Consider the following 72,089-nt stretch of genomic DNA (forward strand, 5'->3'; position numbering starts at 1 on the left):
ATCCTTGGCAGTTTTGAAAACTGTATATACAAATAATGATAGGGTGAAAATAAAGCAGAAGCAGTGCTTTTCAAAAGTAGCAAATAGCATAGGAAACAATTTTGGAATCCCCTGTGATGGAAACCTTTGTACATGGGAATAAACCCTGTGATAGTTTACCCGTTCTCTTCCACAGGCTATGAGATACTTAGGGGCAGATTTATCAAGATGTGATATTAGGGCTCATCACAGACACAATTCTCACCACCCACAAAATTAATTTGCTTTTTACTCATTTCTGTGGGATTTTTAGAAGCTTATTTATCAAACAGTGAACTAATTGATAAATACGTTTCTAAAAGTCTCATTAAAATAAATAGGTGGTGAGTGGATTTCCCAGGTGTGAGTTCTAATCTCACATTTTGATAAATTTGCCCCTAACTTTTGGCAGTAGAATAGAGACAGCCAAGGTACCCTTCAAATATGCCCTAAATCTATTCAACATCTTTTCATCTATTCATCATCTATTCAACTACACTTTTCAATGTTATCCTTCAACTCATCTCCTTGGCTTAATGCAGTGGTTCCCAAACTGTGGGTTTGGAAGACTCAGCTGAAGGCCATTTCATGTGAGATTTGAGGAATATGTTTAATGCTCTTCTAAATACTCATGTGAGTGTAGTGTGAGGGCCAAACAGAGTGGGATTTGTGGTGATCACTTACATATTTGAAATTTTTACATATTGGTGGGAATATGGCTAAATGGTTAATAATTTATACCTGTAACGTTATGAGCTAAGAGGGGCCTTGCAAATGCTAAGGACCAAAGTCCAAATTGAATGGCTGAGGACAGGGGTCCCCAACCTTTTTTACCCGTGAGCCACATTCAAATGGGAAAAAAAGCATGTAAAAAGTTCAGGGGGGAAATAAGGGCTCTGATTGGCTATTTGGTATCCCCTATGTGTACTGACAGCCTACATGAGGCACTGTTTGTACACCTGGTTTTTGTGCATCTAAATCTTTCCTTCAAACCTGGAATTCAAAGAGGCCACTGGGAGCAACAGCCAAGGGGTTAGTGAGCAACATGTATGTATAACTTTATTTGTAAGTGCTGTTATGGAGCCGCAGAGCCATACAATGCATACAAGTACAATAAAAATAAAATGACAATACAGTATAAAAGTATACACTCAATACAATGAATATACACAGTACACAGAGATCATATATGGACACAGAACTTAAGTGCTATGTGGTAAGAGAAATAGTGGGAAAGAGGTCCCTGCCCCATAGAGCTTACAATCTAAGTGGGTGGATGGCTAACATACAGGCACAAATTGGAGAGGAAAGCATTATCCATCAGGTACCAGGACTAGACTAATGTTCTAGTGCTCCAAAAGGTAGACTTTAATTTTTTCTTAAAAATATTGAGAGAGCCCCCCCCAAGCAGCGTGCTGAGTTAACAGGGTTAATGGTCATGCCATCAATAGTAATGGTGAAAGGAAGAGATGGGCTAGGTTTGGGTGGAAAGACCATGAGCAACTGGCCAAGTTGAGCTTGACATGGTGGTTCATCCAGGAGGCGATAGCTACTAGGCAGTTTGTGATCTGGGTCTAAACATCAGCAGTTAGTGAAGGGGTTTCTAAATACATCTGGATATCTTCTGCATACAGGTGATATTTAAAGCCAAATGAAGATCTACGGTAAGGACGTGTTGCCTTTAAAGGAGAAACAAACCCTTAATAAAAAAAACGCACTGGAATAGTAGGTAGGGTCAGCCACCTAGATGAAGTCAAGAGGGGCTAGCGACACCAGACCCTTCCGAGTATATGTGTGTAGTAGCGATGGACAGTCATTACACAATATATATGTGGCCTAGATGGGTTGAGGCTTAGAGAGGGCATTAGCCACTCGGTAGTTGCAGCGCCTGTTAAGAAGTTAGAGCCGGCTCAACCAAAGGGTAAAGAAGGAAGAGTAAGGGGAACATAAATGACATAAAACACAAACTCAGAGCCACTCAGTGCCCCCTTGTGAGTACCGGCACTGACAGAACCAGTGGACGCATGCACCCTAGCGATCGGTAAATTGGAGAAACGCGGAGCCGCCATAATGTAGATGCCCAGACGTCTAGTTGAAAGCCGGTAACATCACGCTCCTTCATTAACACTACTGAGACCTGTCTTCTGTTGTGACTGTTTATTTCATAGCGCATACAGGAATTAGACTATTTGTGATATTTTATTTCAAAACGCACACAGGAACTGAATGATTTGCGTTCTAAAGTCAAAGATTTTCTATTGCCTCACTAGCAACCGGACAGAATTGCCGCTTAGATACTGCTTATAATTATGTAACATTGTTGCGGCTCTGATACGACATTGAATTATGTAACAAATATGTAACTGCCTACACTTGTCATTATTGTATCTCTTTATGTATCACTTTGGTTTTGTACTGTCTCTATTCACTTGACCTATTGCTAGCACAGTGGAATTTCCCCACACTTCCAGTCTGCACAGTGGAATTTCCCCACACACGTCATTATGACGTCACCTACCCCTACTTCCCGCCATTTTGGGTTTAAATGGTTGATGTTTGTTTGCAATGTTCACTTTGAGAAAGGCTTGAGTGCAAGCCGAAACGTTAGTCGTTTTTTCATTGAATAAACACCATTTTTTGCTTTGATAAGTCATGTGAGTGCGAGCTTTTCTACATTGTTATATATATATATATATATTTATATATAAAACAGCTTGCTTTGTGGAGGTGCACATACAAATTCAAGCTGGAGTTTTATACCGGAGACCATTTTATTTATCTATGAAAGCTGAGGGAGCAGTGTTGCAGTTCTCTCTGCTTTGTGCTCCAGCTGCAGTTTGGTGAAGCCAGTTGAGTGAGGATTTATAGACAAAACATTTTAAATCTGACAGACCAAAAACGGCAATGAAACTCCATCAAGAGTGTAACAATACATGCCTCAGTGCTACACTGGGACAGCACTCGTTGCCTTAATAAGCCAAAGCATACTATTTTATAAAAAAAAGAAAGCTGCAGTTTGGTCACAGTATTTAAAAATTTTTTAAGGAAAATGCATTGTTGCGAAGATGAATGTTTGATTATACAGTATAAGGTATTGTGCCTGTTTTCACCCACACATTTCTGATGAAACTGACAATATTGTATGTGTCTTTGTCTGGAGCTGAACCAGCATCCCCTCTAGTTACTTGTATGTAAGAATGATGCCGTGTAGTTTTTTAAAGAGCATTTTTTTGTGCAATACACGATTTGTTCTGTGCACTGATATACGATAAAAAGTATGTGTCCACATACAAAGACACGTTTTTTAATTATCACTCAACTCAACTCTGGATAAGGATTGGTGTAATTGATTAAACATTACTTGCAAAGCACTGAATAAATGAAAGGTAATAGTAATCATTTTTTAAAATCAAATGCCAAATGCAGGGGTATAACTACAGAGGAAGCAGGCCCTGCAGGGGGCCCAGGAGTGTAAAGAGTGAGGTCCAATGAGTCCTTAATTAAGGAAAAATTTCACTATATTTTCGTAGAAAATAATGTACCAATATTTTGGTAACCTAAATAGAATTGCTTGTGGCCCAGTATCTAGTTACTTAAGTGAATTGCTCACAAATGAATCAGTCAATACCAATACAAGAGGTAAAGGGAGTCCTGCCTAAAATAGCTTGCAGTCTAAAAAGAAGGTGTAAATCCTCTCTTTGAAAAAAATTTTTTAGAAGCAGCCAATGCCATGCAAACATCTCTTTTGTCAGCCATCTTTAACATCTCTTTGGCTAGCTATACGTCCAAATGAAAGTAAGAGTTACACACTATGATTTTATCTCAACATTTTCTGCTACAAATGCCGATCAAATCCGCTCAGGTTTTTTACGCTTATTTATTATTACATTTTCCTGAAAATTTACTTTGCGGGAAAAAAACCTGATTTTCACGTTTTTTCCCGGATTTTTCACCCAAGAACTGAGATTTCTTATGCTTTTTTGCCGAAAACTTCAGGGTATTGCATGAAACCCAGCGCACATCAAAAAATTATTAGGACTTCTCCCATTGACTTATGCAATCTCGACAGGTCTGAGAAGCTGGGTTTTCTGATTCAGACTTTTCCATCCTTTAATAAATTCTGAAAAATGTGTGATTTTTTAAAAGTCCAATTTTATATTTTTCGGGATTTATGCATTCGGAGTTTAGTAATTAACCCCCTTAAAGTTAGTCAGTCACTAAAGTAGGTTGTCAGTCAAAGTAAAGGAATGAGACAGCGTCAGTCACTGGAGGGGAATGTCACTTATAATAAGATATTTCTGAAGGAGGGTGTCATTTATTGACTTCACTCAGGCATGCTTCAAATAGGAATTACTGAGTCTCTACCCTTCACACAGGGAAAGGTATTTTAGAAATACAACCAACGTACATAAACCTCATCAAAGCAACTGGATATTATACATTTCAAATGTGCATCATCCTCTTCATTATGTGTGTGTGTGATATGACTACACTAGCCATTGTAGCTAAATCAGGGCTGGTATCAGCAATTGTATGTCACAATTATTAGGTCAGAAAATTAAAAACGTAGCTGAAGAGGAAAGTTTATCCTATCACAGTGTTTCTTATTGTACAACATGACGTTATGGGATGCTCGTATTAGAAATTTAGATATAAATGAGAATATGCTCAATTGGAGGATAGTGGCAAATAACAATAGTAGCACTACTTCATGCAGAAATTACACATTGAAAACGAAATACACCGTAGAAATAGAGTGCAATTCTTAATACTTTTGTAGTACAGGTATGGAACCTGTTAACCAGAATGCTTGGGACATGGGGTGTTATATCACAGTAATGCATGCAGGCTGTTATCAGTTCACCAGCTTTATTTTCACACACAGCTTCCCAGTTTCCACCCACTATTCCCAAGGATGCAACATTCTGAAATTGTTCAAAAGCAATTAACTTTATAAAGCTCAACAACTTTTGCAAATACATAACATTTCCCCTCCCTCTATTATGCTTCAAAACCTGGAAACATTATGAAGTACATAGTAAGCCAGACGCCTAGGTTAGTTGCTTGTGCGAACTGAACGTCAGTGGATTTCAATGGCCAGTTCAACAGGGGGAGGCATATTGGCTGACGTGTTTCTGGTGTTTGTTGCTGTGTAACCACATTGGGTGTATCACCCTAGAAATGTCAGTTGGAGGCAGTGTTCTGCACCTGTGAAGGCTCAGATACTAAACTGCTCACATGCCAAGTAGATCCATCCTGCAATTTGTAGGTTACTGGTCCCAACTGGCTGTGGATCTGAATGGGGTCAGATAATATGGGATCAAATTTTATCTGGTATCTGCTTAAAGAGCCCACACTCTGGTTGGGGGTAACAGTAGGTTTTTTCTAAAAAATTGCCCCCCCTCCAGCTCCGGGTATGAGCCTCCATGTCGGTCAAAATGTATTTGCATAACATGTTCTGACGTCATATGCATAATGAGAAAGTCACAGCATCCGCTCATTATGCACATGCATGTGCCCCAACATGGCCACTCAAACCGGAAGTTACCCCCAAGCAGAGTGGAGGCTCTATTAGCCTGCACCTTTGGTTGGGGATTATATATTTTTAACAGGTGCCCTTTAAGGGTAATTGTCTTGTCTTTTCTTCTTGAATCATAGTAAGCTTTTATTTTGCCCTGATCTGCGGTTGATCTGCTGGTGATTCACCAGTTACAGGGGAGCAGACTTGTAGTTCTGTATAACTGTAGTTAAAGCATTGTTAAACAGAATGCCTTCATGCAGATGTACCTTAAAGGAACAGTAACACAAAAAAATGAAAGTGTTTTGAAGAAACAACACTATAATTTACTGTTGCCCTGCACTAGTAAAATGGGTGTGTTTGCTTCAGAAACACAACTACAGTTTATATAAACAAGCTGCTGTGTAGCCATGAGGGCAGCCATTCAAGCACTGGATACACAGTAGATAACAGATAAGTTCTGAAGAATCCCGTTATGTACTAAAGAGTTTATCTGCTATCAGCTGTTTATCCTGTGCCTTTTCTCCTTTTTTAGCTTTACATGGCTGCCCCCATGGCTACACAGCAGGTTGTTTATATAAAATAGTGTAGTCTTTCTGAAGCAAACACACTAGTTGTACCAGTGCAAGGCAACAGGACATTATATTTTCATTACTTTAAAACACTTTTACTAATTTCTGTCTACTAGAAAATTAGGTAAATATTAAATTAACCCAATAGGCTGGTTTTTCTTCCAATAAGGATTAATTATATATTAGTTTGGATCAAGAACAAGGTACTGTTTTATTATTACAGAGAAAAAGGAAATCATTTTTTAAAAATTGGATTATTTGGATGAATTTGAGTCTATGAAAGATGGCCTTTCCATAAATTCGGTTAACAGGTTTTCTGATAACGGACCCTATAACTGTATTTTATAAATCACTGCAACTACTAGAATGTTGTCATTTAATTCTAAATTAATTGTGCCCATTAGGGAGCAATGTGTGGCTTGAACCTCTTTCAGACACCTCTAAATCCTTGGAATGTAGTAGATATAGGTTGTTATTTTAACTAATAGATATGTACAGTGCGGTATTATGTTATATCTTTGAGGAGATATAGTGCATCTGGAATTGATGTTTATCTTTTTTAGTATTTATTGTCCTTGACCACAGCATTCTAAGGGTAAGGCCACTCTAGGCGTTTTGGGGAAATTTGGTCATCTGACGACTAATCGCCTCATCTTTGTGGCAAGCAATCTCCCCAAACTCCTTCCCGCATTCTGTGCCGGCTAAAATGAAAAAACGTCAGCGCTAATCACACGCAACGGTTCATTTTCCGAAGTCGCCCGAACCCGTTTGGGGAGATTGGTCACCGCAAAGACGAGGCGATTAGTCACCAGGCGACCAAATCTCCCCAAAACGCCCAGTGTGGCCTTACCCTTAAGGGAGAGAAAAAAGTAATATCAGGCAGATCCCCAAAAAAGCTTTAGGAATATGCAATTGTTGTTTTAATGACTAAGAAAGAATAAAAATGTTTATCTCCTTCCTTGCATCTTGATTGGTGGAACAATATCATTTAGGGGAATAAGTATCCAGGTTAAACGACAGGCAAAAAGAGGATAATCTCATTTCAAGGTACAATGTGGGTAGTAACTAAACAAGAATGTAACTGAAGTACATAAAACAGCAGATTTTTATGAATCTGATTCCTACTTCAACATTATGACTGCATTCTCTTAATGGGTCATTGGCATGTCACTTAATCCAGGATCCTGGACTGATTGGTAAAACAGTCCAACAAAGCAGGTTTTCAGGATACCCTGATGTGGGCACAAGTCAGTTAATTGAAGCATGAGTCACTCGAATTAACCTATCTGGGAAAATTGTTTCACTGTTGGAGGGCTTAAGGAATGGAATAAAGAATCATTGATCTAATATCTCAGTGAGCGACACTGCCCTCCAGAAGAAGGATCTTATTGAATGTTATACAGAGCATGTAACCTCAATTTTCTTCTTGCTAATCCACCATCCAAATTTAGGTAAAGAATTTCATGTTCATCAACCACGTCACTGTAGTTAGCAGCACCCACATGTTGTTCTCCACCAAGCACATGCACTTTCTGTGTGCTCTGACCTTCACAGCATCCCCCGCAGGCCCAGTTCTGTCATCAAAATGTCTGTCTTTCTCAATCATTTCAGTCCTGTGACAGGGGACAGAGCATTTGCTGGAAAGGGATGCTCTAAAAAAAACTGTCAAAAAGAATTTATCTCATATCTGCACTTTGGTGTTTGCAGGGAGTCATCTTTACCACCTGACCCCACCATATTTTAGTCCAAAACCAACCATGCAGATTACAATATTTAAAAAATGCATCAGAGGGCAAATGTTGCCCTTTGCTTACTGCAAAGGATTCTGGAACTATGGTTTAGTCATAAGTCCATTCACTGAACTGGAGATGCATATTAATCCATATGGTGTACACATGGCCTTTTCACTGAGCAGTTTATCTGATGTTAATTTGCATTGTTGTCATTGTTAGTTACCATAAAAATAATACACAATAACCTTAGGCACAGTGCAGGGAATTATTTCTGCAAAAAGCTTTATTTTATACGTTTGGGAGATTCTACAAAGTATTATTTTTTGTGGGTGCCATAGCTTACCTTTACAGTCTTATTGAAATATATATTATCTCTTTCAACTTACATGCCTTATAAGATAAAATAATGGATCTTAAATTATATTTATAAAGTTTGTGACAGACTGATCAATCTACAAAAATATTCAGGTTTGTATATGTTGTGTGAATGTGAATGGATCTTAGATTGTAAGCTCCACAGAGGACAGGGAAATGTGACTGATGAACAATCTCGGTAAAGCATTGTGTAACATGTTGGTGCAATATACAGTATTTGAAAAATAATAATAATTCTATTGTTTGCATGGTTAATGACACAAGACTCAATAAGTTTTCATAGCTTGGTCATTTTTATGTTGATCAGAGGCTCTGTGGCGATGTAGTTTAAAAGGCCTATGAATGAAAAACAGACAGTGAGGCTTTAAAGGGCTTAGAAAAGTGAAGTCAAGACCTGAGGTGTAGAAAATGCTTTGAAGAATACTCAAGAGCTTTAAAAGAAAAAAAAAGTCTGCATATGGGAATAACAGATCTACATTGTGGGGTATATAGACAGCTCTGCACACATAATGACATGCATTGACAGATCTTTGAAATGTAGATGTTAGGAAAGCAATGTATATTTGACAAACAACCACATAAAGAATGTGCCTTACAGGGTTTATGTAATACCGTATATATGTGGCAAAAGTCAATAAGTCACCATGTTTGTATATATGAATCCCAGTAACAGACACACTCCTGGACTTCATAATATGGTGGAAAAAAGTGAAATTTTTTATGAAGTTATAAAACCTTGGGGAAGGCATTGTTCTTTATGATATGTTGTGGTTAGAGTTAGCATCTGTGTTTACGTCTTAAAACATGTTTAGAAACCAAGATTGTTGGACTGGGACACTAAGGGCCTACTTGATAACATAACATTTAAAAAAACACAATCAATATAATAGAAGCTATAAGCCTTTAATGGAAATAAGTCTGGGCTGATGAGATCATTATGTCTAGGCTTAAATTCACCATTAATTCTGTTCCCTCACTTCACCAGCTGGCATTTTGGATGCACCCCTTTCCTTTCCCTGAAAAAACCTAGACATTTGGACCTGTGTCCCAAAGCTTCGACGTATAATAGGTCCCACTGATTATTTAAGATTATAATTTCACGAACAATTATTGTGTGAAACAGTGCACCATAAAAGTTAGAAAACCAATGCTGGATAATCAACATTAAGGGGCCCATTTACTTCGTTCGAGTGAAGGAATAGAGGAAAAATAGTTTGAATTCCGAATTGTCGAATATGGCTACTTCGACCATCGAATGGGCTACTTCGACCTTCGACTACGACCTTTGACTTCGAATCGAATGATTCTAACTAAAAATCGTTCGACTATTCGATAGTCGAAGTACTGTCTCTTTAAAAAATTCTTCGACCCCCTAATTCGCCACCTAAAACCTACCGAGGCCAATGTTAGCCTATGGGCTGATCGAAGGAATATCCTTCGATCGATGGATTAAAATCCTTCGAATCGTTAGATTCGAAGGATTTAATCATTCGATCGAACGATTATTCCTTCGATCATTCGATTGTAGGAATAGCGGTAAATCTTTTGACTTCGATATTCGAAGTCGAAGGTTTTTACTTCGATGGTCGAATATCGAGGGTTAATTAACCCTCGATATTCGACCCTAGGTAAATGTGCCCCTATAAATAGAGGCTCCTTGAATTCAATGGACCCTCCTAAGAGTGCTGAAATACAGAAAGATATAGGTATAGGTAGTTCACCTTCTACCCTGCTGACTTTCTGCAATCAGGTATACATTTTCTGCCTGACCAAGGGGTTTGGTAAAACAGAAAGATTAAAAATAATGAAACTGCAAATGTTCTCAGAAGAGCACTTTCTGCAGACATAGTCCCACTTGGCATTATAACCCTTTTAAACCCTGTTGGCATATATATATATATATATATATATATAAAATTTGTCACTATATTCAATAGTGGGAAGAGAAACAATGAACTCTTGTTCACAGGAAATATTGTTATTGTTTAGTTGTGTAATATGTAGAAATGTATCAGTATGCTGAAAGCACATAAAATGCTGTAAAGAAAGAATATGACAATATTAATAGTGGCTATTGTGTGCCTTACTCTGGACTGGTGCTTTGTAAAATTGAAACATTTGATAGTATGCTATGAGTGTTAGAGCTTCCTTTAAAACATTTAGGAGACAGAGCTCTTATAAGCACTTTGAAAGCCCGAGACAAGGTGTAGAGGGTCACAAAACTATTTTTATATAAATTAAAAGCTCATTATATAATGAATACAAGGGTTTAATACATGAAATAAAAGAGATGATGATGTTACACATCTAAAGGAAACTATCTAGGTTCTGTGTAGCACAAGTTCATGATTTCCAAAAGGTTTTAAAGCAGTGGATTGAGATAATCAAGTTTGGAAATCCTTTGATAACTTCATAAAATACATGGTGATCACAAGAAATTGTAAAATGAAAAACCCTCAGACCTATACTCAATTCATTTCCCCCCTCAGGTTACATGTTCCCATCAACCGATTGATCTGTCACCCTTTCATTCATCATACTCTGCATGCCCTTAAGAAACACCCTAGGTTATCTGGGGATATTTTAACAGCTTAGAGTACATACAGGTGCTAGCCAGTCTTTGACAGTTATGCTTTACATGAACAAATCACGAATAAAAGACACTCCAGTTTTTTTGATGTATGGAAACATCTAAATGATGGCTTAGAAAATATGTGATAAAATGTAGCTATTTCATGGTCTTTACTTACGCTAAACATTCTGTAAATCTGAAGCTGATTACAGCAGTGTGCTTTTCTGATCTTCCACAGAATGCAAATAGATGGTTGTACAATAGGGTAAATACATTTGGTAAACATGAATATTACTGTAATAGTGGGTAGTAGTTAAAATGTTATGTTTAAAAAAAATGAAGAGCTAGAATTCATAATAATATAATTCTAGGGCCAAAAATAATGTAATCTAGTATTAGGAAAGCATTTGAATTCAGCATTCATGTAATAATTAATTTTTAACTTAAAGGAACAGTAACACCAAAAAATTTAAATGTTTTAAAGGAAAGACAACATTATGTACTGTTGCCCTGCACTGGTAAAACTGGTGTGTTTGCTTAAAAAAATGATAGTATATATAAAGAAGCTGCAGTGTGGCCATGGGGGCAACCATTAAAGCACAGGACACAGAGTAGATAACAGATAAAGCTTAATTGTTATCTGCTGTAACCTGTGCCTTTTCTCCTTTTTCAGCTTTGAATGGCTGTCCCCATGGCTACACAGCTGCTTAATTATATAAACTAGTAGTGTTTCTGAAGCAAACATGCCCAGTTTTGTCAGTGCAGGGCAACACTACATTATATTTTCATTACTTTAGGACACTTTGATTTTTTGGTGTTACCCTCCCTTTAATATGATTATGTAATAAATTATTTTTAACTTAATAAATGCCCTTAAATTTGTGTGCCTTAATAATTCAACAATAAATACTACATTTTTATTAAAGAAATCCTTTCCAAGCAGTAACACATACTCGCTCAACATACTTGCCAACTAAATTAATTTTCAGGAACACTTTGTTGCTGAGTAATGCTTGATACAATAATTGCACTAAAAGAGAACTTACAATGCAGTTATTTTTAAGAACAATTATGGGTGATAGCGTAAGAGTAGACCTAAGATAATAAGAAATGTTGGTGTGGTCATCAGTTTTAAAAACTAGCAACACATCCAGGTATAAATATTTTCAAGGACAAAGAGCAGGCACCATTCCTAAAAAAAACCAGACATACACTTAAACAGCCTCTGGGAATGCATTCCACTAGATGTTGGAGTTTTGTAAGTTAGATTTGCTGCTATAAAGCCACATGAGCAGTAGTGAAGTTAAAAATATATATTTTTGAAGAATCAAGCCATGGTTGCAGTCCAAATCATCCCACAAGTATTCAGTTGGGTTGAGATTCTGCCAAGTCCTTGCACTCCCATCTCAGAAAAATAGTTATTGTATGGACTTTGCTTTTTGCAATGTTTCAGCAAAAATTCTTTAGAAAAGAATTAGATGTCTTGTCCAGCACATTCCCATCATATAAAATGGATCAGATTTGACTTGGCCAAAGCACTCAATTTCACTCATAAATTGCACTAGATTTGGGGTTAGATCCCTTCTGTACTCCAGTATTTCTGGTAACTTGGAGACCCAAAAAGAAACAATAACCAAACACTCCTCTGATTTATCTAACTGCTCTCTTACCCTTTTCCTATCTTATAATCTTTACAGTTCAGCAAGTGGTCTAGAACTAGTGTTGGACTGGGACACCAAGGGTACCCTCAGTACCTGTTGTATTTTCTTCCTCTCCTCACTCAACCTCTATTCTCCTAATCTCTTTTCTTTACATACTATAATCTATTATTCCACCTATTTTTTCTCATAGAAATAGGGAATGGCCCTGAAATAGGCCAAAAGTTTAGCAGCATGAGGGTCCACTGACATCTGGGCCCACCGGGAGTTTTCCTGGTATCCCGGTGGGCCAGTCCAACACTGTCTAGAACTATTTTACCCATGGTTGATCCTGTCCAGAAAAGGCCAAAAGTAATATAGATATCATCCTGTAAATTGCTTATTTACTTACAGCATCATTTTTTAAAAACCAGCAAATGATGGAAACGGTGGTATCCGTTTCCACCATTTGCTGGTTCTTAAATGAATGTTTTTTAAGGACATTGTTCCTGCACTGCGGCCTTATGGGCTATTAGCAGTGGGTTTGTCTTTTGTGGGCGCTCCTCTTTTTAGCCTAATTTATTAAAAGCTAAGTTTTATTTAAGGCAGTTGTGCCAATCAACACCACATAGGCGCCACACTGAACTAGTTTGCTTTGACGTGAGTGTTTATGGACTAACAGTGTTTTGATTTCATTTCTTCTTTTTCTTCTTCTGAGACAGTACTTCGACTATCGAATGGTCGAATAGTCGAACGATTTTTAGTTTGAATCGTTCGAATCAAAGTCATAGTCGAAGGACGTAGTAGCCTATTCGATGGTCGAAGTACCCAAAAAAAACTTCGAAATTCAAAGGTTTTTTCATTCGAATCCTTCACTCGAGCTTAGTTAATGTGCCCCTATGTGTCTATAATGTCCTCTAATATACTTTAGGACAATATATCAAATTATATTTAGCAAATATAAAAATATATATTTAGGAGATTTATTTATTTGTCAAATACAACACTGTGTTGCCAACAGTAGCTACATAAAGCTATAAAAAAAATGTCAGTGGTTTTGTGGCCTTCAGCTTCTGCTCTTTTAGTATAAGTAAGGCAACTTACATAGTTTATTAATAGACAGGTTTGCACATAGTGCTCAAAAGCAGGACTGCCCTGTCTAAAGGAAGATGCCTGGTCACCCTATCACCCATTAATAAAGGGCTGATTAACCATAGTTAATGAAGAGATGGAAGAATTACCATGTCCATTTTACAAAATTTGGCATGACAAACAGCTAAAAACTGCAAAACATTAGTAAAACTGTTATAACACATAAAACATGACCCCAAAACTCCTAGAAATGTGTTCAAACAGTTTTACTAATGTTTTGCAGTTTTTAGCTGTTTGTCTACGTTTTCCCTAGAGACCTGACTATCTTAGTTATATTTGTTTCTTTGCTTATTTTAAATTGTTACAAATATATCTCAATGCAGGTGAGGAGTGTTCTCGGCTCTCTGATGAAAAGCATCTTATTTTAAATATGTTTTTTCTGCAGCAGATCAAAGAGAAAATCAGGCAAGAACCACACTGAAGCGTAGATATTATCCTAGCCCATCAGCACCACCATTTCATGCATTAGTTGGTGGAAGCCAAACAGCACTTTCATTTGGCGCCTTACCAAACTAGCAATGGAGACTGGGGGGCAGTGTAAATAGTTGTCAAGAGTGTCAGTGGGGAAAAAAGCAAATGTATCAGTCAACATTTCCATATGTGTAATGTACAGTAGGTGAATTATTTTTTTCTTTAATGTTCATACTGTGATTAAACATAGCATTTAAATGATTTCTCTGGTCTTGCATTACCCATAAACACTAAGATACAATTGTTTCAAATGTATCTAAGTGCAGCTGCTGGGTATTCTGGGCTCTCTACCAAAAAGCCTCTTATTTCAATAAAATTTCAAAAACTTTGTATTTTTTCTCTTGTCAGTGCAGGATAACAAAGAGAAACTCTGGACTTTTCAATAAAAATTCAGTACTGTGGTCTGTGGACAAAGCTGTCAAAATTGGGACTGTCCCACAGAAACGGGACATTTGAGAGGTATGATACACCCCCCAGAAAGACTGGAGTAAAGCTCTACTCCAGAAAGTATACTCAACTAACAGAGAGTTCATATATTAAGTAGTCTGTTAAAGAATCTTACCAAACTGGAATATATAGATATTGCCCTTTTATGTCTTTTCCCTTAAGTTACTATTTTGCAATGGTCTGTATGCCTCCTCAGAGATCATTTGTCAATTAATTGGCTCATGTGACTTAACATGTATGCGTACCCTAATTTTGTTTGTGGGCACTGTGAATCTTATGACCGGGGGGGGGGCTTTTGTAGTAGTAAAAAAAAGTCTATTTTTATTAAAATGCCTTATTTAGATGAATCAGAGTGTTACATATGAGCTGTTTTATGTAATATTTTTTTTATAGAGACCTACATTGTTTTCCTTTAAAGCTAAACTAATATGTTGGACCTGCACAGGGACAGAAGTTAAATACTCCAAAGAAAGAAATCCAGTAGCACACTTGAATTGATTCAAAATCCGTAGCGATTTATTTAGCCCATATTTGAACAAACAAGGGCAAAGTTTTGGGCCCTACTGGACCCTTTATTAAGTCTGTTAAATACTCATCATGATTATGGAGCATGTTTTGTGGTGCAGTCAGCTTTACACTATGGAAAAAACGAAAGCCGCATTCTACCTGTCTGAATAAACAAGGAAGAGTAACAAGACTAGGGTTGCCAGGTCTAATTTTCAAAAACAGCCAAAGTCAGCTACAAAACCAGCCCAAAACTAGCCTAGAGGCTCTTCAAAAGTAGCCCAAAATAGCTCAATTTGTGCAGAGAAATAGTCGCTCTAAAGACGTGGCGATTAGTTGCCAGGCGACAAAATCTCCCCGAATCTCCTTGTGTGGCCTTACCCTTAATTCATATATAATTACAATAAATTTTAGTAAAACAGGTCAACTGCTAGACAATTTGGTGGCCAGCAGATTTTTGCTCCAAAATTGCCTAAAATTGAGGAAAGTCACCAGAAAATGCGAGAATGCTTAAGAGGGATGGGAGACTGGGGTGCAGAGCCCAAAATCAGGCAACACCAGTCTTCTACACAGGTCTGTCCCATTGCATGCTGGGTATTGTAGTCTTACATTAAACTTAGCAGTATTGTTAAACAAAACTACATTACCCAACATGCATTTGGAGACGCAGGCAGGGCAAGAACATTTTTTGCCTGGTTTCCAAAGTACAAACCAGCCAAAGGCCCAAAAAGTAGCCCAAATCCGTACCTTGGCTAGTTTGTAGCCCAATTTGGCTGAAACCCCGCCAACCTGGCAACCTTGGACAAGACCTCGATGCAAAACGTGACAAAAACTACATTTCCCGTCACCCATCACGTTGGCGTCGGTATCTAATGACGTAAGTAAAGCGCGCCCATTCCCGGCCTTGTGCTGATTTGCTGTGTAACGTCCCGAGGCCGTAATTAGAGACCAATAACCGGGAGGAAAGAACTGCCGCGGCTATGGAATATTTGATAGGTATTCAGGGCAATGACTTCGTACTTGTGGCTGCGGACACCGTGTGTGCCAACAGCATCATTCAGATGAAGCACGGTGAGTTTCACTTGTGTCTAATGTGGGCAACACTCTGGCAGTGCCATGGAGAACAGGGGCATCCCCGGGAACACAATGTAGCTCAAGCTTCGCTAAACTACAAGGTCCATAACCTCATGTCCATTAGGATCCATTATTGAAAGAACATATTATTATTTTTATATAACACTGAGTTGCAGGTATGTAGCATGAACACTATGAATAGGCTGCAACCATATGAATAGGCTGCAAGCTATACATTAGTACCTAGATACCCTACCTGCACTGACATCTATATATCTATAACATTGAACTTTTATGAAAAATACTGTTGTTTGCCAATGGCCATGATTTATACTGGGCACCTTGATATACTTTAAGTAGGAAAATTTAATCAGAAAAGAAGTATATGATTTGATACATTTATGGTTGTCATTTCCTATTGTCTGAGCTTCCTAGATAAAGTAGCTCTAGATTAGCGCTGTCTCATTTTGGGGCCAGTTAGGTGACATACATATTAGAGAACCATATTGTATCAAAACAATTATATCCTCACGCGCAACACTTAATTGCAAGCTGGGGTTCATTAAAAAAAAGAAACTTGTAGGGACAGCCCTGTTCCAATGTATTGGATCCCATACCTTCTATGAGCAAATGTTTTTAAAATCTGTGCATTTTAAATATGCTCTACCATGGTCTGAGATTTATGGCAACATATGCATACAAAAGGAAAAAAACAAAAAGCTAGTGTCTGGTTTAAATAGAATGTAAAAATAATGGAAGAAAGCAACATGCCATATCATTAGTGTGTATTGTTTATAAGTGAAAGTAAAACTAAATGCTTGGATGTAGCTCTGACTCCTGCTCCCCTCCCCCCCCATGCCATTATTTTCAGTTTTCTTTTTTAGTTAACTATATTCCGCAATAGTGCAACATTTATTTGTTGATATTTTTTGTTACAATGCAAGAGGTTGGTTATTGTATGGAAACATTATTTCTTTAGCATGTGCCAGGATTCTTTAGTGGTGCTCTTGGGCATTATAACCAAACTAGAACTGTAACTTCCTGGGTGTTGCTATCTTAAATGGGATGTTCTTGTTTATAGTATATTAAGAGTCAGTGCTGTGTATTCAGTTTTAAGATTATTTTATCTACCACATAATCTCATACTGAGAAGTCTGTTGAGCTATTGAGCAGGGTTTGGGCCATAAATATCTGTTAGAGGACCGTATCTGGCCCAACAGATCTCTAGTCCTGTAATAGGTGCATCTATTTTTTAGCAACTTTTTTGATTATTTAATTTGTATTCATTTGTTATTAACCTTGTCGGTCTGGCTTTCTGCTGCCATCAGTTAAATATGCAATTTGGTTCTAGGATTTGACAACCACCAGCAACCCAAAAAATATTTTAAGACTTTATTGTTATTGTTATTCTTAAGCTTGATTTTCTTTTTTTGGGGCACTCTGCTATTCATCTTTTGTTTTTATTTCAAAATTGCTCGCTGGTTGCTATGGTAGTTAACACATAGCAATCAGATTTAAAGACCAAATCCATTAGCTGTAAGAGAAAACTATAATAATTCACAGTCTTAGAATTCTGACGTCTACATCATACAAAAATGTGAAGAATACAACCCCTAAACAAATTAAATGATTACTGTTGCCATTTGCCACAACTTCACTTAACTTGAAGGTTTTTTTTATTGTAATGGAGTTATGTTGCACAGCTACTTATTGTTCTGTTCTTTTTTTTTTTTTTTTTAGATATGGACAAAATGTTTAAAATGAGTGAGAAGATCCTGCTGTTGTGTGTAGGAGAGGCAGGTGACACAGTCCAGTTTGCAGAGTATATTCAAAAAAATGTGCAGTTGTACAAAATGAGGAATGGTAAGTTGCATCTGATTACTCTAAACGTTATCAAATCATTCTCCACTAAATGAACCTTTTAAAGCTTGATTATATTGCTCTACCAGCTTAATTACATATGCATTTATCTTGAAGCAATCCATATTCTTACATATTTTGTAGATCTAGCGTGATAAAGTAGTTTGTGGTAATGTTGAGCAGTCGTTAAATGCATGCTATACAGTACTTTGAAATAACCCTTGACATCAGGGAAGGTGGCAACCATGTATGTGGCATTTCAACTAGTGATAAGCAAAATTTTCTGCACTTTCGCCGTAAAAATGAAACCGACAGACTCCGATGGGTGTCTTCAATGCATTTTGGCAAATTTTCGGTGAAGCAAAACGGGTCAGATTTACCCATCACATATCCTGACCTCACACTCCCAGTGCAACTAGATACAAAGACTAGAAGGATGCATATGGCAATTGCCAGTATTTGCCTATAATCAGATTTGCTTCCTATTTTAGGTTATGAATTGTCTCCTACTGCAGCTGCAAACTTCACACGTAGAAATCTGGCTGACTACCTTCGCAGCAGGGTGAGTGATCCGCAATATCAAATTGAAAGTTACTCTATTTTGAAACCGTTTTTAATTTCCTTGATTTTTGTTTGAAACGATGTTCAAAGCATCCCTTCTTTACGTGTATACGAAAGGTGGCTTGCGATATTGCTCTGGAGAGTTATCAACCGGCAGGCATAATATACTATCCAGTATTATTGTCCAGTGAGGTGTGCTAAAGATATGAAATAAATGACATTAGTAAGGAAAAAACTAGAAGCTCCAAGTCATGTATTAATGCAAACGTGAAGTGAAGGCATGTTCTGTGCTCACAGTATGTTATGCTCCATATTGTCAGTTTAAATGAGAATTTACCAGTATAGATTGACCTTATTTACACTGGAGCTAATGCAAAAAAAAAAAAAAAGGTTGTGGTAGGATGCCATACAAATACAGTGTGCACCTGGAGCATCTGGCAGACTCATGCTGCAACTCACTCAGACTGTCCTGTAACCTCTTTCAAAAAGAAGCTGCAAAGGAATGGTATCTTAGAACTAAACCCATAAAATGAATATGGCTAGAAATGCCATATTTTATATACTGAACTTGTTGAAGCATCTCTATAGTTGTAATGATCCAGGCCTTCAAAGTTGTCATTGGAGTTTCCCATCTTGGCATTTCATTAGGAGTGTCTGCGATATGCACATGTTCGGTTTGAGCAGCCGTTAAGAAGCTAATCTTAGGGGTCATTACAAATCATGAAACTTAAACAAAGTTTTCCTGTTATATAAGGTTACCTACAGGGCTGATTATTATATCCTGATTCACACTATACTATGATGATCGTATAGTGGGTGTCAGTCCCTATGCTCAGTAAATGGCAGCAGCACAGAGCATATGCAGTGAAAAAGCAAAAATAGAAGATGGGCAGCTACTGTGGCATCTTTGAAGGCACATATCTTTATTGCTAAAGAGCTATGGTTGCCTTGAGCTGCTACAGAAGTGCAAAAAATAATGTACAACTTTTCTGCACTATTTCTTTTGTTAAGCTTTATTTACCATTTAATAGCAAATACATTTACCCACATTTTTAAAGGGGACCGGTCACCCAGACACAAAAAGCTGTGTAATAAAAGTCCCTTTCAAATTAAACACAAAATCCTTTATGATGGAACTGCTTTCTTGCAGACTGTTGTTATTCAATGGAACTGAATGTGTCGCAGTGGGACCTGGATTTTACCATTGAGTGCTGTCTTCAGATCTACCAAGCAGCTGTTTTCTTATGTTTGGGAGCTGCTATCTGGTTACCTTCCCATTGTTCTGTTGTTAGGCTGCTGGGGGGGAGGAAGGGGGTGATATCACTCCAACTTGCAGTACAGCAGCAAAGAGTGACTGAAGTTCATTAGAGCACAAGTCACAAGACTGGGGGCAGCTGGGAAACTGACAATATGTCTAGCCCCATGTCAGATTTCAAAATTAAATATAAAAAAATCTGTTTGCTCTTATGAGAAACATATTTCAGTGCATAATTCTGCTGAAGCAGCACTATTAACTGATGAATTTTGAAAAAAGAAAAAAAAATTCCCTTTAAGTGCTATGTGGTAAGAGACACTGTGGGAAGGAGGTCCCTGTCCCGTAGAGCTTACAGTCTAAGTGGGTGGGTGGCTAACATACAGGCAAAAATTGGAGATGAAAAAGTTCACAAGGTAAAGGCGTTGCCCAATAGGTACCAGGGCTAGACTAATGTTCTAGTGCTCCAAAAGGTAGACTCTTAGCTTTTTCTTGAAGAGATTGAGAGAGCACGCCTTACAGAGGAATTCAGGGATGGAATTTCAGAGGTAAGGTGCAGCAAGATAGAAAAGTTTTGAGACAATAGCATTAACGTAAATAGCGGAGGGCGGGACGTGCAGCCAGGCCCAGGTCCAATCGCACCCTCTGCTCCCCCGGTAGTTCCGTCACTGGACAAGAGGTGGCAGTAGATATAGAAGGTGTGAAAGAAGTTGGCTCTGAGAGGAACGGAGAAGATGGAAGGTACAGTGAGACAAGAGAAGAAATGTAATGAGGAGCAGACGAGTGAAGAACTTTGAATGTTAGCAGAAAGATTCTATATGCTATCCTTTGCTTAACAGGCAGCCATGGTAAGGATTTTAGTTTGGGTTGAACAGGTTCCCTCTTAGGAGAGAGCAGGATGATCCTGGTAGCGGAGTTTAGAGATAGAGAGAGAGATGGGAGTCAGGAAGTAAGTAAAGTTTATTTTGCTTGACCAACGCAATAGAAAAGAATTTGGAATGAAGTCTTACATCTCCCCTTTTAAACCACAGTAAATTTGCATATTGTTAAAATTTCTTTTATTACCAGTTTTTGAGTGAGATCCCATTTAAGACAAACTTATCATTGCATGGTAATGTACTTGCTTGATATAAATAACAATTCATAATAGACTGCATTTCCCTTTACATGCATAGACGGCTTATTTTGAGTCACTCATTTTATACGTTATTTAGGGAAGGATCGCAAATCAATAGTGCATTACTAGAATTTGTGGTCGAGTGGAACTTATTTAATAACCTGCGAGGTCATCTGGCCATGTGCCAAGGCTAATTTGGATTTTAATTAAAATCATCCATTAAAAAAAGTGTGGCCATTACTGATTTCTAAAACCATTGGAAGGTTCTGTGGCTGCAGTAATGATGTTGAATATTTAAAAGAAAAATAAAGACTGCTGTTCATAAGAAGAGAGCTTCCACTCCCCCCCCCTTTTTTTTTTCTCTTGTCTAGCTGTGTTTTGGTGTTATCAGGGAGTTCTTGTGACCCCCCAGAAACAGATGGTGCAGGTAAAGCTGTGATTTTGAAGTATCCTGTCTCCCAAGTGCTGAAATCCATTTGCGACACACACCGAAAACTAATACAGCTAACAAGGGTAATTGACGCATTTTGGCAAACACATTTAGCAGGATGTGACATGATGCCACGTTCTATCTCCTTTACTTTATTTCTGAAAGTGCCAAGCCCCCCTGGGGTCCTGTCTTGGTCCCCCACCCATAACCACAGCTCTTTCCCATGTGCCCAGACCTCCCCACCTGAGCCAGATGGGCAGCACAATGGGGGGGGGACACTGGCAGTGGCAGATGTGTTTGTATACCGGAGATGTAGTTCTGCGCTGCTGCAGATGGTGATGCCTGGGAGGGTAGAGGACCATGTAACACTATTGTTAGGTATCACAGTATTCAGAGACCCTGCTGCTATTGCTCTGCTATTCTTATTGCTAGGATGTCTACACAGCTTATCATACCACTAATGTGTGTCATCTTCATTGTTTCTTGATTTTATTTGACTTTGCTATATGTAGACACGTTTGTGCTAAATATATTTTGTGTAATAATAGATGCTTATACCTTTCCATGCTCTAGCCACCGTATTCCTCATATAAGAAAGCTTATTGCTTGTATTTCAGTTTTTTTAAGTTGCTTTCTATATTTTATGTTCTTGTCTTCCTTGAATGGGGGGGGCAAGAAAATAATATATATTCAAATGGGTGGTTCACCTTCAAGTTGACTTTTAGTATGCTATAGAATGGCTGATTTTAAGCAACTTTTCAATTGACTATGAAGATTTTCATTCATCCAGGTCATGGTATATCTAGTATAGGTAAATCTAAAAACAACTGGACTTTCTGAGTAATCAATGAAGACGTTTCACTACTCATCCGAGCAGCTTCTTCAGTTCAACTTTTCAATTGGTCTTTTTTTTTTTTGCCTTCTTCTTCTGACTCTTTCCATCTTTCAAAAAGTGGTCACTGACCCCATTTAAAAACAAATGTTCTTTAAGGCTTCAAATGTATTGTTATTGCTACTTTTTATTATGTATCTTTCGATTCAGGCCTCTCCTATTCATATTCCAGTCTCTTATTCATATCAATGTATGGTTGCTAGGGTAAAATTTTGCTGCTATTGTGTTTGACACAATAATTGGTGTGCTGTGTTTTACCAAGTAAAACATTTAAAGGAGAAATAAACCTGTACTAGAAAAAAACCCTACCTAAAGATTTTTGGAAAACTTTGTGCGCATTTGTTCGGGACCGGAAATTCACTCCAACTGCGCATGCGCCGAAACTCCGCTCAGATTCCGAAGAAGACCGAAAAAAGATGACGCCTGTGAACTCCCGAGGCCAGATCTGCATGGAGGGGTAAGTAGAAAATTAGGGCCATTTGCCTGGGGGGGGGGGTTCTAGTAAGGGTTTGTTTCTCCTTTAAGAGCAGAATGTTTCTGTTTTTATTTTATTTGGCTGTAAAAAAAAAAAAACCTGTTTGCCTCTTTGCTCTACAGAAGAGCCTTTTGAAGTGGGCAGTTTATGCTACAAGATGGATATAGTTTACTGTTAGTGACTTTCAAACTTGGGCTCAAGCAGTAGCACATAGAACTAGATATCCACAGAGCAGCACAGCTGGATTTGCCAGTAATATACACCCACTTACAAATCCCAATTTACTGCTACTCTGTGCCCATATTTAAAATATTGAGATTGGGTAGCCAACTGGCAGCAGAATATTCCTTGCCTGACACAGGCATCTTGTTAAAAGAAAAAAGCATATTGGGAACAGGTTTGTATCCTTTTAACAATGGTTAGTAGACTGACTCCCACGGGTGCTTGAGTGATTCACTGCTAGAAACTGCGCTTCATGAAGAATAGTCCAGGGCATGTCACGAAAACTGAATTTTTTTTTAATCCCACCAATGTCAAAACATTCAGGGACACGTATGATTTTTGAAATCATGTTACCCATTTTTCTTCAGCGTATAGAGAGGTGACAGTTCTGTGACTAAGTACAGTTCCTCCACTTAGAGAAACTAAAATCCCAGATCAAAATGGCCGTAGTATCCGTCTTACATGTTATTATAAGGCTGCTTGTTGCACAAAAGACATTGGGGGTGATTTATTAACACTGGGCAAATTTGCCCATGGGCAGTAACCCATGGCAACCAATCAAATTGCTGCATTCATTGTTCTACTTGCAGCTGGCTTCAAAAAGCTAATCACTGATTGGTTGCTCTAGGTAACTGCCCATGGGCAAATTTGCCCAGTGCTGATAAATGAGCCCCATTGAGTTTTATCTTCTTACCTTAAGGAACAGATCAGTGTAAAAATAAAAACTAGGTAAATGGATAGGCTGTGCAAAATAAAAAATGTTTCTAATATAGTTAGTTAGCCAAAAATGGAACGCATAAAGGTTGAAGGGTCTGGATGTCTAACATAGCTGAACAGAACATTACTTCCTGCTTTTCCGCTCTGAGTTAGTCAGCGACTTTAAGGGGGGGGGCACATAGGATGTTACTGTTCAGTGAGTTTGCAATTGATCCTTAGCATGCAGCTCAGATTTAAAAGCAACATGACCCATGCCCCCCTCTCAAGTCACTGATTGGTTACTGTCTGGTAACCAATCAGTGGAAAGCAAGAGAGCTGCAAAGCAGGAAGAAGTGTTCTGGCTATTATTATGAGACATACAGTCAGTCCAGCCTTTATAAATTACATTTTTGGCTAACTAACTATATTAGAAATATTTTTTATTTTGCAAAGCCTATCTATTTGCCTAGTTTTTATTTTTATACTGAACAATTCCTTTTTTTTTTTTCTACAGCGAGGTTGCGTTTGTACAGTAGTTTTGTCGCCATTTATCCCTTCTCTGCATGGGATGTGGTAGATGTTTGTCTTTAACCAGTGCTGACACAGTTGCAGGATCGCAGGTGTAAATTCCCCAACCCCTGAGTGTGTCTCTCTGGGGGATCTGAATCTGAGGCAGCATTGTTATCTCACCCCTAAAGAGTGTGCAGACACTCTAACACTACAGAGTCCTCTGAGAGCAGGATCAGCAGAAGGACAAGGGAGTAGATAATATGGAAACTGCAGAGACTCCAAAAATGTATTTATAATAATTGTATCTTCATGGTCCAATAGCACAAGAGCAAATAAGCATGTGATGCACCACAAATACATTTTGCAGTATAATTTACCTGTATTGGCCTGGTAGCTTGTGTTCACCACTATAATGGTTCCCTCATCTACTTCTGTAATTACGCGTATCATAAATATGTTTTCTAAGCTTATATTCGTTGCAAAAACCTAAAGCAGCAAACCAGATATTTATTTTCATGATACTCTCTGTGTTGCACCAGTCAATAATACAACCAATGTAATCATCATAATTCTTTACAGTACATAATTCTTTACAGTGCCAGCAAGTTAAGTAATAAACATACAAAACACAGAAAAAAATCACCAGCGCTCAGTCTAACACACACTGTGGTGTTGACCAGCTGCTAGAAACATCCTTGTGCCAGTGCTCAGTCTATCCCATAATTTGGATTAGTTATAAACTATAAAAAGCCAATATTTGTACAGGTATGGGATTTATTATCCAGAATCCTCGGGACCTGAGGCTTTCCAGATAATGGTTCTTTTTGCTTCCAATACAGATTTATGATATCTTAGTTTTGATCATGTACATGGTACTGTTTTATTATTACAGAGAAAAAGGAAATAATTTTTAAAAATTTTATTTGATTATAATGGAGTCTATGGGAGACGGCCTTTCCGTAATTCAGAACGTTCTGGATACACAAATAGAAGGTAATTAGCATAGTTATAAATAGTTTACATAGGTTATATTGAGTTCTAACAAACAGGGTCCTTATAATTTAGCAATTATAATTTAAAATGGGATCAGAGGGTCCTATTCACAAGAGCTTACAAGCTTACATTTATGCTTCTGATGAAGTGACACAATGGTTACGAAACACGTCGAGCACACATCCCCTGCCCGCTTGTGATTTTAAACTATTTCTAATAAAGTATTCATACTTTTAAAATGCTGGTTTCCGCGTGTCAACTGATCCGGTGGAGTCCGTCCTTGAATCTTGTGAGTTGTCTGCCGCGGCCTGAGCGTTTTCTTTGGACACGCCGGCGTGCAGATTCCCCACGTGTGGGCTCATTCCGCCGGTTTGTAACTGCTCCTGTGACTTCTCAAGCTTACATTTATGACTTGGCTGAAGTCAGTTGTGAGAAAAATCCCACTTATTAAAGTTACTTACGTCAACACAGACTCCTTGCACTTCCATTTTGTTGCACTTGTAGCCACTGCCTGCCTCCTAAACTGAATTTCACACAGTTGTGTCTAATGACATAGTTACCCTGGATCTACTGTCACCTTCCAAACCAGTAGCTCCAGGGTGCACCCAGAGACCTACATCAATCTCTGCACCAAACTATAGGGTGTGCATGTTACTCTTGTGCCAAGCTCCAGAAAAGGCACCGACCTGAATTCTCGGGCAGGTGTGTCCAGCTCACAGAAAGTGCAAATGCAACTGTCATTTCTGAAGCTGTCAGTCTATGGCCCACAGCTCTTATTTTCTCACTACTCCAGGCTTAGACCAGGCTTTAAACATACCGCTGTGTACTTCTTTAACTAACATGCCCAAATTGGTCCCTGGCCGACAATCACTTCAAAACTGTTGCGTGCACTTTCACAAACCAGAGACCAGCGGTGAATTAAAAAGCAAATTTATCCCCGGGACCCATCTCACTAACAGGTTATTAAGTTCTTACTCATCGAACCCTATATAGGGAATTTTCTTTTCTTTCTTTTCTTTTTTTTCTTTTGCCTTTCTTAGTCCTTTGTTTGAGCTATTAGTTTAATTTGTTATTACTGTTCTTGAAAAATTATGTCTAATGCATATACATAATGTTACAAAACTAATGTGAACATTTTCTTCCTTGGTTTTGACTTTAACTACTATGTGCAGATCCTTTAATAAAAACAAGTTTGAAAAAAAAAAAAAAGCAAAATTATTTCCCCAACGTTTCTCCTCCTAACACGTTTCGCGTGTTAACACGCGTAGTCCTAGGCATAAGGGAAAAATACAAACAAGTCCAATACAAAGGAGTTAGCGTCACATTAATTTAACTGAATCGTTTCAACTTTTCTTGAATTATGTATGTAAAATGATCATAAACACATTCTGTATATACAAACGAACTTCAATCTTTATTTTCCCGGACAGGGTTAATTAGAGGAGATACTGCGCCGGATGTGACGCTAACTCCTGATACTTTTTATTGGACTTATTTGTATTTTTCACTTATGCCTATGACTACGTGTGTTAACACACGAAATGCATTAGGAGGAGAAATGTTGGGGAAATAAGTTTGCTTTTTAATTCACCGCTGGTCTCTGGTTTGTGCACGCAACAGTTTTGAAGTGATTGTCGGCGTCCCTAAGCTACGGGTTCCGGGCTTCACACCCGAGCCAGAGTCGTGGAGCGGTGAGTAACCTGATTTGAATGCCTATGAGAGTAACAATTTAAGCGAATGGTCCGGGGCATTTGCACTTGAACCCACCCAGTTATAGGGTGAGAGATCATAAGAAGAATTGTTTGCGTGTTACCTCATTGTATTAAAATTATTGGCCGAGGGGTTAGAGCACATCCTAAAAAGTCTGATTACAAATTGGTCCCTGGACCCCTTCCATTGACTTATTCATAAACTTGGCAAGTTTTAGCTGGCATATAGTCAAATTCACGTTCTTTAAGGGCCATGGTATGATAACTCTCTGAATTAAAATTCACAATTCATTTGACCCTTAATGAATTTGCCCTAAACTGTATGCCCTGCTTTCTGAAAATAATGGGAAGAAGTGACCTGAATAAATGAGGCATCTTTTAATTGGAGGCTCTGAACCAAGGCTTTAGTTTCTCCCTTTTTTAAAACATTGTGATGAGTTTGAGATAATTCTGCTGTAATATTGCTGTAGCAGCAATACTGTTATTACCAGTGTCTTACACAAAATCTGTATGTTGTGCACAGGTAGCATAACCAAGGGGTACCAGCTTTATGCCCCTTAATCTGCATATTATTCTCAGAATATGCTGGTGTGCACTGCGGGACTCTTTCCCAACACTCCCACTTCTTTCTCTCCACCTCTATCACTGTGACTTTTGCTTCCGCCAGATGTCTCACTGCTGCCAGTCACCACCCATTTGCCACCCCACTGTGTATAGCTTCTCTTTGTGACCCTTGTCTCCCCTGAACTGAAACCAGGGCACAGTCAAACAATATAAGTGTATGTTTTGCATAATGAAAGAAAATATACGTCTTAGCAACTTTCTAGTATTAATTAAAATGATTTTTGTTATTTATAAATGTAATTGCACAATTAAGCAGTTTCTGTCTTTCCCTTTCAGTTATCTGCTTCTAAATCTTAACACAGAATCCTTTAGTCGTTTCAGGAGTCAAAAACTTGAGCACCGAAAAAAATACAGCCAGACAGATACTGTTTTCAATAACAATTACATTTGCAAATAACTTTAAATCAACAGTTCAATGTAAGAATAAAAACTGGGTAAATAGGCTGTGCAAAATAAAAAATGTTTCTAAATAGTTAGTTAGCCAAAAATGTAATGTATAAAGGCTGCAGTCATTGGATGCCTAACATAAAAGAACAGAACATTACTTCCTGATTTTCATCTCTCTATGAGTTAGAGATTTTAAGGGGGGCCACATGGGACAAAACTGTTCAGTGAGTTTGCAATTGATCCTCCGCATTTAGCTCAGATTCAAAAGCATCAGTTATGACCCATTGCCCCCCCCCCCTCAAGTCACTGATCGGTTGCTGGCTGGTAACCAATCAGGGGAAACCAAGAGAGCTGCAAAGCAGGAAGTATTGATCTGTTATGTTAGACATGCAGTCACTCCAGCCTTTATATATTACATTTCTGACTAACTATATTAGAAACATTTTTTATTTTGCACATACCATCTATTTACCCAGTTTTTATTTTTACCCTGAATAATTCCTTTAATACCATGGTAATGATTAATGCATATTGGGCTTTATAGTTGTGTTTTTCAGTGCTTGTTGCTTTACCTGTTTGCATTTTGTTATGTCCTCTCCTTCTGCTTAGCTGATATTTCCCTTCCTAAAGCTGGCCACACACTGGGCCAGTCAGTTTGTGGGTAAATTGTATTAAATATGACAATTGGCTCAGACATTTAGGGGGTTATTTACTTAAATCTAAATTTATCTCATTATTTCAATTAAAAAACCACAACCAAACTCACATACCAGATTTCACCTTATTTATTATTAAAAAAGCTAAATTTAATCTGTTTGGGTAAAAACCCGATAAAATCATTTGAAAACCTGAATAGTACAATTTTTTTTCAGTTTTTTTCCCCCCGAATCTCTAGATTTCTTCTTTTTTCAGTTTTTTTCCCTGAAAAGCCTAATTTTTGCCTGAAATGGTCAGATTTTCAGGCATTTTCCAGCACAGACCACAGAAACTTCCAAACAGGGACCTCTCCCATTGACTTATACACAACCTCAGCAGGTCTGAGATGGCGGATTTAGGATTCTGACTTTTTGCAGCATTTGGCTTTAATAAATATCGAAAAAGTTGACAAAGTAAAGGCTAAAAATGATTTAAAAACCCATTTGCAGATAAAACTGATAGAATTGATTTATAGCTGTCCCTTTTAGTTCTGAAGGGGTGAAAGGCAAAACCGCTAATCCCCAATGCCCAAGCATGTCAAGAACAAATCTGACATTGTAACTGGCACAGATGTATTGGTTTAATTAAAACTGCCTCACACCCTTTTATTTATGCCTGAGCATCTCACACATGCAGAAAGCTGGCATCTCGAGAGTCGCACAAACCTTTAGCGAGACGTCTCCTACACCGCACTTAAAACACTGCAAGTTTTTCCCCTCGTTCCTCCTCTTGTTAATTGTAACTGTGTCTCGGATGTGTAGGCATAAATAAATGTTAGAGCGGATAATTAAATTAAAGTGTCTAGGGAACAGAGGCTATAACAGGAGTTCCTTCTGCCCGCTGCACACAAACCTGTACTGGGCTAGCCATGTAGACTGTGCACAAGATGCTATTAGCCTTAATGGTGGGTGGCCTTATTAGCAACTGAACATCCAATCACTGGAACCATAGGCTGCCCAGAAGCAGTAAGAATTTACATAGAGTGGACCTTGATGAACAGAACTGTAACTAGTCCACCTTTATTTCTTTCTGCCAAGTGCTCTGAGCTTTCTTTACTTCTTTGGAATACAGGTATTGGATCAGTTCTCCGGAAACCCACTATCCAGAAATCCCTGAAATATGTGAAGTAATTTCTAAAGACTATTTCCTTTTTATCTGTAATAATAAAATGTATCTTGTATGTTATCCCAACTAAGATATAATGAATCCTTATTGGACGCAAACCCAATCTATTGGATTTTTTTTTTTAGGAGGCACATTTATCAAAGGTCGAATTACGAGTTTTTTTTTAAAACTCCCATGAACTTGAAATTCGACCAATCAAAATTTATTATAAAAATTGAATTTTTTAAACTGGGGTGAATAGGATTGACCCGAGAACTCGAATTGAATTCGAACCGAATTTGATTCGAATTTTAAAAACTTGATTCGAGTTATTTTCTCCGAAAAAAATTCAAATGTCATGAAGGCTTGGATGTCTCCCATTGACTTAAACAGCAATTTGGCGGCCAATAGTTGAATTCGAGTTCTTAAAGGGCCAGAGTATGATAAATCTTGAAAATCAAATTAACATTTTTTGAAAAACTCTAATAGAATTTGAATAACTCCCTAGTCGAATTTGACCATAAAAAACCTAAAAAATTTGAATTTCGAATCCGAATTTTAAATTCGACCTGTGATAAATCTGCCCCTTAATGTTTACATGATTTTCTAGATACATTACTATTTCTTGTTAAAGGTAGCAGCATGTATCCTTGCATGCTTCGTCCCGGGTTTAATAATGAGCTGGTTTCTAACATTGTTTTAAAGGAGATATTTATTTTATACTGCTAGACAGGCTTCAGCTCAGAAGAGTGTGAGCAACCTTAACTGTGCATGCATTGTCTATACACTACCAGGATTCTGTTAACTGCAGGATTGCTGATTCGCTAAACCAAAAGCATGCCTGCAAATATCTAAAAAGAAATCACTAAAAATCGAATATCAATGTAAATTCCAAACTTTCTCAGGAAAGTTTACATCAATTAATTATTATGAGTTTAGCCCCCCCCCTTTGTCAGGGTAGAGCACAGAAATGGACAGATAAAGCAGTCATTAAAAATTTGTCATCAGGTTGTATCATATAGGTATTTAGAATTTCTTTCATTGCCTAAATCTTGGTTTTGCATTTAAGTCCCTTTAATCTATGCAAGGTAGAAAGCATGACACAATATTGCTTTTTCCTAATAAAGGCTGACACCAGTTGGAATGGCAGCCATTGGGTTAAAACTGCCAGTGTGATCCTTAGACACAGGGAAATGTTTTTTGACTGAAAACTTGTTGGACTATTAAAGCAGCCGTGGAACAGGCAATGGGCAAAAGTCAATTGTTTGTAACTGTATGCTAATTATTTCCCTGATGTAATAATAATGAAGTCACAGATGCAGCGTGCTAATCCCATAGTTTTACATGTGGGGACGTGCAAATGTTGCATTAATGGGCTTCTAAACCCATGCTTCCTTATTCTGCTGGGTTTCTCTATGAGTGCACTGGGACAGTTGCACTGGGGAAATTTATTAAAGTGACAATTTAGCAACACATTCATTTCAAGCACTGTGAGCATTTAAATGGTTTCTTATTTGCCATTGTGCCTGTGGCATTTGTATTGACGTCATCCTGTATAACACTATCATTTCTTTCCTTTTTTTTCATTTCTGTTCCTTATTATTTAATTAACATTCTCTTCATGGAGCCTTTCAGGACATTTATAACACTATATACATGTAAAATCTTTTTTATACATACTACACTGCGCAAGTTTAATAATTAATTTCATTAATTCCCTGATTCCTCCATTAGCAGTGATTGTAGACTTGCACTTAATCTACAATGATGCAACAAATATATATATATATATATATATATATATATATATATATATATATATATATATATATATATATATATATATAAATTAAGAGAATGTAATCCATACTTTTAAATGGCATATATATTTGCCTTTCTAGTACTTTGTATTTTTCTGACCAGCAGTACATCTAAATCTCCAAATGTTCCAGTTCTTTAAAACTGTAGTCTGTTTATGGGCCTATGTTACAGTTAATATATTGTAGGAGCTGCTCATTTGCAGGAAAACCAATGTCACTTTTTCCAGTTGAAACTCCAGTTCACAGTAAATGGGATTTTTACTGCGACACATTAGGAATAAAGGTGGAATTTTAAATCAACAGGAGCAGGAATTTACAGAATTCGGGGTTTCATGTTGGATTTGGCCAAATTACAGAGGTTACCACAAAACACTGATTTAGCTGAATGTTCTCTATACAGGCAAACCGAATCTAACCTGTTGTCACATTCTACGCTACTCACACTATTTCACAGTATCCTTGTGGAGAATTGTGTACAGAAGGTCTAAAGAGGCACTAATCTTTTAGCTCAACAACTAGGACAGGCAAATAAAGCTAGAAATGATGTGCTTTAAATGAACAGTTCAGTGTAAAAATAAAAACTGAGTAAATAGATTGTGGAAAATAAAAAAAAATTTAAATATAGTTGGGCAAAAATGTAATGTATAAAGGCTGGATTCACTAGATGTCTAATATAATAGCCAGATCACTACTTCCTGCTCTGCAGCTCTCTAACTCTGAGTTAGTCAGTGACTTGAAGTGGGGGCACTTGGGACATAACTATTCAGTGAGTTTGCAATTGATCCTTAGCATGCAGCTCAGATTCAAAAGCAACCTTTATGACCCATGTCCCTCCTCCCCCCTCAAGTCATTGATTGGTTACTGCTTGGTAACAAATCAGGGGAAACCAAGTGAACTGCAAAGCAGGAAGTAGTGTTCTGTTATGTTAGACATCCAGTCACTCCAGTCTTTATACATTACATTTTTGCCTAACTAACTATATCAGAAACATTTTTTATTTTGGACAGTTTTTATTTTTATACTGAACAAATCCTTTAATGCACCAGTGCAACAGGTTTATACAAGTGAAGATCCGTGACTATAAAGTTCTCATCCATAGTTGAAGTTCTTGATGATGATCTGTGGCATTTCATATGCTCTGGTTGGCAGATGTCTACTTACTGAGCCGATGAAACATGCCATGATTCTCCTGCAAAAATGCAATATACTTTCCAAGGAAAGAGTTTTTGAAATGACTAGATAAGCACTTTCTAAATCTTGAAAATGGGCTTTTTGCCACATGGCCCTTGCATGGGTAATTACTTTCCAAATCATGTTTTTTTTTTGGAACGATATGCTGAGTTTCAGGTTGACAACTACACACCAGGTGACCAATTGCAAATAGAGTAAATTTGAACTCTACTACAAGGAGCAGGGATAAAAACAGTGTTTTATTGACCTGTGAGCTTGTGCACCCTCATTCACATTTCTTGGAACAAAAAGGGCAGATAAGTGAAGATGTTACATTTCTCTTTCACAGACTCCTTACCATGTCAATCTTCTGCTTGCTGGCTATGATGAACATGATGGACCATCATTGTATTACATGGATTACCTGTCCGCTCTAGCTAAAACACGTTTCGCTGCACATGGCTACGGAGCTTACCTAACCCTCAGCATTCTGGATCGCTACTACAAACCAGGTATGCAGATCAAATTATTTTCCTGTACCCTGCTCAAAGAGGAAACTGATTGTGTACACTAAAATCAGATGCGTTTTCATATCTTTAGGTCTATTAACTAAATCCTACCGTATCTCGATACTGTAATAGTAAACTGATCTTGCCCTGGTAAAGCTGCGATTAAAGATCTAGGAGGTTTTTGTTTCATTATTTTATATTTACATTAAACAACGCATTTATTGTAAATTCGGCTAATCGGCAAGAAAATCATGTTCATCTGCAAGCAGCAGCAACAGAAAGACAGACACTTATTTGGGGAAAAATGGGTTTTCAGATTTTGTCATTTGCGTAACGAAGCCATGGAGTTTGCAGAGCAGTGTCAATTCAAAGTGCTTGCTTTGTGATACAGCCCTGCAAACATGTTATGCCAGTGCTGAGATGATAGTGTGATAACACCAACACCTTGCAGGGGTATTCAGAGCAGAGGACCCCCGATGGGACCTCACTCTCACATTCAACCCCCCCCCCTCCTCAGCCCTTTGCACTCTCTTCAATGGCCTTGTCAATCAACCATGGCACATGTTGTTTTCCCCACCCTTTCCCTGCTGTAACTAAATTAAGCGTGCCCTTGAGCCAGTCCCATTATTTCACAGGTTGGGTATCGGTGAAAGAGATTAGCATTCGCTATTTCTTTTCTATATATATATATATATATATATATATATATATATATATATATATATATATATATATATATATATATATATATATATATATATATATATATATATATATATATATATATATTTGAATGGATAGGGTAAAGGACTGGACTGTAACTGTAATGTCACATGGAGAAAGCATCATCCACTGGATTTCAGCACAGTTTCACATTTTGGAGCTGGCCTACATTTATAGTGAATGTACTGGGTCCTCCCAAAAGGGGAATAATCAAAATGACAAATCTAAAATATTTTGCGCTGGAAGAAAGTATGTGGGGCAATACTTGACATTTTTCAGTCCATCCATCAGCTGTTCTAGCTCACTATGCAGATATACCCAGTATTTAAAGGCCACGGATTCCCAAAGTTTCATAAAAACTAGCAATGGCCAACTTGCTCCTCAGTTTGACTTGCAATCTTACCAGATTGCAAGTCAAACTCAGGAGCAAGTTGGCCATTGCTAGTTTAAGCTGGGACCTCTTATCCATAATGTGAGGGACCTGAGGCTTTCTAGATAAGAGGTGTTTTCTGTAATTTGGATAATCATACCTTGTCTACTAAAAAACATTTAAAGGAACAGTAACACCAGAAAAATAAAAAAAATTGTTCTCCCTCCATGAATCCTCATGTTTGCAGACACCTGTAAACTTCATTATATGTGTTTTATTTCCAGACTTGACAAGAGAGGATGCAGTAGAACTTCTAAAGAAATGTATATCCGAGGTAAGTGAATTCCATGAGTTCCCTGACTGGCATATGTTTGTTTCTCTCCTCATTACATGCACCTTATACAGGTATGGTACCTCTTATCCATAATGCAAAGGACCCGAGGCTTTCTGGATAAGAGATATTTCTTTAATTTTAATCATCATACCTTAAGTCTTGTAAAAAACATTTTAAAGTAAAGAAGGGGGGCTCTACATGGGGGTGGGGGGTACTGTTTTTTTTGCTTAAGGGTTGAATTCTGCTTTAAGCTAACTGCGGATAGGCTGCTATGTGCTGCTTGGAGCTACAGTTTAGCAGTGTTATTACATTAGCCCCTGTAAGAAGTTAAAACTAAATTCTGCTACATAACCACTTTTAGGGAAAAAAACCCATAAAGCATGTCAGGACCAGTAGTAAATGCCCATTCCTTGCATGCAAGGTTTGTAGAGACCTTTGAAAACTCACCTCTGCTGTAGTCCTTCAAAGTAGCCAAAGTGCTGAATATTATCAGCACATCGTCAACTGTTTATACTTCTCTATACCATATTCTACCTATTTTATAGGTTACCATTTATATCCAGGGCAATATGCACAAATTCTAAGCCACCAATAAGGAAGGAACAAGCAGAAAGCTTATCTGTTTGGCTTTGATAAAATATTGCCCAAAGATTGACTCAAAAATACAAAATATTTACATATTTATCCAAATAAATCAAGGCATGGCTAATTTTAGCCTTATAACCTAGTTCGTCATATCACTTGACTTAATTTGATTTATTTTGACACCTTTTGGAAGCAGCAGATTGCTCACACACCTTTTTGTCTTCCAGCTCCAGAAGCGCTTCATCCTAAACCTGCCTTCATTCACAGTGCGGGTCATTGATAAGGATGGGATCCATGACTTGGACAGCATTCCTGCTTCGAGCCTTTAACCTCACCTCGCCCTGATTGGCCTCTGTTTTTTTTGTTTTTTTTATATATTAAGGTTGATTTGTACCACTGTATGAAACTTGCACAAATAAATTACCCTGTGCATTAGTATGTGGGACTCATGGGAAATCCATTGTGTTTACTAAACAATTATTATGCAAACCATGACCAATTCTTCCAGTGGTGCCACATTCAATAAATGTTGTCCGGATTCTGAACACCAGTATAAGATTCAAGTTTAAAGGGGAACTCCACAAAAATATAACTTAAGCTTTTTAAAAAGTAAACACAATTTCAACTTTGCAATATACATCATTTAAAGTATATACAGACTTTTCATGATTTTTAATGGTTTCTGACAGTTCCCTAAGCCTAGCCCCCTGCTCACCTGCTGATCTTTCTGACTACTTTGCTGAGCTGGCTGACTACCGTTTCTTTGTATCAACATCCAGCTGTCCTTAGCCTGCATATTTCTAATCCCACAATTCCCTGCACATTCGATTTCAATAATGAATGGAACAGCATAGTGCAATGCATTGTGGGTTATGTAGTTCCTGCATGCTGTCTGTAAGTCCCTCCTTCCCTGCAAGGATTTCAAATGATGCAGAAAGAGAAGAAATGTTAAACAGCTGGATTTCAGCATAGAAAATGGCATTTAATCATACTTTTTGAAGAAACAGGTAACTGTGATGTATATATTAGGGCTTTCTGTGTTATGTGGGCCTCTTTATCAAATTTTGTTTTTTTGGTGAATTAATTTAAATGATCTCATTTATGCAATCAGAAAGCAGCAACAACATGTTTTGTAACTACTGTCTGACATTGACATTACTGGGGTATCCCCCTTTAGTAATATGATTATAAAAAATATATGGACATTATTTTCTTGTTCATAAATGCATATTTTTTTTAGAGAGGGAGAGCGAGATTTGCCCACAGACTTGGGTATCTTTGTAGGACAACCTTGCCTTTCATGTAAAACATAACAGGAGGGCCATCAGATCCTACTTTAACCCATTAACACTTGTTGTGTAACTTGCTGGTGTTTATAAATAGATGATGGTGAAAGAAAGTCTCAATCACTGGGAGGTACCAAAATTTAGATACCCCCAAGTGATTGTAATCACTTACCTTGTTCCGCTTCTTTTTTGTTTTTCACTAAATTGGGATCCACGCAAATGCAGCATAGTGAAGGGGCCAGCTTTTTTGGCTTTTCACTGTACCTGCACAAAGCAAGAACATTCTAAAAGAAAATCACTCCGTGGCAGTTTTCTGCTCATAGAAGCACCATCCTAGAGATATCTGATAAGTGGATACAATCACTGTGGAGTTAGGTGTTGCCTAACTTTTGGAACCCCTAGTGATTGTTGACTTTCCTTTAAAGTACATTTTACCAAAGAAACTGGAATATCAATTAACTAAGGCTTGTGGAAAAACCAGACACACACCTTTTCTATTTGTGCATCTTCCCTCTTAACATGGGATGTTGTAGTGTTTGAGTCAGGTTTGCTTTTAGCATTCATTCTGCATTTTGTGTTATTGCTAAGAAGCTGCGGTGTGACAACTCGTGCAGACGTGAGCTTTGCATCTCAATACTTGGTGTAACTTAAAGATTCATCACTCTTGGGAATTATTCGCTGATGTCTCCTGGGTGCAAATCTGGTGCAATGCATTGCATCAGTATAATACCGTTGTTTTGTTGAGAAAAAGTACGGGAAGGTATTATTTTTGCACCTGCCGAGTGAAGGTTTGTCTGGGTGATGACAATTTAAAAATGAATGCTATTAATACTATAGTGGGCATCTGCGAGGGATTAAGGTTTTTCAACATTTCATGTTTTTTCCTTCTATAATAAAAAGGATTTTACTAAGGGCTTCCATACTGGAATTGTCTTTACAGTTGCCACAGATTGAAGAAAGCAGTATTCTCAAATGGTCTTTTTTTTTTTTTTTTTTTTTTTTTTTTTTACATTTCTTAAACTACTTGTTTTTCTGCCTCTCTACAATACTGAAACTTAAATTGTTATGGTCACTGCTTCTGCAACCAGACGGAGGAGTGTGATACAAAATGAAACCATTGAGGGCACCCTCAAGTAAGTAAGGAGGGGCCAGAGTATCATAAAACATAATACAGGTAGGAACCTGTTATCCACAATTGCTTTGGGCCTGGGGTTTTCCGGATAAGGGAACTTTACTTAATTTAGATCTCCATGCCTTAAGTCTACTTGAAAGTCTTTAAAATATTAAATAAAGCCAATAGGATTGTTTTGCCTCCATTAAGAATCAATTATATCTTATTTGGGAGCAAGTACAAGGTACTGTTCTGTTATTACAGAGAAAAAGGAAATCCTTTTTAAAAATGTAAATTCTCTACAGCTTTTTCTCCACTTTCATAGGTATTATGTGTGTGCTACTTCAGTGAGAAGAAGGGTGATGCATTGTTTAGAAATTTGTGGGAGATGAGTGATGCTGATCCGAATGGACCTGGATTTAAGAACCTGTGTCCGGGAGCCTTTTCGGTTGAAAATAGGGATGAACCAAATCCATGGGTTTTTAATTCTTTATTAAAGTTGTGTCCAAATACAAAATCTGAATTCTAATTAGCTGACTCAAATTTGAGAAAAGTTTAAAAATTGTGAACAAAAAAAAAAAAAATCATTTTCAGTTGTCCAAAACTTTAAACTCACACCACTTTAGGGGTTTTGGGTTTGGTTTGGCAGAACACAAACAACTTGGCTGATTGAGTCCTGCAGCAAGTGCTAGCTTTTGACTAAATTCTCCGCCAGCTCCTGGATCCAGTGCATCCCTAAATGGCCAAAAGAGTCCATCAATAAACAATATTGGTTATGTTTGATTGTTTTTTTTTTTTATCCTTTTATTTATGTAGTGCTAATATATACCATGGTGCCATGCAGAGATTGTACATCATGGCCTTACAAGCTATGGTCCATATTGCACATTATGGCCAATTTACATTGCTATATGTTATTGGAGCGTGGGAGCAAATCTACACAGATATGGGGAGGACATACTAAACAACTAAATAAACCGTGCCCTTGCTGGACTCAAAACCTAGGACTTCAGCAATGCTATAGTGATGTGCGGGTCGGGATTTCCCCGACCTGCACCTGACCCTATCCCGCCTTCCCTTAGCCCACATCCGCGCTTACGGTTTGCTTTTATAGACCCGCGCAGACCTGCCCTTCCGATGACTTTACAAAAGGGGCGGGGCGAGCAGGCACATTGTCTATAAAGACAAAAATAAAAGTCGGAAGCCGGCATTCGACAGTGGGAGAGCAGGAGAAGAGCTCAACACGCACCAGCACGCCATCTACGAAGAAGCATGTGAGGTCCGCCCAACACGCAGATAAACCTGCGGGTATCGGGCCGGCCTGCTCATCACTACAATGCTACCCACAGAGCCACTCTGCTTAATATAGAATTCATGAAAAGACTAAGGTTCGTCAGTTCTTAAATAGATCACTTTTTTTGGGCATTAGTAATAAACCTGTACACTGTAGTACCAAAGTCCAGGCAACAGACAATGTAGGATACCTTCATACTTTAAATATATTTAAAAAAAAAAAAGTAGCAGAAGGAGTGAATGGGGAGAGCTACTTTATGAATGATTTCTGCATAATGTAATTCTAATTATTGATGGGCGAATCTGACTTGTTTCGCTTCGCCAAAAATCTATAAAACAGTGAGAATTCGCCAAAATGCATTGAAGTCTATGGTCCATTACCATTAAACCGGATTCTACTGTAATTCACAGCAAAGGCTTCAATAATGCCAGTTAATCGAATATAATCTCATGGCAAAAGTGTAAGAAAGACAGAACAAAAGGACACAAGATGATTACAAAAAGGAGAAGGATAATGGCGACATGAAAAAAGTAACATTTCAAAATCAAAGGTGATATTAATGTTCTCCGTTCAACACAGGTTTGATTTAGTGATGGGCGAATAAATTTGCCAGATGAGAATTCGCTGCAAATTTCCACATTTTGCTGCTGGCATAAAAACTCTCTCACATCAAACTTATTCGGACGGCCATTGATTTTAATGCATTTGGACAAAATAGGCATGTCTAAATGTTGTGGGCGTCAAAAAAATTGCGTTTCGATAATTTTTCACCATTTCGCCCATCACTAATTTGATTCGCTAATAATGAAGAATTTCCTGCATTCAGGTGAGGATGGCTTTAAAATAAACTCTCTTCGGGTTCCTTGTGCTTTATGAAAATAGGTGGTGTAAATTGTAGGAAATCATGTACAGTAATTAGCAGAATAATTTTAGACTAATGAGAATCTGAGAGGATGGAAAATATGATATTTGTGGTAATGTCTGGTGGTTTAACAGTTTCTATTTCTCCTACAGTATCGCACTGCAGTAAATCCCACTATAGTGTGACTTCATACTGTTATTAACATCACTCCACTTCCATACTGTGAAGCTCTGTAGAGAAGTTCAAAGGAATGCCTATAGTAACAGGGCTCCATGTTTACACTTCGTTACTGAGCATGGCCCTGTTTTGTGTATGTGACTGATGTGAGCAACTGGCTACTCTTGCCAGAAAGAGTTAAATCTGGGGGATATTAGGGGGACAAGATCCAGTTAAAGCCCAGGAGGTTCCCAGACATTGTTTTTTTCTCCCAATACTGATGTGCTCCTTTGGCTCATCAGCTTGGTGACCAAGCAAGGGACATTGCACTCTTATGCAACAAACAATTGTCTCTTCGAATGGTACCAACAAAATTCCTCCTGTGGCATCTTTTTTTTTCTTTGTTTAAAATCTACCCTTCTCTAATCACTACTCAACTTTCCTTTTTTTCTCCTGTGCTTCCCATCTCCTCCACTCCCTTTCTTTTGGGCCTTTCTTCACCACACATTTTCTCTTTCTTCTGTTCTATTCCCTCTTCTAAAAATCGCAAACAAAGAGAATTAGACGTTTGCCTTTGTCCTACTCTGCTCTCTGATTCCCTGGTATCCATTCTGGTATATTCTACTTCTAGCTTGTGGGGAACTGCATGGGGCATTGCCAGGCCAAAAACCTTTCCAGATACCCTGACCTCTTGCTTTCTTGGTATTCAGCCTCTTATCTCTCTAATTTATCTTTCATTCTCCATGTAACATGCTGGTTTGGGCCAAGCTTGGTTTTGTGTTCATAAAGGAGTCAGTGATATTTTAGGGGCGGTCTAACTACATGGCATTTTCTTTGCTCAACTGGTATGCTCTTCAAGATATATTTACTATATATGTTGCACAATCTGCTCTACTCTGTGCACAGCACAGTAATATTCTGGTGATTTTTAAAGGGACAGTGACACAAAGAAAATGGGTTTTGTGTGGATTTCAATATAATGCACTTTTACCCATCACTGGTGAAAATTTGATTCAGAAAATCTCTTATTGTTTATACAAATAAAATCCTGTATCGCAATGGGTGCAGCTATTCAAGCTGAAATTAGACTATAGGGTCAGTGGTGTAACTATAGATGAAGCAGACTCTGCAGTCGTAGGGAGGACCACACCACAGAGTCTGCTTCCTTTAAAGTGGAACCCCCACTCCCCAGACGTTCTCCTCTCTTTGACAAGGGAAGGGGGTTGCAGACGGGCAGAAGACTCCAGTGCAGGGCAGAGAGATGGCATGGTATGGTATGCACGGGTACTGGCAGGGAGTGGGCAGTTTGGGATTGCAGTTCTCCATGCCCTTCCTAAGATTTTTTAGGTGCACTTTAATTACGCCACTGTACAGGGTCCATGTTACACAGCAGAAAACAAAGAATTTTCAATGAGTTTAATTCTTACACAGAAAAACAGGGCTCAAATGCCATTCCTGGCTCTCCACAGAGCTATAACATGAAAGCCTTCCACATAATATATATTTGTTTCTAAGAAATTGTAGGTGATAAATGGGCAGATACAAGCTTTATAAGGAAGTCAACTCAAAAATAATTTTTTGCCTAATAAAATAAAGCAACATTGCAATATACGTTAATTAAACATTGTCTATGGTTTTCAAGTCATTTGTATTTGTATTGCTATTGAAAGCAGTGTTTGTTCATTGCCCTGGTTGCTCAGACAATGTGGATACAATGTAAAGCTCCCCATAGATGCGACGATTCTTCTTGCCGAACGACCGATTTTAGGGAAGTCTGATCAATCCTTCGAAATTATCGTGCGGTTAGTGGGATTCGAACGATCTTACATCTTACGATTTTTCGGCCGACATCTGTCAGAAAATTGATCGGCCAGGTCAAAAAATCTTTGTCGGCCCCAGTGCAATCTATCTATGTTTGCAGGGCCAAGCAGGCAGCTCCCTTTTGTTTTCCTCGCAAATTGGTCTTTTTAGTTGATGGTCAATTCGTACGATCATGGTCTCACGATGAGGATCTGATCTTTTAAAAATCTCAACATCTATGGCCAGCTTAAGACAAAGCAGCTGATTAATAGTCTTTGCCAAGGGACTCAACAGTGTTTAAAAAGTAACAACCAAATGCTGCTTCCAATAGTAACTGTTTTCACAAATAACTTTATAAGCACTGAAAATGTTAAACACATTAATATTGGAACGTTGCCTAGAATTATGTTTTTTATAATTAGGCAATTTTTTTATTTTGGGGTTGACCTGCCCTTTTAAACATTGAATATACATTTTCATTTTGTGGCATTACTAAGAAATATTATGTTCAATCTGGAGTCACTGTATGAAGGGCATCTTACAGGCTGCCAGTGACATAAAGTATAGGTATGGGATCTGTTATCCAAAATGCTTGGGACCTGGGGTTTTCCGGGTAACGGGTGTTTCAGTAATTTGGATCTTCATACCTTAAGTCTACTAGAAAATCATGTAAACATTAAATAAACCCAACAGGCTGGGTTTGCTTCCAATAAGGATTCATTATATCTTAGTTTGAATCAGGTAAAAGGTACTGTTTTATTGTAATGGAAAAAAAATTAGGACTATTTGGATAAAATGGTGTCTATGGGAGATGGCTGTTCCATAATTCGGAGCTTTTTTGATAACGGGTTTCCAGACAACATATCCCATATCTGTAGTTTTCTTTCAGTTAATTGATTTTCCTTTGCTAAATTCTCTACTGTGAGGTTCCTCTTGAGACCAAATTCTCTACTGTGAGGTAGACAGAGTGCCTGAGCATATTTTATATGAGATTTATAATTTATTTTGTAATCAGCACATTGGCTTGTCTTGTGGGTAAGAGTATCCCAACTTTTTTGTACAAGTCCTTGTAGGTAGGAACCATCCTTCCTTTCAAATTAGACGTTTGCTTTCATCCTTCTGCACTAGACTGGTCAATAGTGATGAGTGAATCTGCCAAATAATTTGCAAAATTGAAATTTAGGTCAGAGGCTTTTCTCGCATTAATTGCATTCCACATTGTTCTCAGGGAAAAATTTTTCCATGTATTATTTTTGGGCAAAAAAAGAGGATTTTTTTGCCCAAAAATAATACATGGGGAAATTCTAATAATTATGTTGGTGTTTGTTCTTGGCACAAAAACCTCTAATACTGCCACTGTAGTTTATTCTCAGATTTGTATCCTTTGTGAAAAATTGTGGAGCTTTTTTTCCACTCATGAAAAATCCAAATTTTTCCAAAAAAAGAAAGGCTTATACCTACTGGCCAAAACTATTTGTTGATTGGTTGCTAGAAATGACTAAACCAGTGTACATTTTCTTTAGTTTAATTTTGAGCCTTTAGCCAGATATAACTATGCGTTCAAATATGTAGTGAAGTTTCCATCAGGAAAAGATGGCACTAATAAAGAGAGCACTACAGGTATGCGACCTGCTACCCAAAATGTTCTGAACTAGAGGTTTTCTGGATAAGGGATCTATCTGTAATTTTGATCTTCATGCCTTACGTCTACTAAAAAATAATTTAAACATGAAATAAACCCAAATAGAATTGTTTTGCCACCAATAAGAAATAATGATATTTTGGTTGTAATTAAATACAAGGTACTGTTTTATTAGTACAAAGAAAAAGAAAATATTTTTTTTAAATGTGAATTATTTGATTAAAATTTAATCTTTGAGAGATGGCCTTCCCATAGTTCAGAGCTATGTTACTGTACAGTATTGTAGTACTGTGCATTTTTTTCAGTATGCATTATATTGAAACAAAAGTAAGCACTTTTTATTCTGATGAGAGTATCCCTTTAAGAAAACTGTCTGTGTACTAATGTCCAGGTAGTTTGCAATCCATACATCAGTGTCTACAAGTCTAATGCTCTACTTGTAGTCCTGTTCATGGGTTTATTGATTTGCTGTAGCTTGCCTGGGCTGATGAACAGCCTTTGTTATTCATTGCCTTTGGTCTCTGTCTACAGCAGGTGATTAATAAACATAAATAATTACCCACCTCTCCACCCCTCATATACTCTCTCCCTGGCAGGAGGAGGGGTGAAAGGGTGAGGGTGCAAAGCAGCATATGTTTTGCCTTGGGCAGGGTAAAGAGCTGAATGTCCCCTTCCCTGTCTCATCAAAATCCTCTAATTCTCAGGCTACTGGGGGCTACAATGCATTACAAGCCAGCCACCAAAATATTTAACTTGTTTAACCTAAAAATATCACAAATGCCTTCATTATTACATTGCAAAATACTGAATAATAGAGGTGCCACTAGGAGCTTCAGTGCAAAACATCTAATAGAAATGCCTTTATCCATTATTGTCTCATGACTTTGTGACTTCATAAATGCATATATTATAAAAGTAAGCATTACTAAAAAAATATGTATGTGACTTGATAACCAATAATTATAATATCTATGTGTATTTCTACTTTAGTGCAGGTGGTTGGTGTACATTGTATATTCACTTAGATTAATTCTATATCTTGTCTATGCAGATTGCTGTCAGTGTCATGGGGGGGGGGGATATGATGCTGTATGGGACAACCACAAAGACCTGGCAAATACTCTATAAGACCTGATCAAACAACAAAATAAAAACATCTCTGGGCATATATTTGGCATATATATGAGGGGAGAAAAAAGACATGACTACTACTCCAATGTAGACCTATGGATACCACCCCCTTCCACAATATGCATCCTTGGTAAAGGTCCTAATGAGGATGTTGATTATATTTTGGGCCCTCACTATAAATTATATAGATGTATATATGTCGCCTTTCAACATAGAGTCATTTTCTGGGTAACAGGTTTCCAGATAACAGATCCTATACCTGTGTTATGTTATTATTATGATATGAAAAAATGCTCCTTTACTCATTATTTGGCAGAAAAGTGCAGCAAAGGAATGATTACCTTGTTTTGGGCTGGAGGGGAAGAGGCAGAGAAGTGCAATTGTGCTATATGCTCTAGAATAGCTGAATTTCCAGTTTGAAAACCAGAAATTCAGGTCTTAAAACTACCAGCAGCTGTATTTTTGCCGCACCGGTAACCAGTGGGTTGCTGCCATCTGAGACGAGTCTCTCAACATACCTCATGGCTGCAGCTCCCCTGATTACCGTAATCTTCAAATAATATAACTTATCTCTAGATGTATATGTATGGGGTGTAAGTGATGTGGGATGGGTGTAAGTTAGCGTCCTGCATTGGGGCGGGTACCAGTGGAATTCCCACAATATGATTGGGACTTGGGTGGATTATTCTTCATTCGGTCAATGTGCGGGGGGCCTGTAGTTCCCCGATCCTCTGCAGTGGGGGAAGGGGGGCCACAGATGACTAATTTAGGGGAAAGCGCTGAAATTTGAAGTGTCCTAATGGTAGAAGCCGATTTGCATGTTGTCACTTCCTGGCAATGTGACGTCCAGGTCAGGCTTGGGGAAAGCGGGAAAGGGTTGGGTGCGGGTTTTTAAAAACAGACCCGTGCAGGTCTCTAGTGTGTCTGTCTGTTCCCAATAATTTGTCAAAAGTTTCCAATACATTAGATTGAAGAAGAACACTATTAAATCCTGTCTCTGATAAATGGCTGTAAGTGTATCATCTTTGAGTTCAGCTTGCTTGAAGTTTGGAGATTTTGGAAGGCATTTTTATAGGAAAGGACATTGTTAATGTGTATTTGTTTTTTGTTTCCTTAGTGCAGAAATTTCTCAAAGTTAACCCCATAACCACAAGGCATTAAGGAGCACTTTAATATGACCAGTTCCGTGATCACGGACTATTAGCCACAGACCAGCCAGGGTTTTAATACAAGGCAGCTGTGCTGGATGTCTTTATTTTGGGAACATTTTCAGATGGGAGGGAGCTGGTAAGTATTTTTTTTTCTTTTTTTGCATAAGGATGTCTTTGTTCCCACATCACTTAATACTGACTAACCCTTTCAAAGCTATGAACAATAGTTACAAATTCAGGTCGGCTAGTAGAAGACATCTGCTGTTGTTTAGAGGTTGTTTTATACAGGTAATGTGGAATCAAAGGATGGAAATCCAGGAGCAGCTCTTGGGGGCAAAAGCAGATTTTATTAATATGACAAATCTTATTAAGTAAAAGTCATTTAAACAATGACAATCTTGAATCACATGCAAGTATTTTGGCGATATATAGATATACTGTATTACTAATAACTTCTTCGCACATAGAGATACTGGGCTTTAAAAACACATTGTTAACTATGTTATTACTGCAGCTATTCCCTTATGCTTAAGACGAGTGCTGTTAAAAAATATTTTTTTTTCAAACTACCATCCCCACCCAAACCTTCAAAGAAGATGATCTGTCATGCAATTTAGAACCCCTACAGGGTCCTTCTGGAATCCAACAATCATTGGATCTGTTGCCATTATACATTCTCTGGCCAACAAGTAAAGAACCATTAGAAGAGTCAGTTAATATGGTTGGGTCCTAAAAAATAGACCATCTCTTAATCTAATTTTTTTTAATGATTTTCTTTTTCTCTTTAATAATAAAACATTGCTTGTTCTTGATGGTAACTGAGCTGCACAAATCCATATAGTTAAATTAAATTATATTTGTTTTTTCAGTAGACTTCCGGTATAGAGATCCAACTTACAGAACAACTTCAGGTTCCAAGTATGGATGACAATTCCATATCAGTACTTTATATCATATAAATCCTCAATGCAGTTGAACAAATGCTTTATGCAATGTTTGGGTAATGCTGCAATTTGCCCTTTAAAACTATTATACAATCCCACTTCTAGAGCAATGACACGTTGTTATTTTTTGTCGGGCCTTCTAAATACCCTGCCATAGACCATATTGAGAATTGTCTCTACTATCTCGAAAATGCTTGTGGATTTATTATCCACAAGATGTACTGTAAAACTGTCAACTTATTGTATCCTTGGCAAAACAATCTGCCAATATATATATATATATATATATATATATATATATATATATATATATTTTTTTTTTTTTTTATATATATGATATGAACACAAAGGCAGAATAGAAATAAATACACACAAAAATCAGTGTCCCAACTTTATAGTACAGCAAGTTGAATTTAACAGGGACTTTCCTCTGTCTCCAACTTGCATGTAAGGTGTTCAGGTAGTAGTTTATTTTGAGCAGCCTCTGTAGCTCCAGTTTCGCTGGAAAGATCTGACAGCTCAGCTGGCATGCCGGAAGTTTCCCCTCTTGGGATGCTGTTATGAACAACCAATCTGAGCTTGCCAGGACATCAGAAATTGCCTGTATGTTTCTGGTGCTGCTAAAGCATACTATGTTTATACTACAGCAAGACACAGATATCACTGGCTTGACATTGTTGTTTATTTTACTAAGCAGAACCTTATTATAGACTTTCAGGGGAATGTAATTAAAGTCGCAAAGAGCAAAACAATTCGCACCAATAAGACTAAAAATCCACATCTCGCAATGCAATATTGTTCCTTAAACTGTTATTGCATTGCGAATTTTAAGTGCTTGAAGGTGTCGTAATCTTTTGGAGCAAACATAGCGACTTTTTCATTAAGAAGTTTTATTATATTGACTGCGCATTGGCGCAAACTATAAAATTCGCGAACGGTCTTCCACTGTCGGAAGTGGTGGCTAAACAGTTTCCAGCCTCGCAAAAGCTATATTAAATTCGCACAAAGCAAAATTTGTTTGCGCAAAGGCATAACTTTTCACATTGCGAATAGTTTTTCCGTTAGCGACTTTTATTACATTCCCCCGCAAAGACTCATAGACAAGGTTCTTCCGAATAACTAGCCTTGGACGTGTTCCTAGGTCAGATATTATTCTTGGTTAAATTCACATAGCAGATATTTTTACATCAGCTCTGTCTGATTTAATGCCCTCCAGCAGTTGTTTAACTACAACTGTAAGAATCTCACTGACAGAAATGTAGTTTAAGAGGAACTGGAAGGCAACTGACAGGCAGTTCTTCTTGGATATACTTTTTTTTCCTGGCAATTTGTATATTCTGACAAATTCTAAACAATCTGGTGGGGACTCAGTGTATCTCAGTCCAGAGCTGACTGGTCTTTATATATTGGAGTAGCCACCCCAATCTTTTACTACCACTGGTACTGCCAGCAGCCAGTTTTCTAGGGTACCTGGCCAGGCATGTTACCCTCCCCCCTCCCACATGCATGCAGGTGTGCCGATAGTTGGAGACAACAGTATAAAAAGAGCGGCGGGGGCTGGGACACAAGGGACTAGAGTTAGACAACAGAAGATCTACATGTCTGGCACCCCCCAACTGTTGCACCCAAGGCACATGTCTATTCTGCCTACGTCTAGTTCCAGCCCTGGTCAACATGCCTCTTTCCAACCTAGTGAGCTCTACATAGTTGACCCATGTTAAAGGAGAAGGAAAGCCAAAAAACTACTTAAGCTCTGTGTTGCCAATGTATAGTATATATAATTACCAGCAAGTATTCCCTCATAAGTTTTTCCCTTAATATTTTTGCTGCAATCGATTTTTTAAAAAGTTTAAGTTTAACTGATATAAGGGGCAAAACTTCTGAACGCTTGTGCACAGAATCAGCACAGATTTCAGAGTTTATACTGATGGAGAACATAGTAAAGGTAGTTTTTTTGGCGTTCCTTCTCCTTTAATGTAGCCCTCATGTGTAGGCTAAAGGTATGGATCACATTTTCTATTATACTTTCCCTTCCCTATTCCTAAATGAAGCAATTGTTAACAAAAATACACAATAACTGACAATTTACATATTGTTTTTTATTAATGACCAGGTGTTTTTCTTTTTTTTTCTTTGTGTTTTTTATTTTTTTACAACAACAGAGGTGTCTGTGAAATGACTAATCCTCCAGAATGCTTTAGCCCCCGCCTGGTGTAGCGTGGGGTAAATATCCCAAATATTAATAACAATATCCCAAATTCACTCTGATTATAAATAACTTGCACTGAACATCTTTTAAACACCCCCATATAATTACACATAAATAAATATGTACAAAGTCTCTCTGGTGTTCATTTGGCCGTTGAATCAGTTACCCAAAGGCATTTGCAAAAACAATTTTTTTTGGTAATGTAAACAGTTGGACCTAGACAGAAGCAATTGCCATGTTTTTATCCTCCACGGGCCCAAAAGATTAAATAGCTAAAAGGTCACACTAACTAAAGCTGGCCACAGACGCAAAGAACTGATCGTATGAATCAACGTACGATCGGACTTTCCCATCTCCCGACCTGCCACTAACCATTCCGATCAAATAAAGTACAAAAGAACAGATCAGCCGATGTTCTGCCCCTGACAGCAATCGTATGAAAGTTATGTCCGACCAAAGCTAGTGACAGTCTCCCTCTGAAAATCGTATGATCGGCAATACACGCAGAAATATTACTTGCAGCCGACAGAAATCTTTTAACCTGTCCGATCGACCAAACGACCGATCTCAACCGGACTCTCCACACACGGTCCGAAAATCGTACGAATCCTCGATTCGTACGATCAGATCTTTGCGTCTATGGCCAGCTTAAGAATAAGGATGTCTACTAAGTTTAAGTAATAAAAAGATATTTAAAAATCCTGCCAGAATAATTGTGATGTGCTTGCTAGTCAGGGCCTTGTGAAAAACAACACTAGTATTTCATAATGAAAGGGTCCAATGAGGAGCACAGTAATGCCTAACCAGTATGAGTCAGAATCATGGAGGAGGTAAGGAGAGAGCTATTGATTGGGTGGCTTGAAGTGGGTGCAAATAAAAGGACCTTGGGTATAATCTAAAAAATACCTCTAAACACATTTACAAACACAGAAAATGATCCATGTAAGGACTTATTGTTTAACTGTGCAATATGCTGGGATCCCAAAAACAAGTTCCTCGGGGCCTCCCAAAAGAATTCAGCTGCCAGCCACTGTCTTAGGTCCTGGATCAGCAAAAATAAGATATGGCTCACGTCATTTGTGGAATTTCCTATATATTGCGAAGTCAAAAATGAAATGGCAGTGCAAAGTTGTGACTTGCGTGTATAATGGGGAACAAAGATATGTTTCCACAAAACCACATTAGCACCAGTGCTGGTTTTAGATATGACTGAAGGGGATCTCAAGGCTGAATTCTGTTTTTGAAATTGTTGTAATAGTCTGGTATTATTCTTTTAGATTGAACTGGGGGTTGCCCCTTTTCATTTTGAAGAACGTCCTCTAACACTAGGCCAGCATGATGCATTCAACGTCTGTCCTTCCATATTATGGATTTAACTCTATTACATAAAACTGTCTATTCAGTTAGTAAAGAGGGCATGTTTTCAATTAATCTCCTGAAAAGTCCAAAGAAGAATGTCTTTTCTCTGCCTGAAATCACCTTCCCTTTTCCAGCCACCTTCCATCCTGGTTTCTCGCTCCTTTACTAGTGGCTATTTTCGATGCTTAATGTCCTTTTCCAACGATTTGGATTCTGCTGCTGAGTGTCCATTTCCTGTGCTACTCATGAAGATCTTGTCCATTCCTTTAAGAGATTCCAGGAGATAGTTCTGGAAAGCTGTGAGGGCAGCACAGATGGCTGGCCCACCAAAGCCATGTGTGATGAGGCTGAAGTGTGTGAGGCAGCTCTGAACACCCGGCTCCAGTATGAGGGATGGACGGCTGTTCCCAACAGGGGTGCGATCCTGGGCTAACAAGTCAGCAAACTCCTTGCAGATCTGCCTGATAAAGAAGAAAGGTTGCAGGTTAAAAAATATTCAATGTATGCATAAACAAAACTATTCAATGGAAATGAATGGTGTTACCATGTTTTCCATAAATTGAAAGTCAACAATGAAGCACAGACACTGGCATAGTCCATGCCAAATGCACCAGCTGAAGCATTCGTTCAGTAGGGACCTAAAGCAAGCTATGAAAATCTGCTAGTAACTCCGTGTGTCCTTAGCTATGCATGCCACAGACTTTGGAATCTGGAAATCATTTTTTTCCCCAAGACTAGATTTTCTGTTCAGTTGGGAAGAGATGGAGAGCACTCTGGCATCAAAAATTTTTAGATAAGACTAAGTACTCAAATGTCTAATCTCCAAAATAAATCAGTTCCTTCCTATTGCCTTTCTATTACCAAACAGATTGCAAAGTTCAAACTCTGAGATCACTAAATTCTACATATGGAGGCCTGCAATCCATTTTTTCTCTATCACTTAACCTTTCTTCTCAGGTTAGGTTTTAAAAAGTTTTAGAAGTTTCGAAAACTTTGAAATTCTAATTCAAAAAGAGCAACCGAAATTAAGCCGAAGTTTTTTTTTGGCTGAATAGGTCCGTTTTTCATTGAATAGGTCCGTATTCGGCCAAATCGAATTAATAGCACATTCGATCGAATTCCATTGATTTTTCAAAGTCCACCAATTGACTCCAAATAGTTTCTAGGAGGTCCCCATAGGCTAAAACAGCACTTGGGCTGGTTTTAGATGGCGATTGGTCGAAGTCAAATTTTTAAAGAGACATGATAAATTTCGATATTCGGATTTTCTAATTTTTTTTTCAAATTCGACTCAAATTAAAAAAAAATAGTTTGAAATTCCCTAAGGGGCAGATTTATCAAGGGTCAAAGTGAAAATTAGAATTTCGAGGTAATTTTTAGTGTACTTTGACTAGGGAATATTCCAAATTTGAAAAAAAATTTGAAAATTCAAATATCAAAATTTCGACTTTGACTATTCGCAATCTAAAGCCTGCCAAATTGCTGTTTTAGCATATGGGTGACCTCCTAGAACCTACGATCCGAATTCGAATAGAACGATCGAATACAGCCTATTCACCCGAAGTTAAAAATTTGAATTCCTAATAGTTTTTTTAATTCGAATTTCAAGGTGATGGGAGTTTAACAGAACCTCGAAATTCGACCCTTGATAAATCTGCCCCTAAGTATTCTCAAACAGCCATCTGCAACAGAAAGATTCTAAGTTCTTTATATTTTTCCTCTGATCATTAAAAATGGTAAATGGGCTCCAGGTACTCAGTATTATTTCTCTTAACTGAGCTTTTTAATGGTTTGTTTTTAATCAGAAATGATCCACAAATTTGCTTAAAATATTGACTGATCCAACTTTTGTCACTGGGCTCCACTGTTGTGCGCTTTTGAAGGAGAACTAATCCCACCCATACCAAAAGCCCCCCTAAACTTCCTGACATTGCCCCCTCTCCCTCCCCGCGATGTGCATTAGTAAAAACAAAACCTTTAAAAAAAATCTGAGGTAATCAAAATCTTATTTATATATTGTGACCATTTGCAATCAAAAATACTCTACTGTTTTTGGTATACTTACTTTGTAGCGAGCAACATGTTTTTCCTTGCATGGAGCTCCGTGGGATCAGAGTGCTGCCGGCAGTGGTATTCAGCAGCAGCTTTAGCTGGGAACTCGGTTTCACAGACATAGCCGAAATCCCGTGCAAGATGTACAGCCTCACCTGATGAAAAAGATGAAAAATCAGCACCATCAGGTTTTCTAACTTGCCCCAAAGCACTGTTGATAAATGCTGCGCGTCACTGCTCTTCACAAACATGGCAGCGACATAAATCTTCACTTGTCATTTACAACTATCCCTGTGGGATTAAGTGACTCATTAAGACTTGCTTAAAAGTATTCTGTTACACCTCAGGCTAATATCGATTTTGCTGCAGAAGTTAACGTTGGCATATAGCAACCCAATTCAAGGCAATTCTTTTTCCCTGTGTGAAGCCTGTGCTGTGTTGACTTTATCAGACTAAAAAAATGGGAGCCCAGGTGCAAGAATTCTTTTGGTATTCGATTTCCCTGTTTATAATTGTGGGAAACCCCACCAATAATTTTCTGCTACTATCACTTGCTGCTCATTTCTGTGGTTTCCAATGCTTGGCCTCAGATAAAATGAACAGAATATTGTTATTAGATGACACCTATAAGGGTATTATATGTGTACTTTATAATTAAGGTTTTTCCTCCTAGTTTCACCATGTGGTCCATTGCCCATAGCAACCATTCAGCCATTTCATAACATTAACGTAACAACTATATGCAGTATTTATTCATTTCTATATGCTGTAGCCTAATCAAATCTTATATCTGACTGTCTGCTTAGGGTAACTATACAGGTGACATTTAAGGGTAAGGTCACCCCTGGAGATTCAGGGAGATTCAGTTGGCCGGCCACTAATCGCCTCTTCTTTGGGGCGACTAATCTCCCTGAACGGCTTCCCCCCGTCTTCCTCACGAGGAAACGTCGGGTGACTTTGGAAGACAAAGCATGGTGAGTGCCATGCCGCAGGCGATTTCTCATTCTAGCAGGCGGAAGACAGGGAGAAGAGGCGATTAGTTGCCGGGCGACTAAATCTCCCCGAATCTCCAGGTGTGACCTTACCCGAAAGAAACAGACCAAACCCCATCTCCCCTCAGCTGCTGAAAAAATGCCACAATGAACCATCACATTCTGTAGGAATTGTATTTTTACTCTAAACATGTAATAGAACAAAGAGGCCTGACTTAGTTGTTAGTGTACACAGCTGAAAGGTACAAACAGAACCATCCATTTAGGACTAAACTCTTATTTCATCAGTGAAGTTAACCATATCAACTAATGAGATGCTTGCTTTCTTTTTATAGTAGGTTCCATGAACCTAATTGCTATTGCATTTGCACTAGAGCAATAGATTGATTATGGCTAGTGACAGAGGTAGCGGATCTCGGTCCGTAGCAAAACGCAGTCCACTGTATGTGCCTGCACCCAGATACATTGCCTCTGCTTGGGGGCAGCCAGATGTGGCTAGAATTTGCATTTCACGCTGAAATCCATTGCTTCTGCCTGCACCCAAGTGGAGGCAATGTATCTGTGTGCAGGCACATTGAACAGTGGAGGAGCGGATTATTTGCCTGCGTTTCTCCACAGGTCATGATCCGATATGTCTGTCCCTAGTCTATGTTCATAAATGAGCCCTTGTGTTTGCCCCTGGTCGTGTAACCCACAGTCTTTGCTTTCAATCATCAATAACTTCTACCTTCAAATAGTTTTCCTGTTGGCTACTGGAACTGGAGCAACTTCATACCTATAATTTTATTTCACCCAAAGTGAATTTCCAGCAAATATTGTGCCTTCACTTAAACTGGGTTACAGAGCACAGGGTTACAGTACTGCTCCTTATTTGTACTAACAAAATGAAAATAAGTATCACACAGTGTTTGTTGGTTCTTTCTTTGTGGCAACTGGAGAACAACCATTATTTGTATTATTATGCATGTTTATTATTCAGTTTTATCTCTATTTCCTTTTTCACAACGCAGCAGCAACCCTTGATTAAAACCAGTTCTGCACATTGGCCTAAGGCAACAGCATTTGCATAAATGTCGACTAAGAGAGAACACATTTTCTTTTAGTACTGCAAACTGCCGGTAATAGGAAAACTTGGTAAAGAATGGCTCTACAGTACAGCTTGCATTTCTTACCATGGATATCTAGCACAAAGAGTGACTGATATGGGAAACAGGAATGGTAGACCTACCATCGGTAGACCCCCAAGCCAATATACTGTATATGTCCAGATATGGGAAAAATAAGATCTAATACAGGGATGTATACTGATTTTTAATTATTAAATTCATTTAAATTATAATGATTGGAAAAGCAATATGTCAATGTCAAATCCAGCAAGTGCAAAAATAGTTATCTTTTCAAGTGTCAGCCTATGATTAAGTGTCTGTGAAATACAAAAGGCTGTTCCTTAGTGTACCAAATAAACTACAATATTTTTACTCGTCTGTCTAGAAGACTGTTCTCTAAGTGCCTGCTCTACTTTTTCATTCAAGGTGTGACACACACCTAAAAATATGATATTATTAGTAAGCTGCCACTGTAATATCACAAATATAATATGTATGTAGCAAACAAATACAAATAAGATTCTGTAGTTTGATTGACTCCAGGTAATGCCCTTGCCAAAAGCACTCACCTTCCACCAGTGATGTCAACAGGGTCACGTTTGCTGCTTTGCGCCTCCCTGCTGGTAAATTCAATCCAATCTTTTCTAACCGTTCTCGAAGACAACGTCCGCCATTCTTTGACTTTGCCCTTTAATGATGATTAAATGACATTTGATTCTTTTGTTGTTACTTGGAAATTTCTTTACATTAAACAGTAAAGCTGTGAAGCACTTTTAGATCCCACTCAATATCCTCAGTATGTCATTGGCTTATATTAAAGGCATACATGGGTAGATTTAACTCTTTAGGAGCCATAATTGTCATTTAAACACATTGCTCTTGTTACATTGGGCCCATGACATGTCCTGCCCTAGACACTGCTGGGAGGACTTAAGAAAATTAAGTTTTTAATTGCTGACCTCCTGAGAACGCCTCCAAGAAGAGATGCATTGAGACACTCCGGGGGTGAAAGACGCCTTTGAACCTCTCCCACTGTCACTTTGTACTTTGAAGTGGAACTCAAGAGGGACAGACGTCCAGGGACTGAGCAGAAAACTTCATTTGGATTAGTCACCCCACCAATAAGGCTTTCTTTATTCATGGATAGGGACATCATGCTGCCATTGTTCTTTGATGGAATAGGAACTAGTGGGGGCAATGGAGATGGACAGAACATGAATATGAAATACAGGAATAAAGATGGGATATGGTGGAAAGATTATTTTAAAAAATGTCTATTTAGCATTATATACATGCAGTAGTAAGAGTAAGTAAGAGTAAGAGGTTATGATACCTGTATAAATAATTGTTGAACAGTTTGCACCAAAAGAGCAAGAAATTTTTTTTTGAACAAATCATTTTTAACAGCTGTTAAATGCTTTTAGTATGTACATCAGGGATGTCCAACATGTGGTCATTGAACTTCATCTCTAGTCCAAAATCAGGCAAGAACCACACTGAAATGTAATTGATTAAACACAGTATAAAATGGTCTCTCAGGTTTTGCATAACACATACATACTTCTCAAAGTTTGAAAGAAGAAAAGAGGGATAAAAAAAAGATCTGGCACCCGTAGTACAGTGAATGTTTTTTGACCATGGCCGTTTTTGGGCCACATTCCATAAACACGTTGATTTTACTAAATGTTTGAACACATTTCTGAGAGTTGGAGGGCAATGTTTTATGTTATGAAAGTTTTGCTAATGAACATGAAATTGCCCTTTAAGCTGCTAGTCTCAGTTCTCCCAAGAGACTTGTTTCTCTGTTTATCTGAAATTGTTATAAATGTAAATACAGGTGTTGAGTATTCTGGGCTCACCTTTTTTTTTTTTACTTAAGGTTCAGAAACTTTTGTATCTTTTTCTGGCATCAGTGCAAAAGAAACTTTGGACTTTTTAATATAAATCTGGGACTGCGGGCTGAGCTGTCAAAATCGGGACTGTCTCACAGGAAACAGGACAGTTGGGAGGTATGCACATGAAACCTTTATACTGTGTTAAACCTACCATGTGCCCATCGTAAGAGAATACATACACTATGGTACCTCACTCTCATATTTAAACCAGCAAATAGACACAAACCAAAACAATAAGCTAGGACCTCACACTGCGGTCAATTCGTTTATTGACGCTGTGTAATATATTATCGCTGTGTGATATATTATCAGTTTGTCATTGCAGCAGTTTTGTTTGCATTTTAGAAATGAATGATTTAGCAATTATATAGTTAAGTGCCTCTATTTAATCAAGAACATATTGCACCCAGATACTCACAAGTTGGTATCAATTTGCACACAGGGATTTCGGGGAGTTTCCAACAGGTCTGTAATTACTGATTAAATTCTACTAAAGCACATGGGGTCCCTTTGGAAGGAAAGGGTGAAAGAGTATTGAAGCAGAACTTCTGTTTATAAGCAACAGAGGCGTGAAGCTTAATTCTTCTTGCTTCCACTTCCCCCTTTTCCTATCACAAAGGATGGTTACTCAATACTTATACATTGTTCTTTATCTTAGTTCGCTTAATATATATCCTCTGTACAAGTATGGCTGTCATTTATATATATATATATATATATATATATATATATATATATATATATATATATATATATATATATATATATATATATATATATATATATATATATATATATATATATATATATATATATATACTGAAGATCTGGGATGTTTAAGATAAGGGGTATTTCTGTAATTTGGGTCACCATAGTCTGCAAAAAAAATGATTTAAACATTACATATGATTGTTTTGCCTCCAATAAGGATTAATTGTATCTTAGTGAGGACCAGTACAAAACCTTGTCATACTATGGATGCTAAATATTATAACTGCAGAAAAACATGGTACAAAATAAACAAAATACTGTGTGTACATTGCTACGCAGCAGGCCCCTTTTGAGAATAGGTAATACCTAATTAAACCCCTTGCCTTCACTCCTAATAAATGTAAATTTAATCTCGGCCTCTTCTCTTGCTGTACCAGAAGAATTGCTATGCCTGACAAACAAGGTACAATCTTGCTTCATGTAATGGTTAATGCTGGGCAGACAGGCGAATGAGGATGATGCAAGAACAATATGTCAATGGATAAGCCAAAAGCTTAATTACCCTACTAATTATAGGGTCTGCGGGTTAATCACTGTGGGCATGTAACCATCAGGTAACAAGAAAGTAAACAAGTCCCTGGAAAGCATTAGGATTCAGGATTCCGGCAACTGTTTTCATTAATAAAAACTGTACGTTACAGCACGATGAGGAAAACTAGTAAATATATAAATATATATAGCGTCCTGTTTACTTAAAACATGCAATGATTAAACCTAGGAATCCCCAAACTTTTATCCATGAGTCACATTTAAATCTACAAAGAGTTGGAGAGCAATGCAAGCATGAAACCAGTGATCCCCAACCAGTGGCCCAGGAGCAACATGTTGTTCACCAACCCCTTGGATGTTGCTCACAGTTTCCTCAAAGCAGATTCTTCTTTTTGAATTACTGGCTTGGAGACAACAAACAGCCAATCACAGCCCTTTTTGGTACCGCACAAAAAGATGACCAATATTTCATATATAATAAGGTTTATCTCATAGAACCACATTACATTATTGATCAAAGGTTAAAACATCTTAAGCCCCATTCATAAGGATATATTTTTAAAAGCTATAGACTTTTTTAACATAAGGATTTTACAGGACTACTCATGCAGGTCACAGAACTCTAACACCTTATGACCCTGACACCTGCAAATGATATGGCACTTTAACACGCATGGCTTCATCAGGAAATGGAATGTCTGCAGTGGAATGTTATAGCGCTGTGATGTCACTGCAAGTTGACTGCATCTATCATCACTTAAAAGCAACTATATGCAGAGAAATGCAAAATGACCCATACATATATATTTTTTAGATTCAATTATGTACTGTATATCATTAATGTGCCATATATAATCAGATCTTATGAAAAGGATGACTAAAATGCTCTTATAGGTTAATTAGTAAAAAATATACAAAGTACTCTCAATCAGAGACAGGTAGAATTTTAACCTTTCCATTTTCTTTCCAATGAAAATTATTTACATCTATGGTGTATTTTACTGTAACTGTAAAGGGTTGTTTCCACGCTTTTTTAATATTGTAAGCTCTTTAGAACAGGGCTGTTTTTACCTTTTGTATTCCTCTTGTATATGTTGATACTTTATACATTTGTGGTAATACTAATACAGTGTAACAGATTGCATATAGTCAAAGAACTGCTATAAAGTGCTGCTTTCAATGAGGTTCATTAAGAACAAAGTAAACTCCTCTGCTCCTGCAATGTCTTGGACAGTCACAGTATATGACAGCCAGTTGGCCCCTGGCCCAGCATGAGTATTAGACAGAAATATTCTGCAGAATAGACAAATTATTTTCCTACTGTTACAGCATTGCCTTTTTCATTCTTTCTGTTGCTCAGTCAGGAATGGTATTTAATGAAAAAAAAATAAGAGCAAGATGTATCTTTGAAACAAGTCGTAACCCGTGAGTCAGTAACATTTAAAGGAATAGTTCAGCGTGAAAATAAAAACTGGGTAAATAGATAGGCTGTGCAAAATGAAAAATGTTTCTAATATAGTTAGTTAGCCAAAAATGTAATGTATAAAGGCTGGAGTGAACAGATGTCTAATAAAACAGCCAGAATCCAACTTCCTGCTTTTCAGCTCTATAACTCTGAGTTAGTCAGCGACTTGAAGGGGGGCCACATGGGACATTTCTGTTCAGTGAGTTTGCAATTGATCCTCAGCATTCAGCTCAGATTCAAAAGCAACAGATATGACCCATGTGGCACCCCCTCAAGTCTCTGATTGGTTACTGCCTGGTAACCAGGGTAACCAGTCAGTGTAAACCAAGAGAGCTGAAAAGCAGGAAGTAGAGTTCAGACTGATATGTTATACATCAAATCACTCCAGCCTTTATACATTACATTTTTGGCTTACTAACTATATTAGAAAGATTTTTTATTTTGCACAGCCTATCTATTTACCCAGTTTTTATTTTTACACTGAACAATTCCTTTAACTGCATAGTTTATATAATGAAACTGACTCTGACTTTCCATGTGGCTTTGTAGTGTGGGATTAGGCCTTGATAAGGCACAACAAGCATTACATACAACTATTAAAAATTAAAAAGAGGACATTCCCTTTTATGGTAAAAATAATTTTAAACAGAAAGTTTCCTGTTTTCGTTTACGTTTTTCATAGACAGTAGCTAGAAATTAAGTCAAGGGAAACTGCTCTTCTTAATATGATTTCCAGTTGCTTCTGTGAAAGTGTAGGGGGATGTACTGCCTGACAAATTGCATTCTGTATGTGTCTTTGGTGTAAGAAATTGTTTTGAGATAGAAATCTTCCCAAATGCAGTACAGATAGAATACAAAGGATATGCTCAGATTTAGGGCAGGGGCACACAAAGCTACTGGGAGAGATAAGTCGCCCCGCGACAAATCGCTTGTTCTTCGGGCGACTAATCTTCCCGAACTGCCTCCCTGCTGGGATGGCACTCGGAGAGCTTAATTTTCCAAAGTCGCCCGAAGTTTCCTCATGTGGATCAGGGCACACGCTCAGATTCGGGGATATTAGTCGCCCGGCAACAAATCTCCTCTACTTCTGGGCGACAAATCTCCTCGAAACTGCCTCACCCGGCTAGAATGTAAATCGCCAGCGGGATGGCACTGGGGCACTTTTTTATGTTTTCTGAAGTCGCCCGAAGTTGCCTCACCAGGAAACTTTGGAAAACAGAGCAATCCGATTTACATTCTAGCCGGAGGGAGGCAGTTCGGAAGATAAGTCCCCCTGAATCTGAGCGTGTGCCCTGACCCTGAGGCAATTTTGGAAAACGAATCGCTCCGAGTGCCATTCCACCGGCGATTTAGATTCTAGCCGGCGGAGAGGTAGTTCGGGGAGATTAGTCACCCGAAGAAGAAGCGATTTGTCGCTGGGCGACTATTCTCCCCCAGTAGCTTTGTGTGCCCCTACCCTTAACAGAATGCGATACAATTCAGTTGTAGAAACAGCACCTCAGAGTACATATTGAAGAGGTGCAGGCTGTCTTGCAACCTATGCTCTCACAAGCCTACCATCTGATTAGCAGCTTATTTTTCTTTCCTGAGCAGTTAAATGAGATTTACAATCCAAGATGTTGAATGAAATGTCGTTAATCTGGCAGTATAGCAAGGGATTTTCTACACTTTGATGTAAGTAAGTTAACCTTCCTCATGCAGTAAATACTGACATCAGATAGGAAGGATCTGTGCTGTATGATGTCATGATCGTATTTATAGTATCAATGCAAGAGATAAGCAGATACAGGCTGTTTTATACTTATATGATGATTTACCGACCATACTACTTATTGCAAACTTTGACCAGTGAATCATAAAATAAATATTGAGTATCATGATACAGACCAGCATGACCCTAATCTGTGCATGCCTAATACATTTCATTTAATTACGTTTTCAATGATATATTTATTGTAACTGTTCTCAGATTGCAGACAGACCACTGTAAAGTGTAGTATGCCCATTATAAACAGACAGTGTGTGTCAGGATCATAGAAGGAAAATGCACAGCACCAATACAGACATCTAGCATGCTGGTTTTCTAGTCTAGGGAGAAGAAGGGGTGTTACACTTATTACATCAGGTGCTCTGAGTGTTGCTTTAATTGATACATCTTGGTCCCAGACGTGTATGTAATGTGAGAAATACCTATCCATCTCCATCGCTACATCTGTCAGGGGTGGGCCATTACTAACAAAAGCCATCAGGGGCCAGAACTGAATTCTATTATATTATCTGTTATTTATGCCTATGGAAAGAGAAGAATCCTCACCTGCTGTGATGTTCATATAGCCACCTCCATATTGTAAGCTTCTATAAGCAGGATCGCCTAACATGCAATTTCGGTTTAGAACACGTTACATTAATCATTTAAATTTATTTGTATATACAATTGCAATTGATAAAATATATTCCTTCCTTCTTGCCCTACTGGTTCTAACTCTTGAAACAATATCACAGGAGCCAGTTTTCCTTCAACTAGGGCTCCAGTTCCCACAATGCCTTGTATGCTTCTAGTTTCAAGAGTCAGAACTAGTAGTGCAGAGAACAGAAAGGAGCAGATAGAATCCTCTGAAAAATAGTAATGGTTACTGCTTTTCTGAGCTGCACATCAAAAAGATTCTCCAACAGTTTGTTTCTGTCTTAAAGGGGTTCACCTTTACGTTAATATTTAGTATGTTATAGTATGGCCAATTTTAAGCAACTGTTCAATTGTTTTTCATTATTTATGATGTTAATAATGTTAGAGCTTTCAAAGAGGGGTCGCAGACCCTATCTAAAGACCAAATGTTTGCTTGGGTAATTTGGACCCTAGCTACCAGATTGCTTAAAATGCAAATTGAAGAGCTGTTGAATAAAAAGCAAAATAACTTAAAAACCTTAAATAATAAAAAAAAAAACCAATTGCAAATTGCCTCTGAATATCACTCTCTACATCATACTGAAAGTTAACTCCTTTAACAACCCCTTTAACAGACAATTGGTTTGAATGTATTCTAAGCTCTTATGTCCAGAACCCTGTGCTGATTTTCTTTGGTTTATTCAGTTGAATTTAGTATAGAGCTGCAGAAAATGTTGCCACTTGATAAATGAACCATAACCCTGCGTTGCTGCTATTGGGGTTTGTGAGGTGAGAGAGCAGAAAAGGAGACCAACCTGCAATGCCCTTGAAGGCAAAAAATGATGAAGCTGTCCACTAATAATAGCATGGATTTCAATGGGAAAACTATGTATATGCCAATGTGATCCAATACCCAAAAAATACATTGTTACAAGCTTCCCTAACATTGGGTATGGCAGCTCTGTGCTTTAACTTTACTGTCACACTGTTTTAATGAACACACTTGCCTGAATATACTACATGAAGTCCTTTGGCAGTATCTGTGGTTTACTAAGCTATCTAATGTTATGCTGCATAACGCTCATTAACTTTGTACAGGTATGTGAAAATTATGCAGGAAAGCATGGATAGTTAACCTTTAAATATGTCCATTATAAAATAACTCTAGATTAGGCGTGTGTGTGTTTGTATGTAAACACAAACACTGTGTTGCCATAGCAATTTAGTAATAGACTTTTCATGATCAAATTTAAGCAACAAAACCATCCCAAGGGTCTTGGAAAGGTGCTTGATATGGGCAATCTATGCATTATCTGTTAAAGCAAAACAAAAGCAAAATACCAAAGATTGCATTGTATTATAATAGTATTTGCATGCAGTAGATTTGTAAGCAAAACTAAAATCTTTTTGATCCAAAATTCAGAATTTTTATGGAACCAATAGATTTAGGAAAAAGTTTAACAAATCTCTAAATGTAATTTGTTTCTATTAATTGGGTGAGTGCATCTTTAAATGCCATGTCTTGAATACTTAACAAAAGACTGCAGTTAATCACAGTGCACTGGTATATAATAAATGACAGACGTTGCAAACTACGTGAGCAAAAAAAAAAAAAGTCACCTGACACCAGGAAGCAGAACATTTAGGGTTGGGGCAACAGGGGTGAATACTGTTCCATATAACATTAGATGAAAGCACCATTGCGACCCACCCTCATTCTCATTCATCCCATGTGTCCTGTTTAAAAGATAAGCCCCATTCATGACCCTGTCTAATGTGAAAGACTTCTCAGCATAAGGAGAAATTTTTCGCCATGCCTGGGATTACAGTTCCCCACTGTGGCCCAGGGTGTACTTGATACACTACCATGAAGATTGCATGAAAGGCAAATTAACAATAAAATTTATACAACTGGTGACAACTTTTTATCGTCTGTAATGACTCACCTATATTCAATGAATGGACAACAAAGGATGGAAATAAAGGGGCACAGTACTTATTTGCAAAGCTGGGAATGGTAATAGGCTGCTGCAGTCATTGTGTTTAAAATTATGTAGGTGCTATTTAGTATAAACACAAGGTTGGATGAACTGAACCTGGGAGTTAAAATTATTGTGTATTGCTAACAAAAGTAGCACACACAACCAGGGCCGAGCCAAGGTATTTTGGCACCCTAGGCAAGGACTTCAATCAGTGCCCCCACCCGGTCCTACATTACCATTTCCCACCTTACCATTCAAATTGCACACCCATTATGTTGCCCCACGTACTTGTGCTGGCACCTATCATATTGCCCCATATGTACCTGTGCCAACGGCAGTCAATCTCTCAGATTGCTCCCAAACCCCCAATCTGTTCCTATGCCAGCATAAGACAAAACATCCATCATATTGTTACCCCCAGTCTGAAATTACGCCAGCAGCAGCCAAAATAATCCATCATATTGCCCCTAATTTGTACTTGTGCCAGCTGCCAAGAGGGAGATGGGGAGTGCCAGCAGTACAAATCACAGGCAAGAGGGGGTTGGAATAGGTGGTTTATAAAATTATAAAACTATTAAAGGTCAAGCAAACCAGCGTTTTTAAAAAAAGAAAAGAAAACAAGAGCCCCTTAAATGTGCGCCCCCCATCATGATTGCGCCCTAGGCGGGCGCCTACTCTGCCTACCCCTAGTTCCGGCCCTGCACACAACCATGTGGCTGTAACAGTGTTTGAGGCTTCGATGGCTATTATATTCGTAGGTACACATAACACACAATGCTATGATACCTTCTTCCTTACCCACCTACGGAATACCACACTGTCCTACCCAGATGCTAGTGTGAGATGAACAGGCAGATTTAACAACATCATGCCGGGAAAAACATTTTATGTACAGTACCAGAAAAAAACACATTACATAGTCCAGTGTCGGACTGGCCCACCAGGATACCAGGAAAACTCCCTGTGGGCCCTGGTGTCTGTGGGCCCTTGTGCTGCTAAACATTTGGCCTATTTCATGGCCATTCCCTATTTCTTTGAGAAAAAGGATAAATAGATGGAATAATAGATTATAGCATGTAAAGAAAAAATTCTAGGAGAATAGAGGTTGAGTGAGGCGAAGAAGAATAATAGTACTGAGAGTGGGCCCCAGGTCTATGTTTCTTTGGTGGGCCCCTAGTCTAAGGTTTTTGGGTGGGCCTGTAGTGTCCCAGTCCGACACTGACATAGCCTCAAACACAGTTCTAGAACTCTGCAGCCTTGACAAAACCCCTATTGCAGGTAGAATAAAAAAAAATAGCATGTGGAAATGCCAACACTGAGGACAGACCTATGTCAGCACGCTTTGCCAACAGAGAGCGGCACCCGCTTAACCATTTACAGTGGTGGACTAGGGGTAGTTTGCTTATGAGGTACTTACCTGGCGCTCCCCAAGTTTTGCACCGTAGGCAGGGGCGTAACTATAGAGGAAGCAGACCCTGCGGCTGCAGGGGGGCCCAGGAGGTATAGGGGCCCCATGGGCCCTAATTCATATAAAATTTTAATAAATATTGGAGAAACAAGTCAACCCCAAAACATTTTGGGGGCCTGAAAAATAATTTGCTGTGGGGCCCAGTAATATCTAGTTACGCCACTGACCGTAGGCATGTGCCTCAAATGCCTACCCCTAGTTCTGGCCCTGCACCTAGCTAAAGATGCAGTACAGGCTTTATCTTTATTACTAAATCCTGATGTCTGCCCCAATGCGAAAAAAAAAATACAAAAAGCCCTTTTCTGCTTCTGATAATTGCTTCCAGATCCATAAACCAATTAAACACTTTATAAAGGAAGCTTAAAGTCTCCCAAACATATATACACATGCAGCGCTCACACAATGCTCTCTAGCTGGTTCCATTTACACACACCATTTAAGAGGATTTTTGCCCTGTTAGACTAACATACCCTTCTGCAATCCCCAGTTTGATATATATTTGGGAAGCCATCTCTCTTTGATCGCAGGGGAATGTTCCTCAGCAGATAGGATCTAGGAATCTCGCCCAGACGCTGCTAAGACTGCAGACAGAGAATGTCTTCATCATTGGGGAAAAAAATATTCCCAGATTTATGAGTAGGAAAAGTTATATTTGAAACCGATTGTAGGGGTTTCATCTTTAAGTTATATTTGAAACTGATTGTAGGGGTGGTTCATCTTTAAGTTAACTTTTAGTATATTATAGAATGCCCAATTCTAAGCAACTTTTCAATTTGTCTTCATTATAGTTTTTGAATCGTTTGCAGTTTTCTTCTGATTCTTTCCAGCTTTCAAACGGGGGTCTCTGACCCCATCTAAAATCAAATGTTCTGTAAGGCTACCAATGTATTGTTACTGCTCCTTTTTAGTACTAATCTTTCTATGCAGGTCCTCTTCTATTCATATTCCAGTCTCTTATTCAAATCATGGTTGCTAGGCTAATTTGAACCCTAGCAACCAGATTGCTAAAATTCCAAACTGGAGAGCTGCTGAATAAGAAGCTAAATAATTCAACAACCGCAAATAATAAAAAATGAAAACCAATTGCAAATTGTCTCAGAATTTCCCGCTCTTCATCATACTAAAAGTTAATTTAAAGGTGAACAACCCATTTAAGACATTTTTAGTATTTATTTTTATTTTTTTCTATAAATTCTATTTTTCACACAAAACTCTAGTAGCTAGTTTTAGTGTATAAAACTCATACATACAAAAACAATAGATGGTATGAGGTTTTTCTCTACCATATTAATCCTGAACAGTTATTTGTTTTTTTTAACCAATGCAAACTTTAGAGTAAATGTGTCAGAAAACTAACCACAATTCTAAATTTTCTGGTTTTACACATTTACTTAATCTTTTCTCTAGATGATGGCTTGTATTAAATAAAAAATACTGTGCCTACAACTGGCAGAACAATATACACAGAATAGCATAAGATATACAAAACATAGCTGTTTGTCCAGCAGGGAATTTGTAGTGTGTGTAAATAGTAAATGAGGAAGTTTTACTTTGATTTAAGCAGTCTGAGAAGACCTTTCAGGGGTTATTTTGCCTAATGTTTTATACAAAATAGCTCTGCCGAAGGTAAAGAAGCAAGAGCCACGTGGGCAATTTTATTGCAGCCTCTCTGAGAACTGAATTCCCTTCACTCGAACTACAACCACCTTCTTAAGTATCTTATCGTCATACATTACCCCAGAATAAACTCCTAGCAACAAACAGAAAGGAGGTTACAAAGAACTTTATCACCTTTGCCTTATTTACACCAATTTTGTAAATGACATTTATAAAGACAGAGAAGAGGCCTGTGATCTTATAAAGGCATAAGGCCACCGTGTGAGTGCTTTTAAACATGTTGGAGTAAATAATTCCTTATAATACCCAAGAACCATGAATATCTTGTAAATTCTACGCTTATTAACGGTGCTTAGGGATGTCATCAATTATAATGAGTACTTGCAATAATAACGTTTTTCGATCATACTGTAAAAAGTGGAAATACTAGAGGCAAGTCATACTGAGAAGCACTAGAGTTAGGCCATATAGTATTTTTTCAGGTCCCTAAAATCTTTAGAGGTTGACTTGTTTTACCAATACTTATTAAAAATGTATATGAATTAGGGCCTCATGGGGTCCTTATACCCCCTGGGCCCCTGCAGCCGCAGGGTCTGCTTCTTCTGTAGTTATGCCCAGGGTCGGACTGTGTGTGCTTGCACGCAAAGTTTTTGCCACGACCACCCGGCAAAGGGAGGTCGTGGCACAAAAAAGTTTCTGGGTGCGGATCTGGGCCGGCGGGGCCCACAAGAGCCGGGGGCCAACAGGGTTTTTTCCCGCTGGCCCAGTCCGACCATGGTTACGCCCCTGTTAGCCATACTGATAAGCAGTGGAATAACTAGTAATAGACCATTCTGATAAGCAGTGGCACAACTAGTGATAGGCCATACTGGTAAGCAGTAGAAGAACTAGTGATACGCCATACTGAAAAGCAATGGGCAATGGAAACAATAGCGGTAAAGCCATACTGAGAAGTAGTGGAAGTACTAGATGTAGGCCATACTGAGAAGCAGTAGAATTACTACAGGTAGCAATACTGAGAAATTGTTACTTATTTAGTTAGCCAATAAAAGGTATCACCAAACTTTACATTTTCTGAGAAAAACAAGAAAGTCACAAGTCATCTGTTTTTCATATGACGTTCACATTTTTTCTGTACTAGACATTCAAAGAGAAGCACAGAAAATCTGCCCTCAAAACATATTCTTCTCTAGAACTCCAAAGGTTATTAGGCTGTTCTTCTTTCATGTATGACAGTCAGCACAATGAAAAATGGCAGTAGCAATAAGAAATGATGTTAGGAGCTTTGAACGGTGTTTCCCAGTCAGTTTCATAAAAAACTGGTTTGTGACTAGCCCAGCATTGGAACTATTGGTTCTCGATTCAGTTTAAGTCTGTAAAAGTAGAATGGTGTGTATTGTAATATACAAAATGAATCAGTCAAATTCAGTTAAACCTGTCTAAATGGATTTAAAGTCTCTGTGAAGTACAAAGCAATTTATCCCTATTGGTACTTCATCGTTATACTACAATTCCAGGATATATTGGGCAGGAAGTGTTTGATAATATTCAGATATATATTTATTTGTGCATGAAAGCAAATTAACTCAATCAGTTCCAATCTGATCCAAGTGCATTTTCTTAAGTATTTTGGCACAAGTCTTTCCCCCTCTGCCATTGAATTAATTTTGATAAAAAGTGCTGTAATGTGGCAGCTGATATTATAGCCCGGCCTCTGTTATCAGTCCTACAAAACTTTGGCACCGGAAACACTGAAAGTAGAGATTTTTTAATTTGCTCTAGCTAATCAAGAGTTAATATCCTTAAAGAACCAGCCTGTTTTGTCTTTCTTGTTTTTTTTCTGCCTCTTCCCCTTCATTTTAGCATCTTCTAATCACCCCTCTGGAAGTCCTTAGCTGTGACATTGTTAGCAGTTTATGAGGCAGTAAATGCAAGGGGAACAGAAGGGAGGATTTGGGGATATGAGGCCGGTCTCCAGTAATTAGTTTTAATAGGAAAATCCGGGACTCTGTGAGAGGCCGGAGGTTTGATCGTGGGGCTGGGCAGGAAATTGAAGCAGACAGTACAGATTGGAAAAGTATTCCCTAAAATCCTGCCCCTATAAGCACACAGCAGGGAGTGAGCCAGTTGTACATCAGCACTACTGCACTACTATATTATTTGTTTCTGAGTTTGTTCTTCATATCTCATTCCTGACTTTTCTTTCATGGCCTGTCTGAATTCTTGCCCATCACATTTACCTGGGCATCATATTTATATATATATATATTTTTTTTTTTTATTTATTTTTTTTTTCTATCATTGGTCCCTTTTTCCTCTGCAATTACGTTCTTTGTATATAATGAAATTATGCTCTGGATTTTTTTAACCATTTAAACAGTACATTTAGATGATATTTGGCCCTATGTGCAGGTGCAGATTTCAGATAGCAGTTCTATTAACATCGGAGGATCCTATTCATGGTTATATATTCATTCTTACAGAATCGAATTCAAAAACATAAAATTTGCCTAGATTAATTAAGAATTGTCCAATAAATTAGTTAACTAAAAAGTTAAACAAAAGTACGTATTTAAAGGAATTTGAGAAACACCGAAACAAAAGCTGACAAATATGGGAAACAATATTTTTTTTTTACAGTAACCTTGATACCGTATTTCTATGCTTTTTTTTCAGTTCACTTCTTGGTGATCACAGCACCATGTTGTCTTTGTGAACGGACAAAATGATTATTGTGAATAAAAAATAAAACAAAAAAAAAACAACAAATCTCACATGCTCATGATCAAAATCAGACTGGCTTCTTTGCAGACAAGAAAGATAAATTTGCCTGCCATGTTAAGTGTAATATATAACGTTAAATTCACATCTTAGTAATATCTGCAATCTTCTTCAGATTCCCCCCTCGCCCAAGCAAAACTGAAGGAGGAAATAAATCGGTGAACTGTATACGTCAGAATACACATATCCTGGCAGATATTTTACAATGTGAAATATTTGAGCGCAGAACTCATTTCTGATCCAATTTTTGTGAAAAAACAGCCTTGTTCCGAGTTTATTGAATATGCCACAGGGTATGTCTCTTGCCTCATGGATAAACCACACCAAAAAAAGGCAGCAAAGTTCTGCTAAGGAAAATCTCTGCTTTCTCGTGACTTTACAGTAAGAATTACAGTCGGACAGTTCACTTTTTTTTTGAAGGGACCACTGTCAGCAATTGCAGGCTGCCTCCTCTATCCCAGCATGCTTAGCAAACTTCACAATTTGTGAACTACAAGTCCCAGCATTCCCTAACAGGCTGCAGCAGACCAGCCATCACATTTGAAGAGGAAGAGCAGCGTTTCCCTAGTGACATTACCTTAGCTATGAGAGTTATCTTCTTCACAGACTGAAATAACACATATAAATGAATTCACTTAAGTGAATTATGGGAACATTTCTGAAACCCTAAATAGAAAGCTAAGGGGAAAAAAAACAAGAAACCTTGGAAAGTATTACAGGGCTGCAGGGATAAGCTGAGGACATAGCTGCATAATTAGCACCACCTATGGGCTGAGTGCAACGGATTTGCTACGTATACAGCTAAAAATAAATGTGAAATCGAAGTATCATAGCCTAAATGCTTTAATAGTAAGAGTCTAATGGAGTTCTATATTAAAATAAAATTACAATTAATTATGCAGTGAAATAACGCTGATTTGTACATCAAATGGTTAAACCCAACAGAGGTACAGAGAAAGGAGCTTAGAACTTTAAAGTCAGGGATAAGCAACCTTCAAAGCCCTAAATATCCCAGCATCCCCTACTAGCTCAGCTGACTGAAGAATGCTGGGTTTTATTCTTCTCCAACAGCTGGAGAAGTAGAACCTAAAGATCTCTTCCATAGACTATATGAAAAACAGATGGATTCAAGTTCAAAGTGTTAGCAAGAGGTTTAAGAAACATTTTAGTAATGGGGCAACAATAACAATATTAGAATGAATACAGCTGGGGAATATTTTAATTTGTAATATATTGGACATGTCTCCTTTTTTTAGCTCCACATGTATTTGATAACTGTTATATAATGCTATGGAATCAAATTCTACGAAAAGAAAAACGAAAGTTTTTAGCAGGTTCTCATCAATTAGCTTTTTGACAATATTAAAAACCAAGAAAACAAAAAATAAGTTAAAGCTAATGCGGTAGAGCCTTTTCTGCCAATTAAAATGCGGGGTCTGACAATGTTGGGGGACATTTTTATTACAAAGTTATTGCAGATGAAATGGTTAGCGCTGGACTTGGACTCCCCTATCTTACTGGGACCAGGACAAAGGACCCTTTTGCATCTTAATTTATAGGGCCCTGACTACAACATGCTCGTAGCAGGAGGGTAGGGTAGTGCCCTGGGTTTAAATGAAAGCTACCAAATTATTAAATTACCAAAGATACCAAATTATCAAACAACCTTCCTTTGAAAAATTAAATAAATTGATAAAAACATGAAATATATAAACAGATAACACTTTTAAAAATGTAATGTGGCAGACACTGCTGTAACATACCATAAAGAAATAATTATTCTAACATACTATTATTTATCAAACATACAGTCAGGTTAGGGAAAACATAAAACATTTCCCTATAATTACAGTTCATAGAGAAAAACATTTCAAAGTACATTATTTAAAAAATGTTCTGCCCTTGTGTAAATGAATCCTAAAATATCTCAACCCTCTCTCTTTAATTCTGTGAGTGTTGTGCCTAAAAATGGTGTCTTCCCCATTGCTTACCTTTTTTTATCACCGACTGGTCCAATATACTGATCCCTGATTCATCCAATGACTGAAACAAAGCAACAAGAAACACAGAATGAGTGAATGAGTGTGCAGCCAGCATCTGGCAAGACAGCATTTGCAAACTGCATTTTAATCAGAACTGTTGAAAAAAAATAATAAATATATATTTATATATGTTTGTGTATGTGTTTAGTTACTGCTGCTATGTGAATGTGTTAGTGTTCTAATGCATTTCAGCAGTAATTAACTGCTTCACTGCCAGCATAAGACAATGTTACAATATAATTTCCACTGCATTTCCATTGGCACTGGTCAGTGCAACTATTAACCTATATAATACGACTAGGCAAACATTTAAATCTGCTGTGAACGTACATTGTTACAGTAATTCTCAGGCAGCAGGTAAATGATTTAACAACAAGAACTCTTCTTTCTAAAAACATTTTGAAGAAATTATAATTCTAAGCAGCGTTCACATATACATTACATTCATGAACATTTTTCAGGGGTTTTAATGTTCCTTTCACTATGCAAAAAACTTTCTTGGGGTGGAAATTCTCTATAACAATTGTCTGAACAATACAATATGGTGTTGTTTTTTTAATCTGAAAAAGGCAAAAACGAAATTGTAAAAAAAATTATTTAACTGTGTAAATTCTACTCTAAATAAATATGGATAACGTATCTGTTATTAGGAATGCTTGGGATCTGGTGCCTTCCAGAATAAGGGCATTGCTTTATTGGTGAAAACCTTTCCTTAAGACTGCTAAAAATAAATGGGATTGTTTTGCCACCAAAGTAGATTTATGTAAGGTAGTAACTATCAAGGATAAGGTATTGTTTTATTATTACAGAGAAAAATACAAATCAGTCAAAAAAATAATTGCTTCAGAATAAAGGGTTTCTGCAAAATAGATAGCATACCTGTAAAAATGTATATGGATACTATATAAAATACTATATAAATAATAGATAGATGATAGATCATCTATCATCTCTACAGGGACATGTAAGCAATAGAAATTGCCACTGAA

The 72,089-nt window shown here is 37.9% G+C and overlaps 2 protein-coding genes across 2 annotated transcripts in view; one reads left to right on the forward strand and one right to left on the reverse strand.

Moving 5' to 3' along the window:
* Positions 1-15,924: 15,924 nt before the first annotated feature.
* On the forward strand, positions 15,925-35,568 carry psmb2.S (proteasome subunit beta 2 S homeolog). Its single transcript, NM_001091292.1, is given in 6 exon segments — positions 15,925-16,070; positions 17,814-17,936; positions 18,425-18,495; positions 32,941-33,103; positions 34,478-34,527; positions 35,340-35,568. Coding segments are annotated over 6 exon segments (600 nt in total). The 5' UTR covers positions 15,925-15,979; the 3' UTR covers positions 35,442-35,568.
* Positions 35,569-49,278: 13,710 nt separating this feature from the next.
* The window catches only part of tfap2e.S (transcription factor AP-2 epsilon S homeolog), a 27,694-nt gene continuing 4,883 nt past the window's right edge, over positions 49,279-72,089 (reverse strand). The window contains exons 3-7 of the mRNA XM_018249503.2: positions 71,050-71,101; positions 55,167-55,392; positions 54,777-54,895; positions 52,123-52,264; positions 49,279-50,518 (exon numbers count right to left, since the gene is read on the reverse strand). Coding sequence (XP_018104992.1) covers positions 50,230-50,518; positions 52,123-52,264; positions 54,777-54,895; positions 55,167-55,392; positions 71,050-71,101 — 828 coding nt within the window. The 3' untranslated portion in view covers positions 49,279-50,229. The remainder of the gene's footprint in view (positions 50,519-52,122; positions 52,265-54,776; positions 54,896-55,166; positions 55,393-71,049; positions 71,102-72,089) is intronic.

This window comes from Xenopus laevis, chromosome 2S, assembly GCF_017654675.1.
Source record: "Xenopus laevis strain J_2021 chromosome 2S, Xenopus_laevis_v10.1, whole genome shotgun sequence".
Taxonomy (NCBI): Eukaryota; Metazoa; Chordata; class Amphibia; order Anura; family Pipidae; genus Xenopus; species Xenopus laevis.